Below are 72089 nucleotides of genomic sequence, written 5' to 3' on the forward strand. Positions count from 1 at the left end.
GAACAAAATATATACATTCCGTTGTAGAGAACGTATAAATGTCAAATAAGCATCTGAAAAGTGTCAATAAAAATTAAATCTGCAATGAGACATGCACAATTTTTTTAAACTAGTGAGGAAACTATTCAGTTCTTTTTATAAAGAAGATAGATGGGACAGGAATACAACAGGGAGGACATTTGCCTTGCACACTGTCATCCTGGGTTGTATAATTGACATCCTGTATGATCCCTTTTTCTTGGAAGAAAGATCCCTTCTTTCTCTTGGTGGGGCAGGAGGGCACACCCGGTGATGCTTAGGAGTTACTCCTGGCTATGCTTTCAAAACTGTTGCCGGCTTGGGGGACTATATGGGACGCTGGGGAAATTGAACCGTAGACTGTCCTAGCTCAGCCGTGTGCAAGGCAAATGCCCTACCACTTGTACCACCACTCTAGCCCCATACCAGAGTAATTTCTGAGCACAATACCAAGAGTAACTCCTGAGCAATTAGGGCTCGAAAACAAAACAAAACAGGGGGCCAGATGGCACAGCAACAGGGCATTTGCCTTGCATGCTGCCAACCCCAGACGGACTCTGGTTCAATCCCTGGCAACACATTTAGTCCCTGAGCCTGCCAGGAATGACTTCTGAGCACAAATCCATGAGTAATCTCTGAGAGCCCCTAGGTGTGACTCAAGAAAACAAAAACCAAAGCAAAACTAAACAAAAAGAATATTTATGGATTGCACTAATTCATTAGTGAGAAATTTACATTTTAGAGTTACTATGAAAAATAATGTAGCAGTATCTAATATTAAATATGAAACAGTTATGCTATACATTTATATTTATAGAGACTTGATCAGAAAGAAATTATGGTCATGCAAAAGTCTGCTTACAATAGTTAAAAATCGTAATTCAAGCCAGAGAGATAGCGCTGCAGGTAAGGAGTTTGTCTTGCATACTGCAGACTTGGTCCGATCCCCGACACCACATTTGATCCTCAGAGCACCACACATTTTCCCCATCATTGAGTCAAGAATAATAATAAGATTATTATTAAGATATTATAAGATTATTATTAAGATAATAATAATAAGGCCACTGGTGTGACCTTGTCAAAAAATGAAAGAAAACACATTCCCTGCATCCCATATGGTCCCAGAGCCTGCCAGGAGCAATTTCTGAGCTCAGAGCCAGGAGGAACCCCTGAGCACAGCCGCTGGGTGTGATTCCCCTCCCAAATAAAGTAAAGTCATTCTCAAAATATTTCCTTATATTTAATTTAATTAGATTTAACTAATTTGATTGATTTAATTAACAATGAATTTCAAAAATGCTGAAAGTATAGTTATAATAAGCAGGTAGGACACAGTCATGGATTAAGAAGATAAAACTGGTGAAACTAGTAAAGGACCACATGGAAAATAACTATGATTCTGGAAAATATTCTGTATCTTAAATGTATCAATGTTAATATTCTGATTGTGTTATTATAGTATAGTATTTCAAGATATTACCAATGGATGATAATCTACTGTTATTTACAAATTATTGAATTCAAACAGTTGACAGAGAATAGAAATTATTTTTAGGATAGGTCTTAAACAGTACCTTACATTAAATAGGTGGTATTCTTAATATATTATATAAACAAACTAAATCATTTAGTCCCCAAAACCGTTTTATAGGGCAGGTATGCCTCATTTTTTTCTAGTATTAATGGTGCAATAAATTTTAAGTGGCTGTTCAAGATCACAGCACACTTATATGATAAATGAATTTTGTTTTACATCATTTTTCTTTAATTTAGAAATAAACTTTTCAAAGTGGAAGAATAACACATGAAACTTGGCATACATTTCCAAAGATCATAAAATTATAGCAGTAATTTTTCTACGATTTCATCATCCTCTGATAACTATGATGCAAATTTCAATTATGTATATATTAACTCTATATTTTTTTAAATGAATGTCATTTAAAAATAGCACTTAAAATATCCTAAATAACTTTATTTATAAAAAATAAACTGTATTGGGGCCAGAGCAGTGGTGCAGCAGTAGGGTGTTTGCCTTGCATATGGCTGACCTAGATGGACTGCGGTTCAATCTCCCGGGTGTCCCATATGATCCCCCAAGCCAGGAACAATTTCTGAGCTCATATCCAGGAGTAACCCCTAAGTGTCTCCAGAATTTTAGTCAGGAGCTCATCTTTAATAGAATTACACATCTAACACATTGTCACCTGTCTATTACAAGAAAAATGAATGCTGATTCTTATAATGTTATGCAAAGTTTTGTCTTTTATCAAATTAAGCTAATTTTATTGATAGATTAGTTTTAATGATGAATTTGAATCCATTTCTGCTTTGATCTATTTTTCCCACTGTGTTTCATCTATAAATATATTTTTTGGTAGAATAACTAATTTAATAATTCTTTAAAACTCATTTCTTTTTCCAAGTCATCTCTCCTAGATCTCTGTTATTGACTTTTGGAGGTTTTATGTTGTTCCTTAGTTATTGATCTCAAAACACATTATAGAAGTATTTCATTTTTCCAGCTGATTTATAGCACTGATAGGCTTCCTTATCTTTAGATGTTTAATATAATACAAAAATGGTGTACTTGTACATGATAAACAAACCTGCAATTTGAAAATCCATGTCTTCGAATTTTGAGTTATACCAAAGTTGTACACTTAGAACCAGGAATAGGTTATAAAAGAAAAGTAAAAAATAAACTTTACATCTATATAATGATTTAAGACATAGTATGTTATTAGGAAAACAAATTTAAATTATTTTTAGCCACATTTCACTGCTGAAGAATCTGAGACTGAGAGCATGAAATTTACTTCCTTGGAAACCTAGTCAAAGAATCCGAGATGAAAGCCAATATTTAAAAATCATATTCTAAAAATAATCAAAACTTCAGGTATCAACAAATCCTTATCTAACAGTATGTTTAAAATAACATGAATATGCTTGAAAACTAATCCATATCCTTTGTAATATATAGACGCATATCTAAGTGGATTAGAAGTAAACTGTATCATGTTATTTATGTGCTGAGCAAGGAAGTTAGTTATTGAATTATGATGAGCTAGACAAAAGAATGTCATCTTGGATTCATCAATTTCAAATCAGCTTTCTTTTTCTAGGGGGCTTCTAAGACAACTTTTTAAAAATTGCTCTGATAATGACTTATCTAATCTCTAATTTCCCAGGACCTTTATCAAATCAATTTACAATCTAATGAGTTGAACTAGTAAAGTTCACACTGTACTTTGGATCTGAATACCTAAGGTGCATTACTGCATTGATATTTTTGTTGCAATTATACTTTCTTATTGTAAATAGGGTTGAATATTTGACATCTTTATTTTAAACTTTGCAAACTATTTGCATAATTTTGTCTTGAAATAGGTTTGTGCCTCTGGACATTTAAGCCTTTCAATAAAATATTTTTTTTATTTTAATCAAAGTGGATTACAAATCTTTCACAGTAATATTTTAGGTACATAATGATAGTGAATTAGGGGTGTTCCCACCACCAATATTGTCCTCTCTCCACCCCTGTTCCCAGCATGCGTCCAATATCCCCCTCTATTAACCCACAGGCTGCTAGTATAGGTGGTCCTCTGTATGTCTAGTATGTTGTGAATTGGGTATTGATTCTGTTGTCATTGGCTTTGGATTTGATGTTTAAGTTTGAACCTCTTGTTATTTCTACTTAATGTTCATGTGACTGTTTAGTCTTGGTACCCTCTATTATTATTTCACTCTCAAGTTGTGTGGTTCTGCTTGAAGGAAAGAGAAAATAATTGTAATAAAAAAACTAATAATAAAATAAAATGGGGCAAAAATTGAACAAATGAAAGAGAGGAGTCCTTCTAGAGGTTATATCTATCAGTTTAAGAGCAGAGAGGGGAGAAGAAAGAAAAACATAACAACAGTAGAAAAAATTAAAAATAAAATAAAAGATAAAAAAAATTTAAAAAAACCTTGAAAAGTACCAGAGCAATATAGACAGCATCCATACAATTACCCTGATCCTGAAATAAAAACAAAACAAAGCCCAAGAGAAAGGAAAAAAAAACAGCAACAGACAACAACAATAACAAAACTTAAAAAGAAAAAAAAATTGTGCTTCTCTTTTTTTTTCTTGCATAGGCACAGTAAACATTGGAGAGATTAGAAAGGGAATTCCCTTGGCCTGAGATACAGGTTTCTCCACCCTTGACATATACTGTCATGGGAATAACTACAGGCTTCCTACATGCTCTTTTACTCTCCCCTAGGTCTTTCTGTGGTATCTGGAAACTTCTGCTCTGTCGTGGGTGATAAAATCATGCCTCTGTAACTAGAGATCTTGATATTTGCACAGGTTAAAGGATGGAGCCTAGGATGAAGTCTTTCTTTACAGATCTCAGATCTGTGATCCATCACTGTTGTTTTGATCAGTCTTCTGTAATTGGTGGTCTTGCTTTTTGCACCAATCCTAAGACAAAGCCTAGGACAGTGTCTTTCATTATGTTCCCTAGTGATCTGCTCGGTTGCAGTTGTGTCAGTCAGACCTCTGGAATTAGAGATCTTGGTTGTTGTACATGTCATAGGCCAGGGCCTAGAATAGGGTCCTTTTAATTGGTCCCATGGATAAGTTCTGCCCAGTCATGATTATCAGAGTCAGTCTTCTGTAGATAGCGAACTTGGCTTTTGTACAAAGCAAAGGGTGACATGTCTTCTGATTTCACCTTATCATTAGGTGAGGTAAGACTACCTGTCTTAGATCAAGTTGTTGCCAATTCCTTGTTGTTGGGATGTCATATCAAAACCGGCATATGTTGGTGTCTGAGCAGTATTGGAATGTCCCAAAGGGAGATTTGTTTCTGGGGCTCAATACAGATATTTTTTTTAATTCTCTCTTTACTAGTTTACTATTGCATTTTATTACTAATTTTACAAAGATTCAGTGCTCAGTACATGCAAATTCAAATAATGACCAGCAATAATAGAAATAAATTTATTTCCATACATGTAAAAACTTAAAAAAGGTATTCAATATTAATAAAATATTAAACATCAAGTCATTCACAAGTCATCAGGAACATGAATAAATAAAATAGTAATTATCAAAATATCAAGTCATCAGGAACATGAATAAAGAACTGTAATTTCAGAAATCTTGAAATAAACAAGTTGAGTTGTGTTGGGTTATGTAATCCCTGGGTGAAAAGGTCAGAATGGGTTAAGAAAGAGAAAAAGAATGAGAGAGACAAGAGAGAGAGTAGAAAGAGAGAGAGGAGGAGAAAAGAGAGAAAAAGAGTGAGTGAGTGTGAGAGGAGAGAGAGAGAAGTCTGTTAACTGATGAGTTCATAAAAGCTTATAAAGGAAAATATGGCTTATAGCCAAGGGTCATGGGGCTAAATTCCTACAGGTTGTATGATTATTCCAACTTGGTGTCTGTTGCACTGTAGAGGAAAGCAAAAATTTCCCTGAACTTCTGGATGATTCAGTTAAAAACTGATCTGAGGAACCAGAGAGACAGGGTTAAGATTCTTGCCTTGCATGCTGCCAACCCTAGTACTATCCCTGGAGCTGTATATGGTCCCTGAGTACTGCCAAGATTGATCCCTATCCTGAATAAAAGCCAGGGATAGTCGCGGAAATAGCAAATATAATTCCTCCAATTCTGTGAAAAATCTATCCTAGGATGAGGGGAGATGTGGGAAAGGAGAATATTAAAAAGTAGAACTTATAAAAATACTGGAATTCACATGGGGCCAGAAATGTTTGCTTGCAACAATCTATGCAGAACAGTTTATAATTCAGGACAAGTTAATAAAATATAAATAAATAATTTTATTTTTACTATGGAAGATGAATATTTATCTCAACTTAAACTTTATTCTGATCCCACTTAAAAGGTAAATAAAAATGAATCAAACTTGCTTCAAGTAACTTAACCATCTCCCAAATAATGTCTAACCATAATTACATGAAGAAAATTAGGTAAAATTAGGTAAAATTTTTTGTTATACAATCAAAGATTATTTATACTAAGGAGACTAATCTAAAAAATGAACCAAAATATCTAATTATTTTGTTAATAACATATAAAAATAACAGATAATTTCAGATTAGCAAAATAGAACATGAAATGTTGATATATTAATTAAACATAGAGATAAAAACTGAGATGAAAAAATTCTGTATGAATTAATTGCAGATTATAGTAAAAATAACTGCAGATTACATAATAGTGATTTTATTTTAAGTTTTAGTAATAGAAATTATCTTAAATAGAATACAGAGAAAGACTAAAAACATCAATTTGGAGTCTGGGTTTCAGTTCCTAGTCCTGGAAATAATAACAACAACATACAATGCAGAGAACCAGTCAAATGTGGTCGAATTGCAAGTAGTTAACTCTATGTGTTGGAGGCCCTATAAGACTGAAAGTGAACATATATTTTTTTTAAGAAATGGCTTAGGGGGCGGGAAGGTGGAACTAGAGGTAAGGTGTCTGCCTTGCAAGCGCTAGCCAAAGAAGGACCGAGGTTCGATCCCCTGGCGTCCCATAGAGTCCCCCAAGCTAGGGCCAATTTCTGAGCACTTAGCCAGGAGTAACCCCTGAGCATCAAATGGATGTGGCCTGAAAAACCAAAAAAAAAAAAAAAAAGAAATGGCTTAAAGTTTTCATGGATGAAAACTATAATGCAAAAAAATTATAAGATGATAAATTACAAAAGCTCAAAAATCAAGACAAAGCAAGCAAAATTTTATAATAAATGAATGCTTAAAACATGTTAAAAAAAGAACAATACATGTGGATAAAGAAAGAGAAGAATGACAGTTGATTTCTTTACAGAAAGAATTAAAACAAAAGATGGAGCAACAGCTTTACATTATTGAAATGTTTTTAAACTTGTCAAATTTGGGGAATGGAACAATAGCACAGTGGATAGGGCATTTGCCTTGCATGTGACTAACTAAGCAAACTGGTGTGGCCCAAAACTAAGAAAATAAATAAAATTAAAAAATCTTGGTCAAATCTGATTTTTGAAAATTAAAATAATTTCAAACTAGAAGACTGAATTAGTAGTTTCCATAAAGAAATAAGAGGGCAAAGTAAATATAAAGTGATGGGTATATTTGTACTTTTAGTGTTGAGTCTAAGGTATTATACATAGCTGTATCAATGATAAACATTTGATTCTTATAAAGTTCAATAATTCAACGTTAATTTAATGATATTTAAAAATAGTGGTTTAGAAAAATGGTTTGTTTTAAATACTAATAATAAAGATAAAACCAGAGAGATAGCACAGTGATAGGGCATTTGCCTTGCATGCTGCCTACATGGGATGGATCCAGGTTCGATACCTGGCATTCCATATGGTCTTCCAAGCCTGCCAGGAGAAATTTATGAGCACAGAGCCAAGAGTAACCTCTGAGCACTGCTGGGAGTGGCTGAAAAAACAAACAAAAATTATAATAAAAATAATAATAAAGCTATTTTAGATTCAACAAATTTTAAAAATAATATCAGATCTAATTGAATATATTTTATTAAACTTGATGTAAAAGTTAAAGTGTAAATGTCAGAATTAGCAGTTGAAAATTGTCAGGAGAAATATTAGTTTCTTAAGACAGTATATTTCAATGTTTAAGTCAAGAGTATTATCTATCACATAAGAAAGAGGAAATAAGGCGCTGGAGTAGTGGTGCAAGCAGTAAAGCATCTGCCTTGTCTGTGCTAGCCTAGGACGGACTGCAGTTTGATCTTCTAGCTTCCCATATGATCTCCCAAGCCAGGAGTGATTTTTGAGCACATAGCCAGGAGTAATTTCTGAGCGCATAGACAGGAGTAACCCCTGAACGTCACCCAGTGTGGCCTAACCCCCCAAAAAAGAGAAAATAAAAGTAGTATCCTATTCATTATAAATACAAAGATAATTTTATCCAAAATCAAATTGGTTGTGCAATTTTGGAACCAGAAACAAAACTGAGATAGAAAAATATCTCATTTATTATAGCATAAAAATTAAAAGAAAAATTATAATTTAGGAAAACAGCTAAAGACTCATTGTTTTAGCTATAATTTCCTCAGTGGAGGAAGTGAGGGAAGAAATTGGTTGGGAAGTAGAAATCACTGACTTTTTTCTTTATTCAGATCATTTTTGCTTTATTTTAGGAGTCTTCTTAAAATTAGTATCAAAGCATATATAATATAATATAATACACTTTAATAATAAGCATGAACAAATTTTTCTATGAATTTTGATATATTTTTCTCAAATATTAATTCTTGGACCAGAAAAAAAAATACGAGGTAATTTGCTTGCCTTGCATCAGCAGTCTCAGCACTATTTCTGACAACTCATATGCTCCTCGAACATGAAAAAGAGTGGTCTCTGAGTACAGAACCTGGACAGATCCTAAGAATTTACTTGTGAAGTCCATAAACAAACAAATGAACATATAAATAAAAACCTTATTACTGTTGTTAATCAATTTTTAGGGGTTCTTTTTGGGGGGGTGTCACACCTGGCAGTGCTCAGGGGATACTCCTGGCTCTATGCTCAGAAATAGCTCCTGGCAGGCTCAGGGGACCATATGGGATGCTGGGATTCAAACCACTGACCTTCTGCATGCAAGGCAAATGCCTTACCTTCATGTTATCTCTCTGGCCCCTCAATTTGCAGTTAACTGACAAATTTACTACAATAATTAGTATTCTGTAAATTGGATATAATTTCAATAAAAGTTTTTTATTTCATTGTAAAAGGGATATAAAACATCATTGAATGATGCATATTATCCCATAACATACTTTATAAGCCGAGTCTTTCTCATATCTCTGCAAATTGTAGTGCTACTTTCTGAGTTTGGATGAAGTCAAAACGTTTAATCCTATATATTTTTAATGTCATAAAAGTATCTTAGAGTTCTCAAAATGAAGATTATTTTTTCCTGAGTATTTTACTCGGAGACAACTTTTCATTTATGACAAACTCATTTTTCTCATTTATGTTAGTCATCTTCGTTAAGCTCCCTTGACTTCATACCTAGAGTCTCTAAAATGGAATCACTTTTTTTTGACACGATGATCTATTTCCTTTTTAATTCCATTTATATTTAATTTTAATTTCACTGTCAGAATCAGTTTTTGTTTCTTGTTGCATGTCTATCTCTGTTGCTTAATTACCTCTTTCATTTATCTATACTTGCATGCAGGTTTATCACTGTGAGGTAAAGAAGTAACACAATACAGGCTTTATTGTATATGCATTAACTTTAGATAAGCAGTAATTAATATCACACTTTGAAAAGTGTAACGGGGATTGTCACTGGTTATAATGTACACTCACTAGCTGTGTAGCATCTGTGGACTCAAGAGGCCATAGCCCATTTTGTACTTCGTGCAATTAAAATATACTGCTGTAACTGAAACCTGAATTTAAAGGACTAAATTTAACTAAATTTGTGTATTTTATGACAAAGTACTGTTTATGATTATTTTTAATATCAGAGCCTCTTAATTTATTGGCATATCTATTCATTTATTTGTATCACTTTTGTCTTTTTCATTGTTTTCTTATGTTATAATGACTATGTAGCACTGAGTACATTTAATTTGTACAAATAATGACTTTATATATGCATATATGCAATGAAATAGTGACAACCTATTTTGATTAATGCTTTTAAATTCCATGAAGACAACGACTACACCTGTTTTAATCAGTGATGTTTACTGAGCATCTACCATATCAGATACACTGTTCAATCTTTGTAATAAATATGAATTAATTATCAGAAACATAGCTAATGTCAGATTAAAAATATATATTGAATAATATGGATCATTATTGAGCATCACAATACAGTTGTAAAGAATATAACTCCTAGCAAGGTGGGTCCCTTGGTGGAGCTTGAAGGTACCCTAGGTTTTCCCCCATTCCCCACTGGGCTTCTTAGGGAGGGTCTGGGTGGGGCTCTGAACTTTCGGCCTCCCAGCTTCTTGAAGGATCTCTTTCCTTCCTGGGAGCCAGGAGGCTCTAGCAGCGTGGGGTTCGGCAGGCCTCCGCCATGCCAGAGGCCTTCTTAACCAAGCCTGGGGGGTGCAGGACTTGGGTGACCCCAGCACCCCTCTACCGCCTTGCTTCAGATCTCTAGGGCTTCCCCGGGCCACATGCCTGGGCAAGCCAGCAAGGTCGGTCCCTTGGCGGAGCTTGAAGGTACCCTAGGCTTTCCCCCATTCCCCACTGGGCTCCTTAGGGAGGGTCTGGGTGGGGCTCTGAACTTCTGGCCTCCCAGCTTTTTGAAGCAGTCACTGGTAATCTCTTACCAGTCTATATTTTCAAAACTGCACAATACATTAATAGTACTCACTATCATTGAATTATGTTTTTATGTATACAGAATGTCCATTTTGTACTCTGCTCTTTCTCACACCCCTACAAAAGTTTATTTTTCTCTTTAACTCTCTCACCCCCTATCATCATTACTTTACAATAACCCTTTTTAACTTAAGTACTGTAGAATCCTAAGTCACAGACCAAAGTGGTGCCCTGGAGTTAACACCCCCCACACTATTCCAAAAGGCATAAAAAATGACACATGTCTTTTCAACATTTTATGTGTCTTTTCTTTGACGGCTATAACTCTTACTGAATATTTTCTTATATAGTGACGATCCCCCCCCCCTTTTTTAATCTTTTTCTTCTTTTTGTGAACTGTTCAATAGGGAATTTGGTGAAAGTGCCCTCAGTTTAATGCTTATGTTTGAACCAAGTCATGGGTATTGTTGGACGTGTTCTTATGCCTCCATATACTCTGATAATGCCACATGGCTTTATTTCTTGTTTGCATAGGCACATTAAAATGGGAAAATACTATACATACAAATAAGTTCTTATCTAATAGAGATGGGAACATACAAATCTTGTAGTGCAATGGGACCTTACACCCTGAACATTGACATAAAGACCTGGCACAGGCCTCAGAAGAATGGGCACTCTCCATTCACCCCTGATCTAGGGAAGACATCTACAAAACATCCAAGGTTGTCTATAACATCACCTGGAGGCAATCCTCTACCAGGGAAGACCCTACCGCTGCTCTGACATCGACCTACTCAAAAGAGACTTCCCTTAACACTGAGAAGACTTAATAATAGCAATGACCTGCTTACTGGACAGGGCTTTCTGTATTGCCCCTTAATTGTGAGGTGAAACTAGAGGATACTCCACACCAGCCTGACTTCAATGTAGGACGTGCAGAATTCAGGATCTTTAATACAGAAACCTGATGCCAACAATAGAGACTGCGTGAAAAATAAAACTGTATTGGCACTACAGACAATGACTTGGATTGAACAAACTAGTTTGCCTAGAGCCTAGAGTTGGTCTTGTGCCAGGAAACTTCAGGGGTAGGGTCTCCTTCTATTTAGACCAAGGCTTTTCCTTTCCATGTCCCCCATATTTTGGTGGGCCTATGCAAACAATATTTGCCACTCTAACACTGTTTATACTGTGCTCTTTTGACTCTAACCCTTAAAAAAAAAACCTCTTAAACTTTTGATGTTAACTTTAATATGCATTGCATGAAAATATAAAAAAAATACTATGCCGGGGCCGGGCGGTGGCGCTGGAGGTAAGGTGCCTGCCTTGCCTGCGCTAACCTAGGACGGACCGCGGTTCGATCCCCCGGCGTCCCATATGGTCCCCCAAGAAGCCAGGAGCAACTTCTGAGCGCATAGCCAGGAGTAACCCCTGAGCCTCACAGGGTGTGGCCCAAAAACCAAAAAAAAAAAAATACTATGCCTTCAATGTTTAAGGAGTCACATATATCTCATGGCTTTAGATTGCTTTGTGTACAGCTAAGAAATGTTAAATGTACTACAATCTGGGGACTTGTGGACAAAGTAATTGTACATGGGTTCTACCTTATTTTTCTTAATGTTCTTTGACTGTAAGTTCAATATTTAGGCATCAGCAAGGAGAATTCTTCTGAGAACTCTGTTTATGGGCGATTGTCCTTCCACTGTAACTTTACCTTGTCCTCTTTACATCATTGTTCTCATAATTAAAAATACAAAATTAAAAAAAAGAATGTAACTCCTAAACAAAAATTAAAACAATGAAAATTAAATTTTAGATGAATAATAGTCTCATAATAGCCATACTATGACTAACATATAGGCTAACAACCCTATGGCTCAGTTTTTATTTTTTTTATAACAAGGTAAAATGTTAGTGTCTAAGAGTATTTTGTGAATCTTGAATAAGCCAACATTATCAAAACAAGGTGGAAATGAAAAACAATTAAGCTATACAATGGTAGATTTTATAATGAAAGAGATTTTTGGACTATACTGATATGCAGTGCTGTCGATTAATTTGCATGTATAAAATGGTCATGAATGACGATGGTGATCCAAAGTAAAAGCAAGTTCTTCTTCTGGAAAAATGTTAAAGCATTAAAAGTTAGGTATTTTTTAAATATGATTGCTTTTTAACTGTGATTCTAGAAAACTAGAATCTGACATGAGCTTAATAACTAACCTGCTTGTATCATTCTGTAAATATTTTCATGGAGAAGATGTAATCTTGTTCTTTATTTGATAATAGAAATTTATTTCCAGAGCTTCCTGTTAAATAATGAATTAGAAAGTGGCAATGAGCTTGTTTTCTTTTACTTTATTCCAATTTCTTTATTTCCTAAAGAGAAAGAAACAAATGTCAGACATCAGTTTTAATTAAGCAATTAACTAAAATGTTCTATAGAAAAGACAAGAAAAAAGTTCAATTGTGTAATTTAATTTTAATTGAATAAAATAAGTTCATGAAGACTAGCTGCTGTTTCCTGAGTATTTTCTAGGGCAGAGAATAGATTTTGACAGCAGAGATGGGGGCAACATTGAGTCTAATTCTATTTAATTAGCAATGCTCAACCTTTCTCAACAGAAAAGCAATACTCTTATTAAATAATACCAAAAGTGCAATGGATCTTGGCCCAAAGTAATGAAGATATGACCTCTACAATAAACATTTCCCAAGAGTGGATTCTGCAAGCATCCAAAAGGGTATGCTCAAAATAAAAATGCAATTACATCATTTCCAGTTATTCCAAGACATGGTAGCTAAAAGTGGAATCTGAATAGAGTAGGAAAGAAAATCCATTCTACTACATTAACACAGAAAATAGCTTTTACTAAATTATTAGTCTAATGACTTTAACTCTTCCTTGAATAACTAGTTACATATCTTCTTTTCATGCATATTTTTGTGTGTTTTGTTTTGTGTTGTAGTGGCCACACCATTTGACGCTCAGGGGTTACTCCTGGCTATGCGCTCAGAAATCGCCCCTGGCTTACAGGACCATATGGGACACTGGAGGATCGAATCCGGGACTCTCCTGGGCTAGGGCATGCAAGGCAGACACCTTACCTCTAGCGCCACCTCTCTAGCCCTTTTTTGTGCATTTTCAGCAATTGTTTTGTTGAAATATATTTACAGTTATAAATGTACAGATCACTGCCTTAAGTTAAAACAAACAATTCTAAGACCAAAGACTAGAACATCATTGCTCTGCTTAGTCACTGTTGCTCCTGTAACAACTTATTCTATTCTAACTTCAATCATTATAGATTAATGTTATTATCTTTAAATTCATGTAAATAGGCTCATAGAGTAATATGTTTTCTTTTGGATAACATTTAAAAAAGTTTCTTCACATTATAATATCTATTAAAATGATTAATTGCTCTATTCAACTGTATTTATACACTATGATATACTTTATTCATGTTAATTTAATCATTGGTGTATAGTGTTGTGGTTTCTATTTTGCAGGCTATTAGATATAGAGTTGCTATGATTTATTAAATATTTTTATGAGCAAATGAATGGTTTTTGTTGATTATATATGTATATTTATAAATTAATCACTGGTTAAGCTTATTACCAGCTTTCTTGCTACTTCCACAATTTTAATACAGTTTTAAAATGCATTAATTTCAATGCATTTATTAAATTTCTACTAGCAAGATGTGATAATTATTTGCCCCCATGTTTTAGTCAACACTATCAATGGAGATTCTAAAAGCTTCTTTGTTAGGTATGTGATATGTGCTGTTAATTTATATTTATATAATTCCTAATGACAGTGAAGTTTAAATATTTTTATACTTTTGATCATTTGAATATTATTTTCTGAAAAACTTGTTTAAAGTATGTTAACTACATATAATATAATATTTTAGTTATTAACTTGCAATAGTTTTTGATACTATAATTTATAAGAGTTGATATGTCATGTGTTAAGAGTGGAGAGAAAATAGACTATTTCTCTGTCTTTGTATCCCTTTCTCTTCTTTCTCTTTCATTATATTTGTAAAAGTAAGGTAGTAAAACTACAACCTTACTTTTTGTAAGAGGCACTACTATTCTGTAGTAAGGCACCTACGAGTGCTCAGATGGTACCTCTGGTTCAGAGCATTATTGGTGTTTGGGGTAGTATGTAAGATCAAGGAATAAAACCAAGGCTTGTGAATGTAAAGCAAAATACTCTAGCTTATTGAATGATCTCTCAAATTCCAAAATACCTACAGAAGTGGTCCCTGTGCAGAGAAAGTAAGTAATAATCACTGCTGGGTGTAAGAAAAACAAAGAACAATCATAGCAATAAAAATAGGCTATTCTATGCACCTTTTGAAATAAAGGTATTTTCTCTTTATACAGTTTTTATGAATGTCTCTTGCATGTGATTATATGTTTTCTAAAATTATGCCACTTGGTAATTATTATGAAACTCATTAAAAAAGTTTAAAATACATGGTAGAGGACGAGGGAGATAGAGGGCATTGGTGGTGGGAAGGTTGCACTGGTGAAGGGGCTGGTTTTTTTTTAATAACTGAAACCCAACAACAAATATGTTTGTAATAGTGGTGCTTACATAAAGGTATTATTTATAAAAAAATTCTAAATAAAATAAAATGCACATAAGAATAAATAATCTTATCACAAAGAAGAGAGCCTCACTACAGAGAAAACTGATAAAAGTAGAATCTTAATAGAATAGGAAAGAAATCTTAAAAATAATGTTTTAGGCAAATGAGAGCTAGTATTCAGTTAGTGGTTCTCAGGAGAATGATCATATATAAAATGCCTTAAATGAGAAACACAAGTATAAAGTGAAAATTACAATTTTGTAGTGCAAAACACATAAATTTCATAACTAAAGCACTAAATTTTAAAGATAGGACTTTACACTAAATATAAGACTGGAGTTTGTTTTTGTTAGAAGAGCAATTAAGTTCACTCTGTTTAGGTGTGCCACTTTCTTTTTTTATTATTATTATTTTAATTATGACATCAAAGATGCAAAGAAAGAGGACAGGGTAAAGTTACAGTGGAAGCCCAATCACCCATAAACAGAATTCTCGGTAGTCCCATCGATGATATCCCAGCCTTGAACTTTCAGCCAAAGAACATTAAGAAAAACAAAACTGAACCCATGTACAATACAATTACTTTGTCCCTCAAATCCCAGTTGTAGTACATACTATTTCTTAGCAGCACACAATATAATCTAAAGACATTAGACTTATGTAACTCCTTAAACATTGAGGGCAAAGTACATTTAAGTGTGCCACTTTCTATTACTAGTAACAGAAACAATGTTTTTTTGATTGTTGTTGATCTAGAAGTTAATCATATAATATAGCTAAAATTTCATATCCTTTATACTTCAACTCTCCAATTCACCTTTCCTCTAGCCCTAGGAAATGAATAATATAAATATTTTCTTTAAATAAACTATTTAAGTTGTCTGAATATTTTTAACACCATCAAATAAAAATTACCTTGATCCAATCCCTAGAATCATCTAGAAATATTTATCTACTCATCAAAAAATGGCTAATTTAATATATAAAAATCACAAAATTTTTAAAAGGTATTTCAAAAATGATATGATAAAAATACTTATTTATTTGTTAGTTTTGATTTTGTGGCCACACCTGATGGTACTCAGGGCTTCTGGTTCTGTGCTAAAGGATTACTCATGACAGGCTAGGAGAACATATAGGATGCTGGGAATCAAATCCAGTTTGGCCACACGTAAGGCAAATGCTCTACCCGTTATACTATCTCTCTTGCTCTAAGATATGAAAGCATTTAAAATAGGCCAACTAGCATTGTATCAATTTATAATACACAAAGCAGCAAGCTTATGCAAACAAACAGTTTCCAAATAAGCAAAAGCGGGGAATGAGAAAGCATTTAAAGATAAGCATATTCGGAACTGGAGTGGTGGTGCAAGCTGTAAGGCATCTGCCTTGCCCGAGCTAGCCTAGAAGAGACCGTGATTAGATTCCCCTGGTGTCTCATATGGTCCCCCAAGCCAGGAGCTATTTCTGAGCGCATAGCTGGGAGTGGCCCCAGAGCATCACCATGCGTGCCCCCCCCCAAAAAAAAGAGATAAGCATACTCATTTCTTCTCCCTAGTTTTTGATAGGGTTAGATTTTATTTTCTTGTTAAGTTCTGTCAGTACCTTGTATATCTTAGATATTAGCCCCTTATCTGATGGATATTGGGTGAATAGTTCCTCTCATTTCGTGGGTGGCCTTTGAGGTGCAGAAACATCTCAGCTTAATATAGTCCCATCTCTTTATCTTCGCTTCCACTTGTTTGAACAGTGCGATTTTCTCCTTGAAGATGTCTTTAATTTCAATGTCATGGAGTGTTTCACCTATGTGATCTTCTATATACCTTATAGTTTTGGGTCTCATATCAAGGCCTTTAATCCATTTGGATTTGACCTTTGTGCATGGTATTAGATGGAGGTCCGAGTTTGCTTTTTTGCATGTGGCTGACCAGTTGTTCAGGACCACTTGTTGAAGAGGCTTTCCTTGCTGCATTCTGCCTTTCTTGCCCCTTTATCAAAGATTAGTTGATTGTACATCTGGGGAACATTTTCTGAATACTGAAGTCTATTCCACTGATCATTATTTATTCTATGTCTTTATTCAAATACCATGCTGCTTTAAAGACTTAGTAGTACAATTTAAAGTTGGGGGAAAGTTATGCCACCCATCTTCTTACAAATGGCCAAAAGACACCTGAAAAAATATTCCACATCACTAATCAGGGAGATGCAAATCAAAACAACAACGAGGTACCATTTTATGAAACAGAGACGCACACATTACAAAGAACAAGAACAATCAGTGCTGGCAGGGATGTGGGAAGAAAGGAATTTTCATTCATTGCTGGTTGGAATGCCATCTAGTTCAGCCTGTATGGAAAACAATATGGATATTCCTCAAAATAACTGGAAATTGTGCTCCCATATAATCCAGCTATACCACATTGAGGAATAAGTCAAAAAAATAATAAGCACAAATTATCTCATGTATTTCACTTAAACAATTAAAATAACAATTAGAGTTTATGTGATACTTATGAATATGATACAATTGCAATGATAAATGTCTTATTTCTTCTTAGCTGCATAATTTCCATCACCACAAAAGCATGTTATATTTCTCCTGTATTAATAATGATCTTATCATAGTTTAAGTAGCATGGTTATAATTATGTTGATATTTATGTTTTTTTGTGTAAAAAATTATTGCAACCTCCAACATCAATGTGCAAGACCCTCCCCAACTGTCTCTATGTCTCTATGTAACCTTTGCCCAACTCTTCATTATCACCTTTTAATCCTACTTTGGTAATCTGAGTTTTGTAATCCTTAGCAAAGGTTTGTCATATTAGCAAGGAATAGTAGCACTGCAACTAAAATGTTAGTACTTCAATGAGCTTTTTGACCAAATGTGTGTGTGACTGTAAGTCATAGGAATAACAGCAGCAACAAAACATGAAGAGCAGAATTAATAAAAAAGTGAACAAAACACGATTACAAATACCATTTTAATAGACTACTGTATTGTTTGTTTTTGCTTGCCATGGAGTTTCTCAAAGTGAGTCATAACTTGGGAGCAATAGTTGCCTTGGATGTATCTTGAGGAGGAAAATTTTCTAGTTAATCAGATAAAAATGAAAATTTTGAGGCGTGCTACAGATTTTTATCTTAAAAAGTGGCATATATCTAAATAAACTTGTAAACTTCTTAATATTATTTCTAATTACTATCCTCATCTTATTTACTCACACTGTGTTTTATTTTTTATAACTATGAAATTTGAATTGTCTTGGTAAACAATGTTCATTACTTGAGCTATTCTGAAATTTATCTTGATCTATCATAATGTTTGGTGAAGTTAATACATCCTCCAATTTGGCTTCCCAACACCACACTTTACTGAAATAATTTCTCCATGATTTTTACTCAAGAATCCTTTCATTTAGTCTCTCCTCTTTGCTCTATACTTTTAGTATTAGAACACTTTTGGATTAAACTTTTCGAGTTTTCTCTTATTTTTGTCTCATCTTTGGCCAAAGCCAGCACTACTCAGGGCTTACCCTGGCACTGTGCTGAGAGAAGCGCTCCTGTGGAAGTTCAGGGAACCATATTGGGCACAAGGTATCAAACTCAGGTCCCCTAATGTGAAAGTCAAGGACTCTCCTTTCTCTAGCATTCAGAAATTGGAATAAGACTTTTTCTCTCCTGGCAGACGCGGGGGACCATATGGGATGCCGGGATTTGAAAAAAACAAAAATGACTTTTTCTACGTCTACATCATTTTTCCTCATGAATCTTTTATTCATCTTCTTTGCTACATTTATTGATTTCTTTTGATTAGTTTATAACATTTTTTCTTCATAATATCATATTTTTACAAATTGAAAAACCATCAGCTTATCAGTTATTCCTATATTAATATCTATAGTTAACATCTACAAAATTGATCAACAAATTAAAACTCATATATTCAACTGCCTTCTTAAACATTTATTAGAGTATCCAATATACAGTTCAATTCATAGAGGAATGATAATAATTTTGGTAAATATTATGTCACTTTATGTCAATATATTGACACTCTAGTAAGCTCGTTTATCTTTAGACAGATGAATAAACTATATTACACATTGAAAGCATAGACCATTTATGGTTAATTCAGAGATCAATTTAATCAGTACAGAATATGTTTCAGTGATGTCACATTTCTTAGTGAATAAAATTAACTGAAATGTCTTCCTTCCCTATGATGTAGACATTATTACTTTTGGTAATTCAAAATTTTAGAAATCATTTCATCACCATTGTGGCTAGAGAATATTTGCATTACCCTTTGTCATTTGGTCTTTTCTTTAATTCCCAGTGAATTAACACATCATTGTCTGTATATTTGATTCCATGCTTTTAAGGTTCCCACTGGTTGAGAATAACTAGATACATTAGCAAGAAAATTATATTCTGAATTTCAGTCATCTTTCTCATCTTCCCAGAAATAATGTCTCCACATCATAGATAAAATTTTGGAGTTTAAAAAAGTATTTTATATAACCAATCAATATATATCAATAAATTATATATACACCTACAAACATATTATATGCAAGATAGTTATTAATGTAATGTTAATCCTACAAAATGTATATTTTTATACATTTGAAAATATTTTTTATAGGTTGACTATGGATAATTTTACAAACTTTTCTGTTTTGGTTTTTTGGCCACACCCAGCAGTGCTCAGGGTTTACTCCTGGCTCTACACTTAGAAATCATTCCTGGCAGGTTCAGGGACCATCTGGATGCCAGTGATTGAACCTGGGTCCATTTCAGATCTACAGCATGCAAGGCAAATGCCCTACCGCTGTGCTTTCACTCTGGCCCTCAGATAACTGCTACACTTTTCTAACAAAAGTAATGCCACTAGTTTTCCATAGTGTTATCATACAAGACAGTTTTATTCACACTTGAATAAAAGTTTTTGTTGAATTTTATCTTAGAGTTAAAATCATGCATTTGTCATCATTGCAAATTTCATTTCCTTAAATTAAATTTCGCATTAAAATAATTTATATTATGACTATGTCATGAATAAAAGGACAATAGGATATGATGAAAGATTCCCTCTCGTTTTGTCTCTCCCTTTTAGTACATTACAATGGCAATTATACAAAAGAAAATTAATGATAAATTTTTGAAAGCCTATTCATTAATTTCTTTGAAAGATAATTAGCAGAAATTCTGTCATCTTTATAAAAGTTTTGCTTGGCCATTGTGAACCAAAGACGTTAATGACACTAAGAAAAATACTTATTTTTGTAGAATAAAGATTAAAGATAGTCTAACCATGTTTAATTGCTGAGTCTTCTCATAAAATATTAAATAAAGTACAGTGGTGTTTTGGAAATAGTATTTTATATTGAGAGCATTGAGATAGCTAATTGTGTACAATAAAATAGAACTATAGGCACTTCAAGAATTAGATTTTATCTCTGCTTCTAATACAGAGTTATCATTGGTTGATTAAAATATAGTGCTTCAGTTAGAAAGTTCTATATTGTCTAATTCTGTGACTAAGAATAAAAAGTTCATAGAAGCTACAAATTTGTCCTTTAAATCTTAATTATAAATTATATACAAATTTATTAATTTCTTAAAATTGTAAACAAAAAGTGTTTTTAGTTTTGCCCACTAAAATTTTTTGTCTTTTTTTAAATAAAATTTTATTTAAACACCTTGATTACGAACATGATTGTGGTTGGGTTTTAGTTATGAAAGAACACCCCCCATCACCAGTGCCACATTTCCATCACCAATGTCCCAAATATCCCTCCTCCCCACACCACCCCCTCCTGTAATCTAGACAGGCTTTCTATTTCCCTCATATATTCACATTGTTAGTTTAGTTCTCTATGTAGTTATTTCTCTAACTAAACTCTTCACTCTGTGGTGAGGTTCATGAAGTAGGCTATAACTTCCAGCCCTCCTCTCTTTTGTCTCTGAAAATTATTGCAAGAATGTCTTTTACTTTTCTTAAAACCCATAGATGACTGAGACCATTCTGCGTTTTTCTCTCTCTCTCTCTCTTTGACTTATTTCACTCAGCATAATAGATTCCATGTACATCCATGTATAGAAAAATTTCATGACTTCATCTCTCCTGATGGCTGCATAATATTCCATTGTGTATATGTACCACAGTTTCTTTAGCCATTCATCTGTTGAAAGACTTCTTGGTTGTTTTCAGAGTCTTGCTATGGTAAATAGTACTGCAATGAATATAGGTGTAAGGAAGGGGTTTTTGTATTGTATTTTTGTGTTCCTAGGGTATATTCCTAGGAGTGGTATAGCTGGATCATATGGGAGCTCGATTTCCAGTTTTTGGAGGAATCTCCATATCGTTTTCTATAAAGGTTGAACTAGATGGCATTCCCACCAGCAGTGGATAAGAGTTCCTTTCTCTCCACATCCCCACCAACACTGTTTATTCTCATTCTTTGTGATGTGTGCCATTCTCTGTGGTGTTAGGTGGTACCTCATAGTTGTTTTGATTTGCATCTCCCTGATGATTAGTGATGTGGAGGATTTTTTTATTAATAATTTTTATTTTGATCAAAGTGGATTACAAATTATTCACAGTAGTATTTCAGGTACATAGTGACATTGAATCAAGGGCACTCCCACCACCAATGTTGTCCTCCCTCCACCCCTGTTCCCAGCTTACATCCCATATTGCCCCTCCTTTGACTCCCTGGCAGCTAGTACAAGTGGTCCCTTTTGTGTCTAGCCTGTTGTAGATTGGGTATCATTTCTGTTGTAGTTGGCTTTGGATTTGGTGTTCAAGTATACTTCAAGGGTGGAGGAACCCTGTATATCTTAGGCTTTCTAATCTCCCCAATTTTTACTGTGTCTATAAAAATTAGCACAAATTTAATTTTTTTAAAATTTTTTGTAAAGGTTGTTGCCTGTGTTTTTTTCGTGTTTTTTTTTTTTTTCCTTTTCATTCTATTTTCTTTGCCCTTTTTCTATTATTTTTTTTTTACCCATGCTTTGATTCATCTCTATTTTGGGACCTTGGTTAGTGTTCTGTTGTTGTCAGTATTGCTGTGGTGCTTCTCAGGTTTTTGTTTGTTTGTTTTTGTTTTGTTTTATTTTGGGTTTGCTTTTTCTTGTATTATTTTTAGGTTTTCTTTCCTTTTTACCTTTCCTTTCTTAAAATGAGATTTATAGTCTCTAGAAGGACCCCTCCCGTTTTTTTGCTTGTTTGAATTTTTGCCCCCACTTTTATTTCTTGTCTCTTCTTCTTCTTTTTTTTTCCCTCTTACCTTCAAACAGAAATACTAACTTGAACCATCTTGTTTTACCTCTCAAATTGAGGGGGAAATAATGGAGGGCACCAAGACCAAACAGTCGTATGAACATTGAGTAGAATGTAGTTTTAATACTACTTTGAACAAACAAAATAAAAATTCCTGGAGAAAGTAGTTGTCCCAGATTAAGATTAAAAAAAAAGTTTTGTATCACAGCCAGAGCCAGAGCGATAGCACAGAAGTAGGGCATTTCCTTGCACGGGGCTAACCCAGTACGGTCCTGGGTTCGATCCCTGGTGTCCCATATGGTCCCCCAAGCCAAGAGTGATTTATGAGCGCATAGCCAGGAGTAACCCCTGAGCGTCACTGGGTGTGGCCCCCAACCTCCCCCCCAAATTATAGCAATATGAGTATAAAGAGACTATTTTACTAGAAATAAAGGAAAATTTATCTAAGTTTTAAAAAAATTTTCTTGTATATTAGACATATAATATTTCAACACCAATCCCACCATCAGTATTAAATTCCATCACCAGTGCTCCCATACTTCATCATTCCTTACTCTCCAACTCCCCACCTGCCACTGAATAGGCACATTAAAATTTTGTGATTTCAGCTTAGAGCTCATATTCTCAGTGTTGCTCAGTCTGTGCTTTAGAAGTACAGCTGTATCACTCTTCTTGTTTCCCATATAACTTATACCCAGACCTCTGTTCCCCCATTACTTCACTTTCTTAATTTCTTCCTTCTTGTCTATGTTACTAATTTTTATTAAATAATTTCTTTATTTAGGCATCAATGTAACAAAAATGTTTGTAGTTGGATTTCAGATAGCGAATTTACAAATCCTTACACCAGTCTAACTTTTTCAGCCACCGATGTTCCATCTCACTCCTCTTCCACCACCTGCCTGTCTACGGGACAGGCCTTCTATTTCTTGCTCTCTCACTCTCATTGTCACAGTAGTTGTTAGTGTAGTTATTTCTCTAACTGCACTCACTACTCTTTGTTGTAAGCTTCATCATGGGCTGTTCCTTCCAGCTCTCATCTCTATTGCCTCTATCTTTTGCTTTTCTTAAATCCCCAGATGAGTGAGACTTCTGTGTTTATATCTCTCCCTCTAACTCATTCAGCATGATAGTATTCATGTTCATCCATTTCTAGGCAAATTTCGTTACTTTATTTTTCCTAACAGCTGCATAGTATTCCATTGTGTAGATGTACCACAGTTTAGAACCTTTATACCATCTTCTTTTTCTACTGGTCAAAAACTTACCTCCACTATAGCTATCGTATCTTCCCTGTTCTATCCCCTAATTTTCTCAAGTGGCATGTTTCTTACTAAATACCAACTCTCATATTCTTTGCCTCTGTTGTCTTTACGTATTTATTATTCCACCATTAAGTTTCTTTATATGTTGCATATGAAATATATCACTCTTTGTCAGTCTATCTCTGACTAACTTCATCTTTATACTATTCAGGTCCCTCCATGTAATAGCAAATTGCATGACTTTACCTTTTCTTATGGCTGAATAATTTCATTGTGCATTTGTATCATAGTGTTTTTATCTAGTCATCTTCTTAGGCACCTGGTTGCTTCCAGATTTTGGCTACTCTGGACATGCTGGGAAGAACATAGAGGTGCATATGTCTCTTCTCAATTTTGGTAGGACCTTGGGGTATATTCTAAGGAGTGAAATTTAAGGATCAAATAAAAATTCAATTACTAGATTTTTTAGAAATGTCTATTATTATTTTCCAGAGAGGCTACTAGAGTTGACATTTCCCACTAGCGGTGATTGAGGGTCCCTTTCTCTCTGCATTCATGACAGCACTGCTGATTTCTTGTTATTTTTTAAGTGTGTCACTCTCTATGGTGTGAGATGATATTTTATTGTTTTGCTTTACACAACCCTGATTAATGATGCAAAACATTTATTCATTTTTGATTCTTTTTAAGGATGATTCTGTTTATATCTTATTTTCACTCTTTGGTTTGGAAATTTTTTTCATGCAAAGTTCTACCAGAAACTTTATGTATTTCTTTTTATATTGGCCCCTTATTAGATTATTGGTGGGTATGCAATTCCTTCCAGATTGTGGGCTGTCTTTGTATCCTAGTCATCATTTCCTCTGAGGTGCAGAAGCTTCTAACTTAATGTAGTCATATTTTTATTCTTTGAATATTTTGCTATTAAGGGTAGACATTTATATTATTAAAATGTTTTTATAATTTATATATTCTTATATTCAAATATTTTTATTTTTATTTTCTGGTCACAACCTGTGGCACTTAGGGGTAACTCCTGGCTCTGTGATCAGAAATCAATCTTGGCAGACTCAGAGAAACATCTGGGATGCTGGGGACAAAACCCTGTTCAGTGCAAGACAAACACCCTATCTGCTGTGTTATCACTTTGGTCACTATTTTGATATTTTAAGTACTTTGATAGTAAGGGCATTGAGAAAAGAAAGAAAAAAGTCAAGGTCTTATTTGTGAAATCAATGTTACTGTGCTTGGAAAATTCTAAAAAATAAAAAAAAAGCTCCTCAAAAAATAATTTATATAGTAGTGTGGCAAACTATGAAATTAATACATGAAAGTCCATAGCTTTTCAATATGCAAAAAATGAAAGAGAAAAGAGAGAGATAAAAGAAATCCCATTCACAATTGTACCGCAGAAAATAAGTACCTGAGAATGAGCTTAACTAAATAGCTTTACAAAGAAAATTACAAAATACTCTTCAAGAAATAAGAAGAAATTAAGAAATGTAAACACATATTTCTTGCTCATGGATTAAGAGAATTAATAATATCAATGGCAATGCTCCCTAAAAGGCACTGTATAGATTTAATGCGGTACCTACCAGAATTCCCATGACATTTTTCAAAAAATAGATTAAACACTTCTAAAATTCATATGGGATAATAACACCACTACCATCACTCACACCCTATTTTCCCATCCCATTCCTTTAGGAAAATGAAAATGGGAGGCATCAATGAACCCAAATTCAAATTGTACTGTAATATAGAAGTCATACTTGAAACAGCAATGTATTGGAATAAAGATAAAAAGCCAAATCAATGGAATAAAGTTGTATGTCCTGAGATATTTATAAATTCATCTTATCAAAAAGACAAATATACAAAGTGAAGCAAGGAAATCTTCAAGTGGTGCAAACATAATTCAAAGTATGAAACAAACATCAAAGATACATTTTCTAAGCCAAATTTTTAAATTGTAAATTAATAAAATAATAAAAATGATAAGTTTTAATTTTTAATTATAAAACATATTATCTTTTAAAATATTTTTATTTTTAAGATAAAAACTTTTTAATTAAATTATCCTAAATCATAAATTTTTAACATGATCTTATTGCATGTTATTAATGAATTCATTCTAATAAATAAACATAAATGCCTCAAAGAACAATGAAAGACATGAAAACTTTGTAATAAATGCATCACCCTGAAAATACCTAAATATACAAATTAAATTTGTCTTTCTAAAGACAATGTATTTAACACCATGCAACAGTAAGTTTATAATCTATAAATTTTTTGCAAACAAATAAAAGAAGGAGGGGCCAGTGCGGTGGTGCTAGAGGTAAGGTGTCTGCCTTGCCAGCACTAGCCTAGGACGGACCGCGGTTCGATCCCCCGGTGTCCCATATGGTCCCCCAAGCCAGGAGCGACTTTTGAGCCCATAGCCAGCAGTAACCCCTGAGTGTTAATGGGGGTGGCCCAAAAACCAAAAAAAAATTATAAATCAAGGAAGGCAAGGCACAGAAACTTTATTTATTTTTTGTTCACCACATATATGCCACAGCTAGGAAAGTACCTGCTACATAAAAGACAATAACTAAATATTTATAACATATATTAATAAATGAATGGTTCATTATAGATGAGGTCATTATTAAAATTCTAAAGTCAAAATAATTTACTTTTTGTCAAGTCATAAAGTCACAGATCATTGAAAAATTTTAAATTTTTAATAATTTTAAATAAAATAAATTTTAAATAAAACTTTATAATTTAGCAGCCACACATCGTTATTTTCTCTTCAGAAACAGTCTTAGTTCTATTAGGAAAAATGTATTACACATTTTACTTACAATTTTTAATACTGTTTAATACATTGCAGTACTACAAATATATATTATTTACATATTCCTTCTATCCAAAGGGATATAAGACTGATATCCTTAGAGAAACCTAATTGCCCTTAAAGCATTCTCTTTTTCAGTGTTTTGTTGAATTTGAATTAAGATTCCCTGTAGTAAATTGCAAAAGTTGCTCAAAATTGACTCCAGGCATCATAAGAACCCTAAAGCTTCCAAGAGACTTAGTAAAAATCTAAAACCTCAGTATCTCCTAAAGGAAAACCATGTCAGACATATTATTCTATTATTGTGGTTTTTGTTCTAATTTAATTTGATATCAAAACAAATATATCATTTCATAAATAATTGCTAATATTTTCTCTAATATCAGTTCTATACAACTCATAAAATTAGATGGACTCATATTTATATAGAGTATAGTATTTGACTTTTATTTATAGTATATATTATATTGTTTAGGTTCATATCACACTTGCATATAGCCTTTTATTCACATTTTATATACTGGGATATTTAATATTTTAATTATGCTTTTTTCCCCATTTTTTTCTTTATTTAAACATCTTGATTACATAAATTATTGTGATTAGATTTCAGTCATGTAAAGAACACCCTCTTCACCAGTGCAACATTCCCACCGCCAATGTCCCAAATCTCCATTCATTCCACCCCACCCCCACCTGTACTCCAGACAGGCTTTCCAGTTCCCTCATTTATTCACATGATTATGGTAGTTCTCTGTGTAGTTATTTCTATAGCTGCACTTACCACTCTTTGTGGTGAGCTTCATGAAGTGAGCTGGTGTTCCAGTTCTCCTCTTATTGTCTCTGAGGATTGTTACAAAAATGACTTTTATTTTTCTTAAAACCCATAGATGAGTGAGACTATTCTGCATCTCTCTCTCCCTCTGACTTATTTCACTCAGCATGATAGATTCCATATACATCCATGTATAGGAAAATGTCATGACTTCATCTCTCCTGACAGCTGCATAATATTCCATTGTGTATATGTACCACAGTTTCTTTAGCCATTCGTCTGTTGAAGGGCATCTTGGTTGTTTCCAGAGCCTGGCTATTGTGAATAGTGCTGCAATAAATATAGGTGTGAGGAAGGGGTTTTTGTATTGTATTCTTGTGTTCTTAGGGTATATCCCTAAGAGTGGAATAGCTGGGTCGAATGGGTACTCAATTTCCAGATTTTGGAGGAATCTTCATATCGCTTTCATAGGGGTTGAACTAGACGGCATTAACACCAGCAATGGATAAGAGTTCCTTTCTCGCTGGAGCAGGATTTTTAGCCGGCACGGGTGGGCAGTTGGCAGGCCTCCGCATGTGCCAGCGGCCTGTTGGCCCGGCCCAGGGTAGGGGGGCCCGGACCTGGGTCACCTGACCCCCCTCTCCCCCATTCCTCAGGATCTCCAGGTGGGTTCCTGGAAGGAGTTGACGAGGCACCCTGGGTTTTCCCCACTCCCAGGCCGGGTCTGTCCGGAGACTGGCCTAGGGTGGGGCTGAGGGGGTGGAGTTTGATCTGGTGGGTGGCAGATAGCTGCTCAGCTATACTCAGGCTGTCACTGGCAATTTCATACCAGTCTACATTTTGCAAACCGAACATATGCTCCTCCCAACCATCAGTACCTCAGATTTACCCTTCTTAACTTCAGTAACACACAGTTCTAATCTCTGACCTAAGACATACAGTAGATCTAACAAATCCTAGAACTATTTAGAAGGACACAAATTGAACACATATTGAACTCATATATCTTTTGTATATTTTATGGGTATTTTCTTTAACTGATATAACTCTCTATATATTCTTCTACCATGATGTTTCTATCCACTTTCATCTTGTCTTTTCTTTGTAAGCTGTTCAGTAAGGATTGTTGTTGGAACTGTCCCTCAGTTTGATGCCTATGATTGAACTATGTCATGGAAATTGCTGGTCTTGTTCCTAATGCTTCCAGATGCACCATTAATGCTTCATGGCATTGATCCTTGTTTGCATAGACACATTAAAATGGAAAAACACCATACATACAGATAAGTTCTTATCTAATAAATCTCAGTACAATGTACCTTACACCCTGAACATTGATATAATGACCTGGCACAGGCCTCAGAAGAATGGGCATCCTCCATTCACGCCAGAACCAGGCAAGCTATCTACGAAACATCCAAGGTCTTATATAGCAACAGCTGGAAGCAGTCCTCTACCAGGAAAGTCACTACCAAGAGTCTGAGATCGACCTCCTAAAAAGAGACTTCTGTTTACACTGAGAACACTTGACAACAACAATGACCTGCTCTACAGGACATGGTTCTCTCTAGTGCCCCTTAAGTGTGAGGGGAAACAAGAGGATGCTCCGCACCATCCTGACTGCAATATGGGATATGCAGACTCCAGGATCTTTAATACAGAAGCATGATACCAACAACAGAGACTATGTGAGGAATGGAGGTGTATTGCCACTACAGACGATGACTTGAATTGGACAAACTAGTTTGCCTGGAGCCTAGAGTCAGTCCTGTGTCAGGAAACTTCAGGGGTAGGGTCTCCTTGTATTTAGACCATAATTTGTCTTTCCATGTCTCTTATGTTTTGGTGGGCCTATGCAAACAAATGCCACTTTAATACCGTTTTTTTACTATGTTCCCTTGACTCCAATCCTTAAGAAAAACAACCCACTAAAACTTTTGAGGTTAACTTAAACTAGTAAGCATGTGCATGGAACTAGAGAAATGTACCTTGCCCTCAATGTTTAAGGAGTTACATAAGTCTAATGTCTTTAGATTATATTGTGTGCTGCTAAGAATTAGTATGTACTACAACTGGGGATTTGAGGGACAAAGTAATTGTATTGTACATGGGTTCAGTTTTGTTTTTCTTAATGTTCTTTGGCTGAAAGTTCAAGGCTGGGATATCATCGATGGGACTACCGAGAATTCTGTTTATGGGTGATTGGGCTTCCACTGTAACTTTACCCTGTCCTCTTTCTTTGCATCTTTGTTGTCATAATTAAAATAAAATTAAAAAAATGTAAAAAAAAAAGAAAGAAGTGCTTGCTTCTGCAGCACATATACTAAAATTGGAACGATACAGAGAAGATTAGCATGGCCCCTGCGCAAGGATGACACGCAAATTCGTGAAGCGTTCCATATTTAAAAAAAAAAAAAAGAAAGAAAATTACATGTAATATCTGATGCAACAAAAATAGGAATTTACAACTAAGAATTTAAAGAAAAAAAAAAAGAGTTCCTTTCTCTCAATATCCCCACCAGCACTGATAGTTCTCATTTTTTGTGATGTGTGCCATTCTCTGTGGTGTGAGGTGGTATCTCATCGTTGTTTTGATTTGCATCTCCCTGATGATTAGTGACGAGGGGCATTTTTTCATGTGCCTTTTGGCCATTTGTATTTCTTTTTATCTAAGTGTCTGTTCATTTCTTTTCCCTATTTTTTTTATGGGATTAGATGTTTTTTCTTGTAAAGTTCTGTCAGTGCCGTGTATATTTTGGATATTAGCCTGTTATCTGAAGGGTGTTGGGTGAATAGTTTCTCCCACTCAGTGGGTGACTCTTGTATCCTGGGCACTATTTCTTTTGAGGTGCAGAAGCTTCTCAGTTTAATGTATTCCCATCTGTTGATCTCTGCTTCCACTTGTTTGGAAAGTGCAATTTCTTCCTTGAAGATGCCTTTAGTCTCAATGTCATGGAGTGTTTTACCGACGTATTGTTCTATATGCCTTATGGTATCAGGTCTGATATCAAGGTCTTTAATCCATTTGGATTTTACCTTCGTACATGATGTTAACTGGGGGTCTATGTTTGTTTTTTTTGCAAGTGGCTAACCAGTTCTGCCAGCACTACTTGTTGAAAAGGTTTTCCCTGCTCCACTTAGTATTTCTTGCTCCTTTGTCAAAAATTATGTAATTGTATGTCTGGGGGACAATGTCTGAGAACTCAAGCCTATTCCACTGATCTGAGGGTCTGTCTTTATTCCAATACCATGCATTTTTTGATAACTATAGCTTTGTAGTACAGTTTAAAGTTGGGGAAAGTAATACCTCCTATTTTCCTTTTCCCTAGGAGTGCTTTAGCTATTCGAGGGTGTTTATTGTTCCAGATGAACTTCATAAGTTTTTGATCCACTTCTTTGAAGAATGTCATGGGTATTTTTAAGGGGATCTCATTAAATCTGTATAATACTTTGGGGAGTATTGCCATTTTAATGATGTTAATGCTGCCAATCCATGAGCGTGGTATGTGTTTCCATTTCCGTGTGTCCTCTCTTATTTCTTGGAGCAGGGCTTTATAGGTTTTTTTATATACGTCCTTCATGCCTTTGGTCAAGTTGACTCCAAGATATTTGAGTTTGTGTGGCATTATTGTGAATGGGATTGCCTTCCTGACTTTCATCTCTTCCCTATCATTATTGGTGTATAAAAATGCCATTGATTTCTGTAGGTTGATTTGGTAGCCTGCCACCTTGCTATATGAATCTATTGTTTCTAGAAGCTTTTTGGTAGAGTCTTTAGGGTTTTCTAAGTAGAGTATCATGTCGTCTGCAAACAATGAGAGCTTGACTTCTTCCTTTCCTATCTGGATTCCCTTGATATCTTTTTCTTGCCTGATCGCTATAGCAAGAACTTCAAGTACTATGTTGAAGAGGAGTGGTGAGAGCGGACAGCCTTGTCTTTACCAGAATTTAGAGGAAAGGCTTTTAGTTTTTCTCCATTGAGGATAATATTTGCCATTGGCTTGTGGTAGATGGCTTCAACTAGGTTGAGAAAGGTTCCTTCCATTCCCAGCTTGCTGAGAGTTTTGATCAAGAATGGGTGTTGGACCTTATCAAATGCTTTTTCTGCATCTATTGATATGATCATGTGATTTTTATTTTTCTTGTTGTTGATGTTGTGTATGATGTTGATAGATTTACAGATGTTAAACCATCCTTGCATTCCTGGGATAAAATCTATTTGGTCGTAGTGTATGATCTTCTTGATGATGCATTGGGTCCTATTTGCCAGAATTTTGTTGAAGATCTTTGCATCAGCATTCATCAGGGATATTGCTCTGTAATTTTCTTTTTTGGCAGCATCTCTGTCTGGTTTAGGTATCAAGGTGATGTTGGCTTCATAAAAGCTGTTTGGGAGTGTTCCTGTTTTTTCAATTTCATGGAAGAGCTTGGCTAGGATTGGTAGTAGCTCCTCTTGAAAGATTTGAAAAAATTTATTAGGAAATCCATCTGAGCCTGGGCTTTTCTTTTTGGGCAGATGTTTGATTATAGTTTGAATTTCCTCAGTAGTGATGGGGGTGTTTAGATATGCTACATCTTCCTTATTTAAATATGGAAGGTTATAAGTGTTCAAGAATTTTTTCATTTCTTTTAGGTTCTCATGTTTAGTAGCATAAAGTTTCTCAAAGTAGTCTCTGATTACCCTTTGGATCTCTGCAATATCTGTCGTGATCTCCCCCTTTCATTTCTAATACGGGTTATCAGATTTCTCTCTCTCTCTCTCTCTTTCTTTTTGAGTTTTGCCAATGGTCTATCAATCTTGTTTATTTTTTCAAATAACCAACCTCTGCTTTCGTTGATCTTTCAGATGGTTTTTTGGTTTTCCACTTCATAGTGTTCTGCTTTCAACTTTGTTATTTCCTTCTGTGTCCCTATTTTTGGTTCCTTTTGTTGGTCATTTTCTAATTTTTTGAGCTGCGTTACTAAGTTATTTAGGTATGCCCCTTCTTCCTTCCTGATGTGTGCTTGTAGAGCTATAAATTTTCCTCTCAGGATCGCTTTTGTGTGTCCCATATATTCTGGCAGTTTGTGTCGCATTGGACTTCTAATTATGCTTTTTTTATGCATACATCATTCCAATAACACTCCTGTCATCAAAGAGCCTGCTTCATTCTACCAGTGTCTCAAGGATTACTCCCAACCACTGTTTTCCCATCACAAAAGATCATTTCTAGAACTAAATGTTCAATGCAGATGACTCTTAGCATTTGTTGTTCCCTTAGTGTTTTGTTTTGTTTTGCTTTGATCTCTTTGTTTTATCCCACATATGGGAGAGAGATTTTGTTTGTGTTTTTGTTTTTAGGTTACACCTGGCAGCGCTCAAGGATTACTCCTAGCACTACACTCAGAAATCGCTCCTCGCAGGCTCAGAGGACCTTATAAGATGCCGGGATTTGAACCGCTGTCCTTCTGCATGCAAGGCAAACACACTACCTCCATGCTATCTCTCCGGCCCCGGACAGATTTATAATTTATAATTGTGGAGGAAGTGAGGAGTCAATATCTCTATTACTTATAGAATTCAGTTTGGATTCAATGCATTTTTCTTTACATGTTTACCTAAAATAGTAATTATATCAAAGTGAATAAAGAGAAAAACATAAAGCTATATTTTATTATAGTTTTCATTGCAACAGGTGTTATACATCAAAACATTATTATACATAAAGATAATATAAAGATAAAAATAAATATAGTACCTTTCATTTAAAAATCAATAAATACAAGAATTGAACTGAGTTATATCTGCCTCTGGAGTCCTTCCACTCTCAACATTGTGCCTTTGATTGACAATTGATATTCCAAACTGACACTTTAATTCTTCAAACACACCAGCACAGTCCAAATTTGATCACAATGACCCTGGCTGTTCTCAGCAGAAAGTTTGTTCTGGCTCCTCATGGTGTATAATAAAATTTCTCATGCTAAAGAGACACAAAATAAAATTTGTCCTCATACTTCAATATTAGCATTTACAGACTTCAGTTAGTCCCTTTCATGTTATTTTATCTTATTATCTCTAGTTTTATCATTTTGTATTCATATAATGTTGCCTTCACTTTACAAAATCTGCACAAGCATGGTTTATAGAGGTTTCTTCTTTTCTGCTCTCAGAATGTTGCACATATTTATTCAAAGAATTCTTGGAATAATTTATAAAAGGCCACATGACATCTCTCCTTTAGTTTGTGTATTTGAATAAACTTAATGACCATAAAAATTATGGAGCAGATTTCACCTCCTACTAAGTGTCGATATTAGAAAACCGAGAGTCTGTTCTTGGGAGACAAGATTCATGGAATGTAGACTATCATAAATCTTTATGAATGGATAAATTAATGGAAAAATAGCTAAAGAATTTGATTAAGCATGATAATATTACATAATACAAAAATTTAGTCTGTTATACCTGTGATATATTTATTCAAATATGCTTTAGAAGACATGTGCCAGCCCTCTGTAGAGTTCTCATAGTCTCCCTTTCTACTTCCTAGCACTTATTCAGAAAATATGCCTTCTGTATGTTTCACTGTGGGTCCATTTAGATACATAATACAAACTTACATTCAAAAACCAAACCAAAATGAAATCATGGCATCTCTCATTAGGCCCATTGCCTGATTTTCATTAGGCCTGTTGCCTCTCTCTCATTAGGCCCTCTGCCTGGTTTTCATGAGTATCACAGTTTAAGATTCATTAGGCCTATTGCCTGATTTCTATTAGGTACATTACCTGATTTTTTAATAGGCTTATTGCCTGATTTCCTTTGGACCCTTGGCACTAAGAGCTAAAGCTTGTTGTTATGGCTTCTCTACTAGTTGTACTTCTTTCCCAAATCAGTGATAATTAAAACTTGTAAGATCTTATATTTGATGAGACACCAGTGAGAGCTTTATAACAAAAGTATTTGTGAAGTTTAGGACAGACCCCCACTGAATTTCATTTGCAAGAATTCATTAGTTTTCGAGGTTTGAAGTTGATTTAACATTACCTTTTTAAATCAGTATATGCCCCATAAAACCAATGCAGCAGAATGAATAAATAAAAAGAATGCTATTAATTTGAATTCAGTTGAATTGGAACAAAATAATTTGAATGATGTTATTAGGTTAATTAAATATTTTGTTTTCTATTACATTTGTACATTTTGAAATCAGTGATCTTTGCCACAATGTCTCTTTTGTAACTACAAAAGAGAATATGGTTTAGTTTCATTAATTTATTCATATGCAAACTAGATTGATACAATTATTATTTTCACTAGAATTGTACATTTAAATAGGAATAGTATATTTTTACATAACTTCCATACTTATTTTAAGAAGTCATTCTATGTAACTTATAAATAGCATTCAGTAAAATAGTTTATTTCCACATAAGGTACATATTCAGAGATGAATTTTTCAATTAGAATTTGTAAATTTAAACATTAAACATATTTTAAAACAAAACTATAATTTATGAAAATAAAATTTCTTATGTTGAAAAATAAAATTGAATAGCTCATTTAAATGTATTTGAATGATCAACTTTTAATACTCACAAAAGTAACATAAATTGACATAAACTATTTAAAATTTTTGAATACTTTTTACTACTTCATAGTTAAATAAGATACAAAATTTAAGTTGTTCATTTGAAAAATGTGTAAATCATGTTATTTATTCTCAACAAGGGAGTATCTATATTTGTTCATGACCTCTTAATTTCTACTTTAGAACATTCAAAGCATAGCATTTTAAATGTTCTTTATGAGTTGAGTATATTAAAATATTTTGCATGCATTTTATTTGTGTAACTTAAAAATCATCCTAATTTCTAATTCAGAATCAGTAATTAGTGATGAATTCCTGATTATTACACTTTAGAATCATCTTTTATGTAAGGCAACATGGTGAAAAACCGTCTTCTAATTTCTAAATGTTATCCTTAGATATTTTAGGTAATGTGCTGACAGGAAGAGGAATACATATTCAATATTGGATAGGTTGTTCACCTGACTGGATCTGGAGATTCTATTTCTGTTCAAAAACCTATATTTTATGCATTCACTGCTCAATCTGTCCTAGGCCTTGAGAGCCTTGATCTTAAATTTGTCGCTTTATTAATCACTTGCATGTGGGAAGCTGACAGCCAATAACATTCTCTCTTGACAGTAGTGTTTAGATGAACTGTTCATTAAACATTTGGCCCAGGAATTATGACAGACACAGTGGTTTGAAAGACTTATTTTGACTAAATGTTTTATTGGGGAGATTCCTCATCACCCATGTCCACATGCACTGATTTATTTCTTGTCAAAACATGAGCTTGCCAACACATAGGCTGCTCTGGATTAAGTCATATTTAAAGGCTAGAATAATAAGCACTCTCCTTAAAATTCTTCAGAAAAGGAAATGCTAAAAAACGGTATAATTGCCTATTCATGTTGACATTCACACTAATGTTGAATTGTATACTGTACACATCGTGATTATGTTAGTTAAAAGAAGAGACTGTGCAATAATTAGACTCCTTTATTCATTGAGAATTTAAAGAGAGAAGACCACATTCCTTCAACATAAAAAGGAAAGTATGATTGTTTTGTTTGCTGGAAAAAAAATCGGTTTTATCAAGAAAAGCAATATATTCATTTGCTTTTCTGCTATTTGTTTAATATCGCAGTGATAAAATATTATTTTGTAATATTTATTTGTTAAGAATAAATAATTTCAGACACAAAAACTTCTAAAAACCAAAATTAAAAGGTAAAATGCCTTATTCTATCATTTAATTTTAAAGATAAAGTAATTATTAATGTTATATCTCCAATATTTCTTTTGTGTTTTGTTTTTTTTTGTTTGTTTGTTTTTCTTTTTTGTTTTTCGGGCCACACCCATTTGGTGCTCAGGGCTTACTCCTGGCTAAGCGCTCAGAAATTGCCCCTGGCTTGGGGGGACCATATGGGACGCCTGGGGATCCAACCGCGGTTGCAGTCCTTCCTTGGCTAGTGCTTGCAAGGCAGACACCTTACCTCTAGAGCAGGGGTCTCAAACTCAATTTACCTGGGGGCCGCAGGAGGCAAAGTCGGGATGATCCTTGAGTGCAAAGTCAGTAGTAAGCCTTGAACATTGGGTGGTGTGACCCCAAAAACTAAAACAAAACAAAACAAAAAGATAGGCAGGGGCACAAAATGTTGTATGGAGGGCCGGAAACGGCCTGCAGGCCGCAAGTTTGAGACCCCTGCTCTAGAGCCACCTACCCAGCCCCATTTCTTTTGTTTAATTTATTGTTTAATTAAATTAATTATGCCCTTTTATTTAATTTATTGTTTTAAAAACATTGGTCAACGCAACATTTTGTTTAGAAAAGTCTCTGCCTCTGCTCAGCCAAAAAAATTCTTTATGCTATATAGTCATTAAAATAAAAGGTCAACTCAATTGATTGAAATAGTTAAAATGGCAATAAGAGAGATTAGATAATGTGGTTTCAAGGTGGTCCCATTGTTTCCTCATGTGCCTTGATATATCTAATAGTACTGAAAGAAACATTATTCATAGTTAATTCAAAACAGTTTAGTGTATAGGCTTTTGTACAAAATATTTTTTAACTGAATTCTCACTCTTGAAGAATTACTTCAGGATGTAGACATAAAGATATATAGCATTTAAAACAAATAAGTAGAGGAGAAAAGAAACCTCAAGACGCAAATATTTGCTTAGATTTCTTGAGGTTGGAGATTAAGTGCCCTAACAAAAGCATTTTTTTTTCACCTTTTTTTAATTTACAAAAACTTTAACTTTAATTTAAGGCCAGGACTAGATGACTTTGAAAATAGAAGAATTTCATAGCCCTGGATGCTTGGAAATGTTGGAAAATTGATGAAGCAAATAATTTACTATAATTGTATATGTATTGACTAAAATACATTAAATAAACTATTTTTCTTATTAACTCCTTATTCAAAGCCTAAATTTCTACATCTGAAATACATACAAAATCTTTACAATATTTTGGTTTTATTTACAAGTCAGTTTATCTAATCCCTTATTACTGTGTTTAATGACATCTTAGGATATTATATATGAAGGCTTTTATTTTCTCTTTTGTGCATCCTGATTATTGTTATTTTAAGCATTCCCTCTACTGAAATGTAAAATAAATTACACTGTACTCCTCTGGGTTTATAGAAGGAGAGGCTGGACAAATAATCAAAAAGTATCTGACAGATTAATGAAAAAGATTTAAAGTTTATAATAATATTGATACACCTATATGTATAGATGGGGAAGATCTATGCAATGCAGAGTAGCTTAGTCATTCTTGAGAAACTTGATTAGGGGCAAGAGAAGTAGTAAAGGAACTAAAGTGCTTGCCTTGCCCAATTCTCACACAAGTTGAATCCCTGGCGTTGCATATGGACCTCATAGCACAGTCTGGAGATATTACTGAACACAGAATAAGGAATAAATACTGAACACTGCAAAATATAACTCAAAATTTATATCGAATAAGCTTAACAAATAAGCACTGTAAAGTGTGACTCAAAAATTATATCAAAGGGGCTGGAGCAGTGGCACAAGTGTTAGGGTGTCTACCTTGCACGTGCTAAAGTAGGAGGGATGGTGGTTCAATCCCTTGGCTTCTCAGATGGTCTCCCAAGTAAGGAGTGATTTCTGAGTGCTCAGGAGTGAACCTTGAGCATCAATGGGTGTGGCCCCAAAACAAAAAAAAAATTTAAAAAAATGGTTAGGGGATGCATGGGTGGTGCAAGTAGTATGCCTTGCACACAGCTAACCTAAGACAGACCTCAGTTCCATCTCCCGACATCCTGTATGCCTCCTTCAGGCCAGGAGCAATTTTTGAGCACATAACTAGGAGTAACCCCTGACCATCACTGGATGTGGCCCCAAGACAAACAAATATATTTAAAAATATTTTAAATATTATATCAAATAAGATAGAGCAGAAGACACTGATAAAAAGAGAAAGTTGGGAAGATGGAACTCTTTCTTGGTTTAGTCCAACAATAAGTAACTATTGAACTTTCAGTAACTCCTACTCAAATATTTTGTTGTTTATATTTATGCCCTTTATTCATGTAGTCTCAACCTTTTCATAATGTTACATCATTTTATGGTGGCAGTTCTTTCCAACTTTCTGAATATTTCTCAAATTCCCACTGAATTTCAACCATGAATGTATGGAAATGTGGATTGTGTTATGGTAGATGAAGTAATCATTCAACAAGAAACCAATTCAGTAAATATTGTTGTCTTCTGTGTCCACTTTTCCATTTTGGCATTTTGATAGATGCCAAATTAATTAGTCATTTAGAAGATATTATCTTTGCAATGAAGAATTCATAATTTTAAAATAAAGTCAAAACTAGCATGAAGGCCACTTTTCATTCTAGAGAATGCTATTCTGAAGAAATTTGTGCTGCTTCCAGAGGTTATTGTTGTATATTATTTTCCTATAGAAACTTCCAGAGACTACTCAAATACGTCATTCCAAGATATTCCTTTGATGCAATAATAGATTATCTGGGAGCTGAAGAGATAGTACTAAAAGTATGTGCTTGCCTTGCATGGTGACAATCTTGGTTTGATCCTCAGCATCAAACTGGTTCCCCAGGACAATCAGGAGTGAATATAAATGCAGTTTCAGAAATAATTCTGAGCATCACTGGTTGTATACTAAATAACAAACTATCTTGAGATATATTCAGAGATTCATAACAAGACAATTTTCCTGTGAAAATTTAGCTTCCTTTATATATAGAACAAAATCAGAATTGTGATTTTGAAAAATTTGAGGACAGAGAATATACTATGTTTTAGTGTAGATAAATATTAGCATCAATATAGTATAGTATAGTATATTTTGATATATAATGTGTTGTTAATTGCCCAATTCTCTTTGTCTCATTCTCTAAAAAGTAATGTATTTTGGTGGCATTTTAACTGACTCAAGTTCAGCCCCTTTGGAACTAATACACTAGTATCCATAACTATATTAAATTTAAATATGCTTCTATAAGGACTTGATAAATGGAGTTCAAGGCATTCAGTAAAAGCTCCTCACTGTAGTTGGCTTAAGTTACAACTTTAATATCTTCTTTTGAGTGTGCTTTTTTGTTTTTTTTTTATTAAAAGAAAAAATGCAAGAAAAATATGTCATTGAGATTGATTGTAATGGCCAGCTGTTATGATCTCAATGGAAGTATTAGAGTCCCTGCCTAAGGTGCATTGAAGAGTGCCAAGCCTCATCGCAACTCAGCTCATCCTAAAAAGCACCATGGCCTGGAGTGAAAGCTGTAATTTAAAAATCTCCTTGAGACCCATTATTTGCAAATCATTGACACAACAAACTGTAACAACCCTGGTCCTCCTTGTCAATGCATGCTTAGGGAGCTTTTCATCCGCAGAACCTTGCATGCTCAATAACTTTCAGTACTAAAAATCCTTATGAAATTTCTGAAGAAAATGAGCAACTGCGCATGAGCCAAAAATCCCCTTTAAATGTTAAACGAGAAAATTAAAATCGACTAAACTAGTCAGTGGCATTGTATATGGGAGAGAATCCTCACAAGTTAAAAGTTTTCATGTTACTCTGTTGCTTAAAATAGATCCAACTAGATATTCAATTTTTTTCTAGCAATTAAAAAAAAGCATCTGAAATATCTCCATTGGCACTACTCTCCCCTTGTCTTCATGTGAAGATTTTAAAAACAAATGAAAGGTTTTCTCACTAAAGTTGAAAAGAGGAAAATATCACTCTGGAGAATCAGCCTTTGCCAACATTAACCATGAAGAGAAATTTCATAGCTTAGACAATTTTTTTTAGGGAAAGATTTTTAAGACAAAATATTTATAGTACAAACACAGATACCGGCTCATCTGTGAGTTAAATGATGTATCCTTCAAAAATGAATAGATGGGTAATATTTTGGTGAAGGGGGTATTTAAGTCACACAGTCTTCAAGGTTTACTCCTGCTTTATGCTAGAGATCATTGCTGAGATTCCTGTGTGCTCCAACCCATTATTGCCAGTCTTATAGATTATTTCTTTTAGGGATCGGAGTGATAGCACAGAGATAGGGCTTTTGCCTTGCTTGCAACCGACCCCAGACTGAACCTGGTTCAATACATATGGTCCCCGAGACTGTCAGGAGCGATTTCTGAGCACATAGCCAGCAGTAACGTCTGAGCACTGTTGGTTGTGGCCCCCTAACAAACAAGAAAAAAATAAAACAAGATTATTTCTTTTCCTGATTAAAGTAACCAATACATGAAATGATGCTCAATATTGTTAGTCTTAATGTAAACCAAAACATTTGAGATGTCATTCTTTCTTATCTGTTAGAATGACTAGTTTTAAAAAATAAATAAATAGCAAATACTGATGAAGATGTTGAAAAATAAAATCATTTAACTGTATTTGTGGGAATTTATTAATGAAATTAGTATAGGACACATGAGAATATAAAAAATTAAAAACAGAGCTGCTTTATGATCTAAAAAATTAATTCTAGATATTTGTCCAAAAAAATGAAATCACTACCTTAAACATATGTACACATTCCCATTTTCACTGTGGAATTATTCAAAATAATTAAGGCATGAAAATGTGTGAATGGCAACAAATGAATGTATAATTAATAAGTGACATTTTAATAAAAACAATTATTATTCACCCTTAAAATAAGTATATTTTGCAGTTTTGTAGCAACATGAATATACCTTGATGACATTGTCATATGGAAAAGAAAAATTCTCTCTGCCATTTATATAGATAATCTAAGAAAATCAAAGTCACAGAAACAGAAAAGACAAATAAGTTCCAGGACTGGTAGCTTGGGGACATTTAGGGGAATTGGGTGAAGACAATCAAGATACATATCTAGTTACAAGATAAAAATGTTCTGAGAATCTAGTGTGCAATGTTCACATATCTAAGACTGTGTTATTTACTTGCAGTTCACTAACTAGATTATATATTCTCATCACAAAGATAATGAAGAAGTGGTATAAAATTTGGATTTTTCAACTAATCTTATTCAGGCAACAATTTTGTAACTTAAAGGTACATCAAATCATGTTATGTACCTAAACATTACTCAATTTTATATGCCAATTATATCTCAGTGGAACTGGGGAAAATAAAGTTAAAAGAATGAGAAAAGGTTTTGTTTCCTAAAAGACCAGTGAAATAAGTACATTTATAGTAAGTTGACTCCACTTGTTCTGAGAAAATAAAAGCACTATCAAAAAATAGATTTACTTAAGATCTGCTTAACAACTATGTTTAAATTCAAGTCTGTATCTTCAGCAACTATAGCAGGTTAGCTAGTCAATACTGCTTTCTCTTTTTACATATATATAATATACATATATTCATGAATAATATTCATATGCATATATATGTTTCTATAGATACATATATCTATCTTCTTGTTTTACCTAATATAAATAGATGTCTTCTTGTTTTATTTTTAAATAACCAAAAATGTCTCAGTTACACTAATAGCTGCATTAAACACTAAGACAAGTTCTTTCATTTACTTTTTCTTGTTTCACACCTTTTGGGATGACATTTTTTAGGTATGGATATTTATTATTCCAGACCTATTGTATATACACAATAGTTTTAAGTTTACAACTTAATTGTCAGGAACTTCTTTCTCCTTTAAAATTATCCTAAATAATAATTTTATAAAGGACATTTGTTTTCTGCATGGCATAATGTATAATTACTTCTTTAAACTCATTTGTTATGTGCGTGCTTCTTAAAGTTTTCAAGTCTGTCAGTTAAAAAAGCAAATCTTAGGACTGTGGAGAGAGTACAAAAGGTACGCTGATTGCTTTTCACATGGCTCACATTTGTTCATTCCTCTCCACCACATAAGTTAACTAACCCAAGTACCACAAGAAGTGATTTTTGGTCACAGAATCAGAAGTAAGCCCTGAGCAAATTTAGATCTGATTCAGGGCCACCAATATTAATCAAAAATACCAAAAAGAGTGATGAGTACAGTTAGAGAAATATCTACACTGAGAACTAACATAACAATGTGAATGAATGAGGGAAGTAGAAAGCCTGTCTCGAGTGCAGGTGAGGGTGGGGTGGGGAGGAGGGAGATTTGGGACATTGGTGGTGGTAATGTTGCTTTACATGACTGAAACCCAACTACAATTGTATCTGTAGTCAAGGCTTTTAAATAAATATATTAAAAATAAATAAATAAACGTTAATTTCTTTTTAAATGTAGTTTTACTATATTCGAAGTATGATAATGAGGTAATAATGGTTCTCTTGGAAGTTATTTTGTTAATTATTTCATGCTAAATTATTTTTCTCAAATATTATCTAATACAATAATCTGAATCTATGATTAATGAACTTAATGTGCTTTGAATGCACAAGAACCAGGTTAAAATTACTATATTGTACCGAAGTACTCACCAGACCAATCCTTGAGCACTGAACCAGGAGTAGTTTATAGTACCACAGATGTAACCTAAAAACCACAAGAAATACAATAGTCATTTTATTGAATGTTAATTTCTTTTTTATAAATATATACATATATGTATATATAAAATAAAGGTACATACACACATGTGTATATAAATTAGTCTTTTTTATATTTTAATGACATATTAAATGCTAAAATTATATACAAGTTTAACTTCCTTTTTTCATTTTGTTTAATAGGTATCAACTCTACTATCAAGATATGTAATGTATTTCTGTTATACCCAATATTTCTTACTAATTTAAATGGTGCTTTTCCTAAGAAAGTAATTTTCTATGTTTTTAGTGTTTGGAAGGTATTTTTGTTTTCATTATTCCATTTCCGCTCTTAAAATAGGAATGGATTTTCTTTTCAAACAATGAAATATTTTGCATTTTAAATAATAGTTTATTCATCTACATTATTTAAATAGATTACTGTGTTTTCATATTCCATCTAAAAGTGTATGTCCATCTAAAATTTAGATCTTATTCAAAACTACAATAAAAAAGTAATTTCACTAGTAAATTCTTGCTATTGTCTTATTTTCATCTCTTTACGATTCTTTTCTTGCAATACTACTGCTCCACCTATCTAGATGACACACCGCCCCTAAAAAGAAAGTGTTTTTCTTTTGAGTAAAATTCCATTATCCTAAAATTAGGCACTTGTTCTAGGAATTAGTTTTAATTAAATTATTTAAACACCATGGTTACACAGTTGTTCATAAAAATTATAGTTATGTTTATCAGTCATGAAATGTACAACACCCATCACCAATGCACAGAATCAGAACTTGAAACTACTAAATTATTGCAATAAGTTGCTGGACCAGCAGATGGCTTGGTTGTTGGTTTTCAAGCTTTCTTAGTCCTCAAGCATGCTTTGTAATTTCTCTCAGATCCTGTAAAACTGCAGGGTTTGATCATGACCTCTGATCCATAGCTTTGTTTTAAAGTACAGTCCTCATTCATGAATGGTGATCCACCAGTTTTTGGCATAGGAAATACCTAATCCTGCTACTTACTTATCAGTTAAAAACAAAATGATATGGAGTTTCAGACTTAGCTGAATCTAGTCCTACGAATGAGAATCTATGTGACATTATAATTCTAGGTACCATCTCCCCTAAAGTTCCCATCTTAATTTTTTAGTGGTTTATGTAAATAAAGTCTTTGATGTTTGAACAAAATGAACTATGATAATTTAATACAGACCACGATGGAAGATCAATGTTGAGGTGGAAGCAGATAACAATGTTTAAGAATCATCTGGGTTCTAGCAAACTGAATAGAAAGGGAGGTAGGACACTCATCGAGCTATTTCATAGTTGTTGAGTGATAAGCAATTGTCTCTGGGAATTGGAGAGAAGAAATAATGGAGCATGTGCTAACTTTCTGCTGAACAGAGCAATATATCAATAGATTATTTGAGTCAAGGAGAGAATGTAGTAGTGGACAACAACAAATAATTTTCTTTCCTTTTAAAGTAATTTTACATGTCACACTATTACTATGGTATAGCCACTTTGAGAAAATAACTGTTGTTTTTGATCTAGAAGGGGTTCTGAATCATTTTGATATGTTTCATTTTATTTGCTACATTCTACTTTTTAAGTTATTTGTCAAACAATGTGTGAATTGCTTTTGACTTTCCAAAAATGGAATAAAGAAGGAAATGGGGCACATATGCAAATGTGAGATCCCATATTTAAGAGTTATTTTCTATAGTTACAAAAGTAAAGTAGTTTGTTTTTTTTTTAAAAAGGAAGAAAAATATTTGAGAAAAATTTTCAGATAAAGAGTCTGGATCTTATAAATTTCATAACCCAAGAAAGTCCAAGTTTTGGAGTTACAATTTTTATTGATTTAAAGCAAACTGAGGAAGTAGATCACATTACAGAATATAATATACTTTCAAACTTTTCCATGCTTGAGGCCACACTTTCATCCTTAAAATTATGAAATAAATTGTAGGCTCAAAAAGCTGGTAAACTGATTGTCCGAGAGAAATAGTTTCTATTTCCAACATGTCTAACACAATTTTACTTCTACACCCTTGCTTAGAAACATTTTCTAATGCCGGATTTGATTGCATTCAAAAGATATGGTAAGCTGAATCAAAATACATGACTTTAGGGGGGCGGAGCAATACAACAGTGAGTAGAGCATTTGCCTTGCACAAGGTAGGTTTCAATCCTCAGCATTCCTTATAGTCCTCTAGGCCTGTCAGGAGTGATTCCCGACCATAGAACCCTGACTACTGCCAAGTGAGGTCACAAACAAAACAAATAAATAAAATGTTTTTTAATCATATTTACTATGTAAATATGTTCAACATGACAATGATACAATTGCATTATGGAGGATGTGCATATAGCGAACCATATTGGAAAAAAGTTTGGTTTTGGCACAAATGGTATCTTTTGCTAGTAATCAACTCAACCATTATAGCATGTAAACAAAGAGACAAGACAAAAAAATAAGAATCAGAGAGTTCCTTAGTTTTTACGAGCTTGACTTGCATTTTATTAGCTCAAGTTCAAACTCCCATTAGTAAATATGGTCCCCTGAGAATTTTCAGGAGTGGTCCTGGAGCACAGATCTAGGAGTAAAACTTGAATATCTCCCAGTGTGGCCCCAAAACAAAAGACAGTAAAAAAAAAAGAAGTCCTGTTTCAATAGAACTTTATTTTTTAAATCACAGGGCAGATTAGGTTTGTATCACAATTCCATGCCTTGCTGACCCTTGTCTTAAAGTTCCAGTGAACCATAAAATAAAAACATTACATGCTTTCAGACAGATACGTTTATCATTATACAATTCCACTTGTTATATAACTGGTAAAAAATCAGTTGTGATAACCCAATTTTCCCACCTTCCAGTACAAATACTAGTCATGATATCCAGTTGCTACCAATTTGGGAAAGATCTAGAAGGTAATAATTTTAAGTCATTCATCCTGTGTCCCTTATGACCTTTAAAATATTATCTTTACCTTTTTCTGTTTCAAGTTTTGCTTTTATCCAGATTTATAGAGCTTGAAATAATGTGGAAAACTGGCAATTTTATGGTACATTTATCTGATGAAGGAAACCATAACAAATAATTTAGGTCCAAAAGTGACTATGTTGTCCTTATATTTCATGGTTTGCCTATCTACATAACCCAAATGCACAACATAATCTGTGCATACTACGTCATGTATTTTATACTTAGTAAAGCGAACTGGAGAATAAATGTAACTTTTCAAAGAACTAAAATCTACATAAGCACAGATTCTTCTCTCAGCAATAAAGACATTGTCATGAATAGTGTTTAAATATCTGTCCTGAGAACATAAAAATATTAATCCCAGCTTACCTATGTAAACATCAAAGTAATTGCAAAGTGAAATAGAGATCAAAACAAGAGCTTATGGCCATATAATATTCCCAATAATGTTCATATACTTTAGTTCCATATTCAAAAATTATATTTCATTTTTAATATTTTGAATAGTAAAATATTGTTGTTTTATACTTTTAGAACAGCTCCACTCTATTCATCACTAAAGTGTCAGTTACTGTATGCAGGTATCTTAGTTCCATATTTCAACCAGTACAAAGAGAATGTGATGTGCTGGTTCTAGAATTTTTATTAAGCTTAGTTCATTGGTTATACAATCAGGTATATAAATAAGATGCAGCAGAATTGTCCTAATAAAGAATTTTGTGCTTGATGTGGTAAAAGAATTAACTAAAATAACTTTCTACATCTTTTTTCTTATCTTTCAATACATTTAAAACAGCATATTTGTAAACATTATTTTTCAAGTGCATCTATCACTATCATTATATAAATATAATATTAAAACTGATCTATTAGAATTTGTATTTTCCTTTTAAAATACTAACAATGTCTGTCAGGTTTCATTGTCACCTTTAACAAAAAACTCAAATTCTTATCCTCGAACATCAGCTGAATGTTGCCATTTATCAGCATTTGGACAACTAAGAAACACTCTACTATCTCATTGTCTTATAAGAAAATATATGACTGAATCTCTTTCAAGTGTTAGACCCACTAGCTACCCTACCCTTACATAATGCAAGAATGAAAGTCACATCTTCTTACTCTCTAAATAATGTAGTTACCAATAGCTACTTATTTCATGTTAATAATAAAAGTTCATTCATAGCTCCTGAGATACAATTACCATCAAAGTATCGGAAAGTGAGGGTTAGTAGGTAATGTATACATTAATTTGTTTTAGTTTCCTTGAGTTTGGTCTCTCTCATGTCTAAGTCTAACAATTCTTTGTTCCCTACAACTTCTTCCTTTCCATATTTTTCCATATTTCATTTTTTTCTGTCTTTCTTCTGTTCATTGAAAGTGCTTCTTCAATAAAACCACCCTAATTTCACATAAGAAGTACATGCTAATTTGGTCTAGTAGTAGTTTGAATTTCTTCTAAAATAGAATTTGCTGTAATGCAGTGAATTTACAATTCATATTCATAAAAGAAAACATAATATGGCAGAATTCTGCTATAAAATAATGGACATTTATAATTTCAATTTTATTGAAAATATAAATGTTGAATAAGTGAATGACTACATTAAAGCTATTTTTATGGATTTTACCTCTTCGCACATTAACAGAAAATAAGAGGATTTAAACTCTATATTTAACTATTACAATTTGTTTGACCACATGTTTACATTACTATTCATATTTACCATTTTAATATACAGTTACTCTGTTTTATCACCACAAAAGTGTCCAAGGTACTTTATTACTGTCTTTACGTTATTTCTTATCCACCTTGTCATCCCTTCCACTATATTCACCTTCAAACTGGTAATCCTAGTTTTGTAAATCAAAGCCAAATGTCTGTCATTACATGCATTTAGTTTCTCACTTTTCCAACTAATAAAACATTATAAATTTATTATAAATAAAACATTTTAAATAAAATATATTAAGGTCAATTGTACTAACTTATATATTATTATTTTGCAAATTATTGGAATGTGAAAATTTAAGGATAAATAATTTCTAATATTTAATCACAGGTCAGTGTGCTAAATTGTGGTTCCAAATAACCAACATCCTGGAAAATCAAGTGTCAATCACAGGACATGCAATGTGACAGGGCATAAAGAAGAAAATATAGAAAATGCATCATCCTCAATGCTGGAAAGAATTAAGGATGTATATCGTGAAGTTTTACTTTTAGGATTATGAGAGTGATATTTCACATAGAATAATTTGGACAGGACATTGAACAATAAAATGGGCTACATACAAATTTTGAAGAAATGATAGAAATTATAGTTATACAGCTAGTTCTTGTAGTTGTGCTTGAGAACATGAATATTAAAAAATATAGTAGAATTTAGTAAAGGTGACTATGTGTGTGTCTAATTTGTTTCAAGAACATTTTATTAAATTATAGGTGTTAAAAATCTAGTAAACATTTCCCTTAACTTTGCCTTTGAGGGAAATTTTTTAATAGTCATATTTTTGAATATATTTATTTTAAGCCATCAAGTATAAAAATTTTGTATTTTTATACTATTTAAAGAAAATGCATCACATAGTTGATGTTGTTGAATATATTTGTTTCCAAATAAGTGAAAGCAAAGGTATTTTTTAAAAAGAGAAAGTAAAAGGAAGAGAAGAAAGAAAATTAGAAATAAAAGAAAAAAGAAAAAAGTAGTGGCAAACAAATTTGTGAAAATTGTCATTAAGACAATGGCAGAAGTTTTAGTAAGCTCTTGTTTGCTGTACATTCTGCTATTTCATTTCTTTTCAAATACTATGTGACCTTAGCAACACATTGGGATCTAAGTCTGTGTATTCTTTTACTTTTCTTTTCTTTTTTCTTTTTCTTTTTCTTTTTCTTTCTTTTTTTTTTTTTTTTTTTTTTTTTGATGATACTCAGGGATTACTCTTGGCTCTGCACTCAGAAATCACTCCTGGCTTGGGGGACCATATGGGACGCTAGGGAATCGAACGTAGGTCCGTCCTAGGTCAGCGCATGCAAGGTAAACGCCCTACTGCCGTGGTATTGCTTAGGTCCTGCAAATCGGTGTATTCTTTACGCGGTGATAGCTTCAAATACAAATAGCTGTCCAGGAATTCTAAGCACTTTTACAGATATTGAAGCTTTTGTGGGGCATGTTCTCAGCTTCCAGGTCTCCCAGAGGTAGAATATGGAGAAATTCTGGCATATCTAGTTTGGTCAAATTGGTTCCTCAATAGAAAATCTAAGAGGAATTGTGATGTGGCAATTATGGGTGATGGATGCAGCAGGTATGGCTTCTGCACAGTGGCTCTAGGCCTGCTTTATCGTTCCAATATTGCCAACTTTCAGCTGCATGGCCACTGTACCCATGATTTTTCATGGATTGTTTACATCTCTTTCAAGAAAACCATGGATCTGAAGCTGGTCTGGTGCAAACATGACAACTGCACTTGTAGGTGTGTTTACAGCTGCCTGGCCTCTGAGGAGGATTTGGAGGGAGGGGGTCGACATTCATGGTGATATCAGCCGAAATATCAGCATGCCTGAAGTTTGGTCAGATTGGTTTTCCAGAAAATCATAGAGGAGTGGTGAGGCAGGGTCATAGGCAAAGTGGTTATGGATGATGGATGAAACAGCTGAGGGAAAAAATTTAAGAATAAAAAGCAGTTCAAACAATATTTTCCTGCATGAGAAAAATCTATATTTTATACATAAAAGTCTTTCCATTTAATGTTTGCGAAGCAAAGACATTTTATCAAAATGAGAGAAAAATAAAGCCTATCCACAAGAAAAAAGCAGATTTTTTTCCAGAGAATAAAAAGGAGCCCACTAAAAGTAATGAAGAAATAGAAAAGAATTCCACACTTAAATTGGAATGCAGATGATTCCAAAATGGAATGTGCATTATATTTAAATTTTCTCTTAAATAAATTTTTAAGCCTTGAAAGAGTATGATGTTATCAATTTTATTAAGGAATCTAAGGATAGTTTTTAATATATATATATTTAAATATATAAGGAGGGCTGACAGAGATTGAGAAGCAGAGACACAGTTTGAGAAAGAGACAAGATAGATCAACTATGATATTGAGTTTGAAAAGCAGTCTAACATGCTAGTGTGAAATATTCATATATAATGTGAAAAAGAAATATAATTTTTTCTATGAATATAGAAAAAGATTCAGATATGATCCTAGGTTAAATGTGTGAGAAGGAATTAATAAACATATTCTAATTACTTTGATGAATTAAACATTTCTATTTCTTATTTTCCATTAGTCACATAAATATGCAGTGAGTCTGGCAGAAATAATAACCTTAGTTTGGTCATGATGCTTTTTTTCAAACTAGAATACAGGCTTCTAGATCAATATTAAAACTACATCCACCTAGTTAACAATGAAGATTAAATGTTATAAGAATATAGTAAAATATACCATCTTCTTAGTAACATGGCATGTAAACTGTTATTAATGGCCCTGTCAATATGGTAAACCTGAAAAAAGAAAGCCCCCAAAAGTCTCTCAAAGCTTCAACTCTCATAATAGAAGAGACTTAGTTAACATTGGAAAGAGAAGTGACTACAAGCTACAATGCTACAATTGCATACAAATGCTCAAATAAAATCATTTGCCCTTTTAAAATATACAAAGATTGTATGCCATTTTGTGATCATGTGAGTTAAATTTTAGAAATAAATCAACATATCACAATTTGCAAAGTATGTTTTAGTTCTTAATGGATTTTATACAATATAGTTAACTTTTCAACAACGATAGAGAAGAGTAAATATTAACCTCCCTTGTCAATTAATTTAAACAGAATTATCACTGAAAGTAAATGAATTTTTATACAACTGTATTACCCTGTGTCAAAAGGAATGGCATAAACAAAATCTCTAATTATGGATTTGGCACTGTGTCAAGCATTTTAGACATTGGACCTTTCTAAACCTTTAAAATATTTTTTGTAAAATCCAAATGAATTTACATTTGATACAAATAGAAATATGAAGCTTGGCACAGAACAATGTTTTTAACTCCAAAAAGGCAGTGTGTGCCATACTTAAGAACTCAGTAATTGCCCTTCTTTTTGATTGGTTTGTATATACATATATATATATGTGTGTGTGTGTGTGTGTGTGTATTTTAAAAAGCATGTCATTTTTTTAAATGTTGAAACCAATTACACAGAGTACATATTCTAGACATATTTTATCCATTCATTTGTTGATGGGCATCTAGGTTGATAATGTATTTTGATTATTGTCAAAACTTTTAATATATTTTTAATTTGTGTTTTCATATCTTGGTATTAAACTTTGTATAAAAGTTTGTTATGGAATCTGTGGACAATATTAAATAATCTGATTTTCCCCAGTCTTTTATTTTTTTTCACATCCTTGCCAACTCTTGTTTCCATTCATTTAAATGTTATTTCTCTGGATAAATGTACTTTTCTATGTCTCTACTGGAGTAGTATGTACTCAAAAGTATTAGCACCTTTTCTAAGGGGTGCAAGGGTTCTAAACCAGGGCTTATACATGCAAAGTATGAGCTCTTTTACTAGCTGCACCTTTTACCTTTGACATCCAATTTAATGGAGTTGTTTGCTTTTCATTGTGTGCTCTTTATGTATTTTAATATGAATTCTTTGTAGAATTTGTCAATAAAAATATTTTTTCCCAAATACTTGGTTGCCTTTTTTGTTTTTCTATTATATTGTGGTTTTTTGTATTAGTTTTTTTAAGTCAAGTACTTTTAGTTTAATATAGTATCATTTGTTTTTTTCTTGCTTTCGTCTCTTACCAGTAATACATTCAAATATATTTTTCAAATACATTTTTGATGTCAGAATCATAGAATCTATATTTTCTTCTAAGTACTTTATGAGTTATGGTTTAACATTCAATTATATCATCAATTTTGTTTAATTTTGGTATAGGGTAGTAAACTGTAGTAAAATTTCTTTCATTATCTTTTTTTTGCACGTAGCTTTTTAGTTTACAAAATTATTTGTTGAAAGGTCTTCCTTTATATAAATATAAATTTGACTACTTTTCCTTAGGTCAAATGTTCACATATTTATAGATTTATGTCATTGAATTCCATTCTATTCACTGGTATGTGTTCTTGTTTATGCTCCAATACCATGCTATTTTAGGTACTATTTTTTTGTAATATAGTTTGAAGTCAATGAATATGATGCCTCCAGTTTTTCTTCTATTATTTTAGAACTTCTTTGATTATAGGATTCTTCTGTGGTCCCATAAACATTCTAGAAGTGTTTGTTCTTGGAAAATATTATTATATACATATATGATATATATTATTCTTCTGTATATTAGGTAATTAGTTATTTTGATTTAGGCAATGTGGTCATTTTATTTATTTGGAGAGTGGGAATATCCTAGGAGTGCTTAGGAAGTTCTGGGAATCCGTTATTCTTTATCAACCAGCTATTGGTTCAGCATAAGGACCAGAAGATTCAGTGCTGCTCTGGTCCTACAGTGCTATTTTTCTGCTTAAGCCTCTAGGCTAGTTTCTTTCATTTTCCTATAGGTGGTGCTGTGGCTTTAATGTTCAGATTCAGTTTTGTTATCTATATCTGTGATGGGGAGGGAGAGGGTGACAGTTTTGGAGGAAAAATGTGCTTGGGCCCAAAGAAATGGTATAGGGTCTATTAAAGTTCCCAATTCAGTTTCCAGCACAAGTATATTTCTCTGAACATGCCAGGAGTAAGCCCAAAGCACAAGGATCATGTACTGTCCCCAAATAAGTCCCTAAAACTCAAAAGTAATAAATAATTGCACTTAAATCTCATATCATGTCACTTAAAATAACCTATTCTCTTTTGTAAAAGGATAATAAAATTAGTATCTGAATCATTCATAATATTGAGGACTAAATGAAGTAATAATTATGAGATAACAAATATTAAACATTTCTGGCTTAGAATAAAAATTATTTAAATGTCAGAAACTTTTTAACCTTTGGTTTATGAGAAAATGCCAGGTTTTAAGTGACATGCTCATCGGCTCAAATTTAGGATATTAACAGAGAATGGATGTCTCATTAATTTAAATTCTTTTGGAATTGTGACCTCTGATGAGCACTTATGTGAATGCCACAACTAAGGTGCTTGATACTAGTGAGCACCTCAACCAGAATATGGGTGTGCCACACTAAAGGGTATGGCCCACGGAAAGCATATCTGCAAGCACTACAAGTAGAAGTGTGTAATACATGGAAAGTCTTGAGCCCAAGAATGTGAACTTTGTATATGAAATATATGAACAACATTACCAAGCATATATGTGATATATGGTCACTGCAACATTATTGGAGAGAAGAAAGAAGCCAAAAGTTCACATGTAATCAGTGTATATAAAATTCAGTTATGAATAAAATGAGCTATGTGAGTCATTACATAAGAGGTCTACAGTGTTTATGGACAGGAAGCCACAAAAGAGTCTGAATTGACTGATTAGTAAATTCATCTTCGAGAAATGACATATGAGCTGGGCCTTTATGAGGTGTGAATAGTCTTGTTAGTAAATACCAGGATGTGAGTATATTCCTGAGGGAACAGACTGAACAAAAACAGAGCTAGGAAATATGATCTCTCAAAGTTAGGATCTTTGTACTTTATTTCGTCTTCTTGAACACAAGATTTAAAATAACTCATAGGTTGCATGAATTATAAAAAGATTACTATATAAATAATTGTATTAAACCACCAATAAAGGCAATTCATTAAATTCAGGTTGCTGCTAGTAAGAAACTAAGTAAGAAAAGTAATTTGGTATCAGTTTGTTCTGTTTGAATCACCAAACTTGAAAAAATATATATTTTAGTCAATTAATTTGGAACCATAGAAATTGCTGAAGCAAAAGTTGTGAGGATATTAACCTGGCATTTGAAGGAGCACATAGGCAGCTGGCTTAAAAATGAGTTGGAATAAAGAGTATAAACCTAAACAGAGATGGATTAATGGCACAAGAAATTCTATATGATGTAAAAATATGCTTTGGGTAAGAATATAAAGAAAGAGAATGGAGTGAGAAGAATAGAACCATGCAGAAAAGAAGTTTTTTAGTTAATCAAGTATTAGAAAAAACATTTCTGTACAGAGCAAGTGGAGTTTATTTTGGTTTTGTCTTTTTGTTTTTATTTAAGGTAGATTTAGAATTTCAGCATTCCAGCTTTTAGTCATAGCCTTGTTTCTAACTTGTCGCTACCCTGAGGTGAGTTTAAGGAAAGAAAAAGCAGGCAAGTATTAGATTTACTCTTTAGTTAGGCAGGAATGGAACACTATAGAGGAAATACAGATGTGTGCCTAAAATAAATCTCATAACGCTGTACCAGAGAAATTCACAACCTAGGATTTGAACTAGAGAAATGAAAATAATTCAATTTGGCATGCCGTGACTACAAAGAATCTTTGAACTGAGAATTTCTCAATATATTCAACTATCAATTATTTCTACTAATCAACTATCCTCAATGTTTAAGAGCAAATAACATGAAATAGAATGAAAGCCACCTTAAGTTAATATGTGATTTGAAAGGATTACGTGTGCTACCACATAGATTTAAAAGGAAGGCAAATCTGAATTTATAGTAGTGTCTCATTTTCCCAATAGAAAGACAAAAAAAAAAAAAGATAATGGAGTTTACAAGCTGAATAATACACTTAGTGATATGTAAAGTACATAGTAAAAAGATTGTAATATTTATTAATTTGTTGTTCATGTTTACAGTTAAATATTTTTCAAAATATTTTGAATATATGCTTAGTAAATATTCAATTATATTCAATATGTCATTCTAATTATTTTGAGGAAAATAAGTGAGTGGAAGCAATGAATAGAGGGATCATTTGTTCATTTAGTTGCTGTTTTTTTGCTTTGTTTTGAGACCACACCCAGCTATGCCCAGGACGTACTCCTAGGGACCATATAGGGTAAATAATAATGGGGTATTATTAGAAAAGTCAGCATCATGCTAGGCAAGGACCCTACCCACTTTACTATCTATCCAGCCCTTCAGTGAGTTGTTTTTTTTTTTTTTTTTCCTGAGGCCACACCTGGCAGTGTTAGGGCTTACTCCAGACTCTATGCTAAAAGTTTACTATTGGTGATTGCTTGTGGGACAGTATGTGGTACCTGAGATCAAACCAGGGTCAGTGGAGTGTAAGGCAAGGTCCCTGTCCATTACTCAATCTTTACACCCTAACGAGCTAATTTTAATTATGAGATTAAATCATAATGAGAGTAAATAATTTAGTATTCTACACAAGGAGAAGTGTGAAGTTCATTCTCTGTGATTTTATACTGTAACAATGATAAATTGATAAATCAATAGCACACTCTGAACATAAAGCTGCATAAAATGAAATAACTTTATCACCATACTTTTTATCCTTTTAATATACTCCTTAGCCATTGCAATAATTTGGCACCTAAAACTACATACTTTTATGTTTTTTACTAAGATATATTAAAATAAAATTAATACATTGAATTATAAGACAATTTCTCTAGAATTAGCCAAATTGATATAACCCTCTTTTTTAGAAATAAATTTTATCATGATATATACACATACACATATTTTATATAAATATTCTATATAAATATGTTATGTACATTATATATAAATATATGCTACATTCTACAAATCTTATATGTATTATAAATCACAAACTAGATTTTTGAAGTATTCTGAGTCTCTACTTTAAAAATCAAGATTAACCCATACTTCAAATAAAGGGGAGAGCAGAGCGTTGGCGCAAGCGGTAATGCATCTGCCTTTGTTACACTAGTCTAGTATGGACCGCGGTTCGATCCCCTGGTGTTCCATATGGTCCCTCAAACCAGGAGCGATTTATGAGTGCAAAGCCAGGAGTACCCCCTGAGAGTCACCAGGTGTGGCCCAAAAAAACAAAACAAAAAAAAAGAAAAGAAAAGAAAAGATTAACTCAGACTTGACAATTTACAAGAATTAAGATATGCATTCTGCAGAAAAAAGAAAATTAAATACTTTTATTTGATAGTAGAGTAGGTAAGTGTGTCTAAATTTTACAAATTTATATTATAATTTGGAGAAGAAAACACAATAACCCTGCTTATTCTAATTAACGTCTTTGTTTTTTTCATTCTCGGTTCTTTTTTAGTTTTCCTTGCGGTAAAAGCTGGGGGAAAATATTACCATTTCTTAAATGGAGATAGTACCAGTTTGGAATACAATTTGGAATAACTGTACAGAGAGAAATACAGAATCCTCTCTGAAATTATTTGTAATTTAAAATATTGGCAGAGAATAAAAACAAGTTCTGGGCTCGTTCAAATTAAAGTTGCTAGGTCAAGTGTTGTATGTACCAGTGAAGACAGTACTGACAACTAACAAATATTTTTTGTGCCTTTGGGTTTTCCTGGGTGGGGGGTGTTTGAGTGAAGAATAATTGCATTTATTTGGGCATACTAATGGCTTTCTGCTAAAGGATTATACTTGTCTCTGTTCTCAGGAGTGCTGGAAATCAAACCAGGTTGGCCTTGTCCCTGGCTAGCTTCTTGCTCCATGTACTATCTCTGTCTCCTGACTGGCTATGAAAAGAGTGTAAAAATAGAAAGACACAAATGTATTAAAAACTTTCAAGAGTTGCTATTTATATGAAGCTTTATATCTGTAAAGTACTAAATATTTTACTGCAATATGCAATAAATAATGACTATATTTTGAAAACTACATTTTCCTACATTTATGCTATACGGCTGGTGAAAGTCGAGAAATAAGGTATGCATGGTATTAGTAAATATGAGATGAGAGAAAGAGAAATTGGGAAAAAAGAATCAGCATAGACTGATGTTGTTACCATACTTTAAACGTAATAGTTTATATATAATTGAAGTTTCCAAAAAAGAAAAAAAGGATTGTTATTTTGTATTTGCAGAAAGTACAAATTCGGAAAAAATTTGGAAATATTTTTCGAATGATAAAATTATGCTAAATCATATATCACACATGAAACATCTAATTTGACATGAAAAATCCCATTAGAAATCTATAAATCTAGCCATTCAAAAAGGCTTTTCACTAATGTAACAAAATTAATTGCTTTGATCAGAAAAAGTCCTATCCAGCAGAGGAATCAGATAAATATTTTCTGTTACATGTCAAAGTAACAAGGAGATATGAATTCAAAGATGAAATATCAAAATGGGAATTGTGAGTGGGCAGAACAGAGTTCATTTTTATGATGTATTATCCTTGGGAAGTTATAAATTTACACAGCTTTAAATTTAAATGTAAAAATGGCAATGAAATATATGAAGCTATTGTAAAAATAAAATTATTTGAAAAGGATATGTCACCAATGCCCCACTTTTAGCAGTCAGTTCATTATGGAAAACGGTAATATCTGGAAAAATAAGAGTTGGACCTTGTCATTTGTAACTAAAGAAAGGGTTTATTTGAGATAAACACAAGTAAAATTATTTTGTGAAACTATAAACTAATTTTAGTGCCTCAGTACAATACAAATTAAAAAGTAGCTAAGACACAATCATTTGAATTAGCAATGTGATAAACTTTCATTACAGTAACTGCTCTCTAAAAAAAACCTTGTATGGGGCCAGAGCAATGGTGCAGCAGTAGGGCTTTTGCCTTGCATGAGGTTGACCCAGGACTGACCCTGGTTCAATCCTGGCATCCCATATGTTCCCCTAGCCAGGAGTGATTTCTGAGCACATAGCCAGGAGTAACTTGAACGTCACCAGGTGTGGCCCCAAAATAAAAATAAATATATAGATAAATACATACATAAATAAACAAAATCATTAGAAAACCCTATATCTACTTAATTTGCAAGATTGGTGCTATATATACAAATTGACAGTGCAGAAAACAATAACAGATGTAAAAGGTCTCAAGAAGCAGCAGGCCCCACAGTCACCCAGTTCAAGTCTTCTCACCCACAGATATGACACCTTTTCCTTTAAAACCTTAATTTCCTCAGATGAAAACGAAGATAATAATCATACAGTGCCATAACTAGGTCATTCACACATATTATTCAGTATTTTACTGATTCCAAATTAAGGATTGCTCTTCCATTGTTATAAATGAAAATGTGGAATTTGTTTTGTCATTGACAATAGCTTTGATTCTATGAAATGCAATATATAAACTGTTGGGTCCTTAGAGGCACTCACTAGCTCTGAGTGACTTTAATTAGCTTTGTGTATTCTTTTCCATTTTCTTTCAGTTCTCAAGAATTTCAAATATGTCACCTACATATTGAAGATTTTTATATTAATGAACTTGAGGTTCAACTTTTCACCTCAATTTGAGCACAGAATATAAGCTTCCCCAACTAAATGACCATAGCAATGTGCTTAGTACCTGCATAATGATTATCTACTATATACAATGTGAAGAGCCTTTCACAGGGTAATTGTGATCATTCTATTGCAATACTATTTGTTGTAAATGTACCTTGCAAAGTACTGAAAAAAGTGGGGAAAAAAAGCATAAAAAATGTTCTTGTAAAACAGCAGATTTGCCTTCTAAGTCAAGCAATCTGTTTATCTTGTACATTTGGATGTTAGTACTATTCTCTTTCTAAACTTGTTTTATTTTCTAATTTACAGATCATCACCATTTTAAAAACCAGATATATTTATCAAAAAGATGTATTAATATATTAAGGCATAGATTAAAGTGCTGTCAAATTATATATACATGTTTAAATATCTAAAAATCATATAAAACATTTTATATAATATATATTATATACTTCACATTATAAAACATTTATGTACAAAATAAAATATGTAATATATATTTGTGTGTGATTGAGTGTTTCCAGCATACTATTTTTCTAGGAATGGAGATTCAAACATAATCTATAACAAGTTTCTGCATTTATAAAAACCCAACATCCCTCTCTACTGTGATTTCAAAACCTGAACAGAAAAATATCAACCGCATAAAAGAACAATTATACTGAGATAATATTGGTTAAAAGTGTCTGTCAAAATAATTTAATTTATGTTTTATTATTAGTGATTTTATGCAGGGTTTGTAGTGATTGGGACACAGGTTCTAAAAGCAAGTTAATCATGTTAAGTCTAATACACATTCTACTTGCTCTACAGCCTTGGCCTTCTAATATCTTTGCACACTTGCTTTATGCACTATTTATAAATTGAAATTAATACAGCCAACCTAAAGTGGTTATGATGAATAAATGTTGTGACATTTGTATAGTACTTAGTTTAGGCCTAACATATACCCTACACAGGCAAGGATAAATTGGGTTAATATATTGTATTTCAATTTTATGAAGTTCTAATAAACATAAATGAATCTAGATAGAAAGAAATTGTATCAGTGATTTTCTATAGGTGAGTGAGATGTTGAATTTATTACAAAGGAAAAGAAAGCAAAACTTTTCAAGAAGCCATGACCAGCTGGTGTTGTTACTCAGGGGCATATCTGGCATTATTGGAGTGAGAGCAAGTGGTATACCAAGGATGTAACTAAAGACCTACACATTCTAAAATGTGCCCTACTATTGGATATATCTCCAATAAATCAAGAATAGAGAGTTTTGGGCCCGGAGAGATAGCACAGCAGCGTTTGCCTTGCAAGCAGCCGATCCAGGACCAAAGGTGGTTGGTTCGAATCCCGGTGTCCCATATGGTCCCCCGTGCCTGCCAGGAGCTATTTCTAAGCAGACAGCCAGGAGTAACCCCTGAGCAACGCTGGGTGTGGCCTAAAAAAAAACAAACAAAAAAATAGAATAGAGAATTTTGTTAAGTCAAGTAAAAAATCAGCATCATTATTAAGATGGTAGTTACACAGGTGTATGTCAAATTCCATCAAACTATATTTTATTAATAGGTAAATTACATGTCTAATATTCTTATAAAGTGTACTGTATTTTTAAGAAAATTAAAATAAAATATTTGGAAGCCAGATTCAGCAATACTCTGGAGTTACAATATATTATATTGGCTCTGTGTTCAAGAATCATTCATGGCTGTGCTTGGGAGACCATCTGGGATGTCGGGGTTTGAACCCAGATTGGCTGCATGTAAGTTAAAAATCTTATCCTCTATAATCTGCCTCCAGCTCATAAGATATTATAAAAATAAGCTATTTTTACTAAACATAGTTAGTTACATCCAGCTTACAAGGACTAAAATGGAAATGATTGGTAAAGAAGAATATTGTCTTGTATAAAATTTATTATGTGACCATAGTTAGATATGTTTATCCAACTTGTACATGACTAGAAGTACAGCTACTATAACAGTTCTTAGGTATGCAATAAAAGAATGAACATTCCTCTGATATGAAAAATGAGACATGTGAAAAATATACCCTTGAGGTTATCACATCACTCTTCTGAACATTAGTTTCCTCTTTGTGAGTAATGAGGATGAGGGGATTCCTGAGGCCTTTTACTTCTAAAATTCCTTGCACCTATGACATAAAAATACCATAATTATTAGTCAGGGATAAAACTGAAAATACAATGATTTAATTTTTTTCCTTTTGTTTCAGTTTTTGGCTCAGGACTAAAGAGAGGCAATTTAGAAGATGATTTCTTCGAATTATCACATGTCAAACCTTTGCACATAAATGTTTTGCACATAAAATGTTATTTTTTAGTTATTTCTTAAAACTGCTATTGTTTGTGAATATCATGTCTGATTCACTGAGGTTTAATTTGCTTTGGGGGTCTTAAAAAATAAACTGCACAGCGGTACCATTAGATTCTCAAATTCCATTTGATGTAGCACTCATTATCAAAAGGTTAATGCCAGAAATAAAGCTAGTCTTACATGGCATTACATTTTGAGTGATGGCAGGTGAGTTGGTGCTTATAGAGAAGACAACTTATTTTTATGTTAAAAATATTAGAACAGCACACGACCTAAATTGTTAGAATTACATTAGAAAAAAGCAGCATTTTTTACCTCACACATACAATTTATATTTACAAAAAAGTTCAATGTAAAAATATCACTATATGGTATGTAGATGTACATGCATATACATAATGAGGTTATTATATATATAGTTCAAAACTGGTCTTTTGCACAAAAGCTTTTGTTTACCTTTATTTGCAGATGATCTTTTTTTGAATTATGTAATACAGATTTTTGCAGTTATTTAAGACAATTATGAAAAATGTTTCCCTTGGCATATCATTATAACTATATATTACTATTGTGCAATATAAAGGAGAATTGCTAGAGAGCATGGTGTCGTTCATAACACCATAAATACATACTAAGCACCCTCTTTCCATAATAGTTCCAATTACCTCATTAATATTTGTTTAGATGCAGCAAGCAGAGAATATATCTTGTAACATCTGTTTGTTGAAAGGGGTTTTCACTGAATCACAATTGGCCACTAATAGCTGCAACAAAGAAAATTATGAGAAGATTGTTTCTACGGCACAAATGCTTTTTGGCTGTTGTTTTACAGCAGTGAATACGCTTTAGAAAAAAAGAGAGGAGAAAAAAAAAAGAAAAATAAACATTAAAGAGAGATGCACTGTAGTTTCCCCGGCTGTGTTTGTCACATATTCTGTGAATGGGGGCATCATTTTGTTACTGGATAGCTAAACAACTGCTTACGTGATCGATAAAGAACATTATCTTAAATCATAGCATGAATTCCCAATATCATACATAAAATCAATAAAACACACAAAGAACAGGACTGAAATTTTCCACTAAAACATTGCCTGCTGTTTTGAAAAATAATATTTAGTAGGTTGGATTTTTGTTGTTGTTGTTTTACTAATTATGAGCTCAGTGGCAGTTTATTCTGCAGTAAATCTGCTGGTGTGAGATTAAACCTGTTATTGAACAGAGTTTTGAATCTACTGCAAGGCACTCATCACTGCTGGAGAGTGAACATTGCTGTTATCTCATTTAAAAGTTGGCCAGCAAAGCAGCCCATTTGTTTAAAATGCAATTAAGCTGGTGTCTTGAAGAGAAATTAGCAAGGAGTACTTCATTTTGGAGGCATAAGAGGTCTGTTCGTAGACGCATTAATCCTGCGATTTGGGACATCATTGCAATTTGGGACTCTATTCCGAAAGGCTGTTCAGAATACGCGAGCACAAAGGGGAAAACTGGGTGGGAAGAAGGGTCAGCCCTGCTTTTGATAAAAAGGAATCACGAACGCGTGTTCACGTCTAAAACCTTCAGCACAGCCTAGCATATTACACGCACCAGTCGGAAAAATTAAAAAGCAAGTCAAATGAACATGGTTGCTGAACTGAATAAAAAAGGTCAGCCATTTTTCGCATTATTCTATTGGTAGAAAGCAACCTGCTTTTAGAAAGAAAATATATAGTAATTTCACTACTGGGTAATTGTTTTAAAAATGCTTTGTATTGACTCTTTTAATTTCACGATGCAATGATTACTACAAAACCAATAGAGATATCTGTCATGAAATTTCCCAGAGAGTCAGTTTTATGAAGCAGAAAACTTTTCTTAAACCAGTACAGTCTATTTTCAGCTCTTCGACTTTTCATGTCTACCAACTAATGGTTTAAAGACACGATCAAAATATTCTTCTCTAAAAACAGAATTTATTTTTGGGGAAGAACATCAAGGGAACTTTAACGTTTCACTAATTTCTTCGGCATTAATAATAATGCACGAGGTTATAAAATAAAGCAGGGCTTTTAGGTAATTACTTAAATGAAGCAAGGAATAAAAAAAAAAAAACCTACCTAAATGATTGGTCGTTCATAAAAAAGAAAAAACTACCAATTTTGCGGTGTCTTTAAGATCACTTGGAAAGTATATTTGTGTGCTGCAAAAATTAAATGGGTGTCTATTCCAAATCAACCCGCTTAATTTTGGTCTATACTCCCCAAGGTAGTGGGATAAGCAGCTCATTATAATGTTTCAATCACTCCTATACGCTGAAGGAGCATATGCTGTAAAAAGATCAGCTCCAAGAGAGCTCTCAATTGACTGCGATAGAGTTGCCAGATTAACTCCCTAAGAACCAGAATTGTTTTTAAATCAGTTTTGCTACAGATCTTCCTAAAATATATCCTATAGCTCCCTGTTATCAGGACATTCTAACTCAATTTCACTACTTCTTATGAATCAGGTTTGTTATTTTACAAATCGGTTGTTAGGAAGAACTGAAACACAGTCATGCACATGAAAGAAACAGCTTGTTTTCAAGGGCGCTAGGTTGAAGTGCCCCAGGCAAATTTAATAAAATCCTTTTCAAGATGCCAACATTGTAACAGCTTCAACAATATTTTATTCAAATTATTGCCTAACCCTTCTAAGCTCCTTGAAGGCAGGGGTGAGCTACATCCATCTCTGTCAACCTAGAACTAACAGCAGTGCCTGGATCATTGGTACACAATAAATAAGTTGACACAAACACACTCGCAAACTCGAAATGTGGGTTATTCTTTATTCTTCATTTTCTATTCTAATTAATGATTCTCCACACCTTTTTTATTTTTAACCCAGATTCTATGCTATTGCATTCCTGCATGCTTTCATTAGTATTGCTTTCTTACTACATTGTTTTTAAAGACACTCTCGGTTCTATGCACACCTTGTGAAAAATTCTTTTCTACTCTCTAGGAAAAGGGGAATCCCAGATCCTAACTCACCTACAGTTATACTTTGAAGCTGAGGAGATTGTATTTTCTACTAAAGCTAGATATTTTTCTTCTTAATTCAAATTACATTTTGGCCTTAACTTTATATTCTACTTGATATTGATATTTAAGATGCATTAAAATTTTTAATCTGAATTTCTTTGATAAATGTGCTTGAATCTTTTATATCCATTATTTTTAGTTAAAGATACTGCAGCATAATATTTTGTTCTTTTTTCTGTACAATTTCTGCAGGATTTTTAATGTTTTTCTGATCACGATATTTACATATCAAGACTGTGAGGTTTAAAAGTGAACTCTGTCACATTTCCTAAATATATTTTTTATTTGATTTTTTTCTGTATAATTTGGTTTTGGAAGTTTAAATTTAAAAAATAGATAAAGTTATAGCAATTTATCTTTCACTTGCAATTTCTTTAGACATCAAGAAATAAGAAAAATATTCACTTATTTTGTGTTCTAATTCCATATAGATATTAAAAAATCTGTTTAAAAAGAACTTTTTTATGTTTGTACCATATTTTTATAGAAGCATAAGATCAGAATCTACATAAATTTTATCCAAGTAACAATGGCCCCAGCTATTTACTGAGTAATATTTTCCCTCTGCCCATAAACTTATTGTGCATCTTTTATCCTTAATGACATTTTACTGGACTACCTGTAAAACACATAGGATCATTTCTTAAAAAAGATGAGAATATTCTTAGATAAAGAAAAAGATGGGGTTGTACATCCGAAGACTTGTAGAGTTTCCTAGAAAATTGACTTGCCCCAAATATTCCATGTAACATTTTTTGTGTGTGTTTTGACCTCTGATTAATTTCATACACAATGCAACAAAGTTCTGCTATTCCATACAGTAACGTTTCATTAAAGACAGAAAGTTTGTGGACTATTAGGAAATGGGAAATTTGTTGAAAAAAATCTATAAGTTACAAGGCAGGCTTTTAGCTCATATTTACACTTTGGGAATGTTTGTTATCAGAAATATAATTGCTTTACATCTCACAAAGCAGTGAAAAAGATGTTTGTAATACATTATTCGACAAGTACTTGTATCTAAAAATCAATGGGATAAAAATAGGCAACTTAATAGAAAAAAAAAAGAAAAAAGATGTGAAATGTGCACTTCAATAAAGATGATATACAAATGGCTAATGAGTATATGACAAGGTACTCAATCTCACTACTCATTAGAGAAATGCATATTAAAATATTGAGAGACACTATCACCCCTCAGAATGGCTAAAAATAAAATGAATACTAAGTATAATTTTAGTGAGAGTATCCAGCTGGGGGATGTAAATTAGGATAACTACTTATATAACTCCACGGTAATACATCTACTAAAATTGAATGAAAGCACATTCTTTGACCCAGAATTGTTTCCTAAGTATATACACACAACAAACATTTCACAACTGGTAAGAGGTATTATAACAAAATGTTCACACATTTTTATAATTGCCGTAAAGTGGAAAAAGTCCATAGGTCCAACAGCAGCAAAACAACAAATATATCATCACAAAATAGGATACTATATAATAATTTGTCTGATATTTAATGTTTATCAGAAACAACTGGAGGGTTTGTAAAAATATGGAGCTGGTACCCTATTTCAGAGTCAGGTTGGGGTTGCAACAAAGCTGGAGAAATAGCACAGGGATTTATATGATTCCTTGAGCAAAACCAGCAATAATTTTAGTGTTCTAAGCCAGAAGTAGACCCTGAATAACACTGGATGTTACCCACCTCCCAAAAATAATTTGCTCAGAAACCAGGTTTATAACTGTTTTCCCACCTTTCTTCCCTCCTTCCTTCCCACCCTCCTTCCCTTCCTCTCCTCTTCCCACCTTCCTTCCCTCCTTCCTCCCCTCCGTCCTTCCCTCTTCCTTCGCACCTTCTTGCATCATTCCTCCCCTCCTTCCTTCCCACCTTCCCTCCCATCTCCCACCTTCCTTCCCAATTTCCCCTTCCACTTTCCTTCCCTCCCACTTTCCTTCCCTCTCTCCTTTCCCCATCTTCCCTCCCTCCTCCCCATCCTCCTTCCCATCCCCTTTCTTCTCTCCTTCCTCCTATCCTTCCTTCCCTCCTTCCTCCCTTCCTTTCTCCCCTTTCTTTCCTCCTTCCTTCTCACATTTCTACCCTCCTTCCTTTCATCCTTCCTTCCCACCTCCTCCTCCTATCCATCTTCCTTCCCCCTTCCTTTCCTCCTTCCCTCCCTCCTTCCCTCCCTCCCTCCCTCCCTCCTTCCTTCCTTCCTCCCTTCCTCCTTCCTTCCTTCCTTCCTTCCTTCCTTCCTTCCTTCCTTCATTCCTTCCTTCCTTCCTTCCAACCTTCCTTCGTTCTTTCCTTCCTCTTTTTTATTTTGATAAAAACTTATCTGTGCTCAGTGACAATTCCTGGTTCTAATCTCAAGAGTGATCTCTGGCAGTGCTCAGGGGAACATATGCAATCTCAGGAATCCAAACCGTTATAGCAGCCTCAGCAGCTACATGCATAGCAGTGCCTTATCTGTCATATCTCTGGGCCCTCTAATCTCTTTCTTAATTTATGTGTTTGATACTTAATATCAACAGATGAATGATAAATAAAGTAGTTACATCTCCATTCACAGACGTATGGATGGATCTGTATGCCAATGAAAACTAAAATTCACAAAGTAAATAAACTAGAAACTCCAAAAACTAGATTCATTTCCAAGTTTAAATCAAATGACCATGAGGCTAACAAATTTTAGTCTAGAGTCTATGTTCCTCTAGTTAAATATCAGATATTTACGCCACAATCAAAGATTTATAACGCTTAATGAAAATGTAGTAAGTGCTGCACATAGTCTTTCCAGCTTCTTCACCAGGTCTAATTTGATGAAAACCTTCCAGTGTGCTCTGTGCAGCCCTGAGAACAAGGTGTATTCTACATGCAGCTCCCCTCCCCTCTCTCTTCAGCTGTCTGTGCTACTGCCAGGTGGCAGTCTCCTACAGCAGCTATGAACGAAGCAGCAGTATGGAGGGATGGAAGAAAGAAGGCAGCAAGACCAGGAAGAAAATGTTCCGAGAATAATGAAAAGGAAATTGCCTTCCAGCTGAGCAGGATGACAGAAAGACCCTTCACATGAAAAGTGAACCCAGAGCCCGATGTTGCCAAGACCTGAAAGGCCTGTTTTTCCTTCTCTTAATGCATTTTCCGGAGTAGATATGCCTTAAATTGCCCCAACTAAATTGTGAAGATGGTACAAAGTCTCTTAGGACGTTGTTTTGATTTTGTTTTTGTTTTTAGCCTTTATACTTTCAGCTGCTATTGTTTTCTTCTTGAGGTCATTCCTCTTCAAAGCCAGGTTAACGCGACAAAAGAAATCCTTTTTACAAGGTTAAAGTTGTTTTCACAGTGGAATAGAGAAAACCTTCCATAAAGGTACTACCTTGTTTTCACCTACTTTCCTTGGTGCTTAGTACTTTTCTTTGGCCTGGAGGTTAATCTACTCAGCTTCTGAAACACAGTCACAATTACCCCACCTACAGCATCTGTTCTGTGACTTCCATTATCAAACCATTTTTTTGGTTTTTGGTAAAATTATGAAATGAGCTTATGAAATGACAACTTCATCTGTTCATAAACTTAAAGTCAATAGGATAAGATTTAAGAACATAGCACAAAAGGAAAGGGGGCTTTGTTATATGGGTGGGTGTCTTATCTATTAATTTTTTGGTCATTTATGTATAATGTGGTGGTAATGTTCATCATTATGTTATGGAGAAACACAGAATCTTTCTCTGCCAAAAGGTGTCTCTTAACTATTGCAGAGGGTGCGGAATAGAGGAAAAATACAGAAAAAATGATCATTGCAATTCATTGCAATTGTCAGCATGATACATAATACTTAGAAATCTATAAATCTACAGCTCTGTCAGTGGATGTAAACTATGAGAAAACATGTTTTTGAATATAGACCTGCAAATTACCTGGCCAACAGATCCTGATATTATACTAGGAGTGTTAGGTTATACCTTATTTTACCTAAAACAAAGATCATCCCTGGTTCCTTTTTATGTTTGTTTACAGCTTGGATTTATCCCAAAACAGAGATTGTCTAACTTGTAAACCTGGATGGGACTGGCTCAGAAGAGTCTGGGCTCTATCTGTCCTTACTGTCCCACCCAGAAGTGGTCTCTGCAGTCAATAAAAAACAGCAATTCTGGCAGACAACTTGCCCTCCATACAAGGCAGAAGACTGCCAGACTCCATGTGTTTCAACCTCAGCCTGGTTTGTATTATTTTATGCATGACCCTGATTGACTCATTCACTTGGGGTTAGAGATAAGGTACCTGGGGTGATTTTATATGGGAGAATGTAGGGCTTGAGGTAAAGTAGGAGACAGGAGTTAAAGAAAACTAAGTGAATGAATGATATAATACTTGCCCTGCTAAGTTTAACTCCTAATAGCAATTGTTCAGGAAGTGAAAGAATTAGAGTCCTAAGATTAAAATAAAATGAGAATGATATAAAAGATAAAGATGGGGGCTGGAGCAGTGGTGCAAGTGGTAGGTGCTTGACCTTACACGCACTAACCTAGGATGGACCATGGTTTGATCCCTGGTGTCCCATATGGTCCCCTAAGCCAGGAACGATTTCTGAGCATATAACCAGGAGTAACCATTGAGCATCACTGGGTGTGGCCCAAACACCAAAATAAAAAATGAATAAATAAGTAAATAAATAAAAGATAAAGATGTATTTTTATTAAAAAAAAAACACTACAAGATTTGCTTGAGTTCCTAAATTTGCGGACTACTTCAAAAATTCTTTATTTAAAATGGCATTCTCTCTATTCTGTGAATTAACAAGTTAAGACTTACTGTTATATCTGACAGTTGTGGTTTTCAAGCCATTGTTTCCATCCGTTTTTTCTAATTCATCAGTTAAGTAAATATTTTCTAAATATTTTCAGAAATATCATCTGTCTTCCTTAATTTGTTTATAACTAGTACTAAGGAACCAACTACAATTATATGATATATAAATATATGAAGAAAAGCAAAATAAAATTACTAAGTGAAAAGAGGCAAAGAAACCACAAGGGAAAGAAGAGATAATAAAATAGATTCAATAACAAATGTAGTGATATTATCTAAATAACCAGGTGTTGAGACTTGGGGAAACGATAACATATATCTTGTTCAATGTAGAATTATTTTGGCACAATTTAAAGGGAAAAATGCAGTATGTACTTCACATGGCATTTAGGTATTCTTTTTCAGAATAATTATTTTATCATCTCATATCTTTTTGAAATCTTCAGTTAATTTTGCTTCATTTCTGAGCTGCACAGAAGGGTCAAGTTTCTCATTCTGTTTCCAAATGAACAGGAGAATTCTTAATATCATAATTACAAATTCATTCCAACTATATTTTGTAGATAAATTTATCCCATGGACATATTACAAATTCAAAGTTCCATGAGGCAGAATAATGCCTGACATAAAGTTGGTACACAGTTAAAAAAAAATGTTAGAGTGGCCAGAGCGGTGGCTCAGGCAGTAGGGCATTTGCCTTGCACATGCTACCCAGAGACAAATAGTGATTCCCTTGGCGTCCCATATGGTCTCTCAAGCTAGGGGTGATTTCTGAGCACATAGCTAGGAGTAACCCCTCAGTGTCACCAAAAACTAAAACAAAACAAAACAAAAAACTCAGAATCTATTAAAATAAATAAGCAAGGGAGAGAGGAGAATTATGCTTTTTACTTCTTAAAATTTAATTTTAAAAATGCCCTAATATATCCTCAACAAAAGGAGAATAGGTTATATGAGAGACACTCTTATCAACAAATCTATTACATGAATTGATTAAATGCAAGTTGAGGATATTTACTCATAAACATTCTTTGATGTCAAAATGTCATAATATAAAACCATCATAATTTCCACTCAGAAATAATCCAAGAATATCCAAGTATGAACACAATAAGTACACGGCATAAAAAGACTTTGTATTATTCAGCTCTCAAAAATACCTTATATAATTAAATATAATTTGGATAATCAAAAAGATGAAGTGCTTGAATATTGAATAGATCTTCTTTATTTGAAAGCAGAATTATACCAATAAGAATCACTTGAAGAAGATAAAATTGATATATTTGTAGAAAATGAAGGATCTCAACAAAGTTATATTTTAAGTAACAGTTTTAGTAATAGTTATAGAATACTAGTTATTATAGTTGAAATATAATATCACTTCAATAAAAGCCTTTTCTCTCACCCAAATTATGTTTCCATTATCTATTTTTCCTTGAGGTAGACTATAGTTTATTTTCGTCAGTGGAATAGTTACTATATTGGCTCAAAGAAAATTATTTTTCAATGAATAATAAGCAAAAATGTTATCTGAAATGCATAAAAACGTATCTTCTGAAAATTAAAAGGCAATAACTACTATAAGCCTTTATTGTGACCCAGAAGCAAAATAGTTGGCAGTCAGCAAAACAAAGTATAAGAATTAATTTATTGGATTAGTCATTAATCAGAAGAGTTCATGTTGGAATGAATATACAGCATTGCCAAGAAAAGCTTTTCTCAACAAGAAATGAAAAGCTAGGAAGTATTTCACAAATGCATAATGACAGAAAACCTAGAATCTTTAGGAGCGTATGGTAGATAAAAATAGACTCTATTCTTTCAACTTAGCTGGAAATGCAAAAGGAAAGGAATTGTTTTATCATTGCACTAATGTCATACGGTAAATTACTGAGCTCTTAATTTGTGTGTGTGTGTGTGTGTGTGTGTGTGTTTGATTGAGCGTTCTTCTAATAATGTTAGCAAAGAGAAGAGGAAGAAGTTATGCAGTGGTGGGAGACAAGGCTAGGTCCTGATCAGTTATAAATTTTATCACCATCAAAGAAAGAGAACATACAAGGCCAGAGAGATAGCACAGCGGTAAGGCATTTGCCTTGCATGTAGAAGGGTGGTGGTTCGAATCCTGGCATCCCATATGGTCCCCCAAGCCTGCCGGGGGCGATTTCTGAGTGTAGAGACTGGAGTAGCTTCTGAGTGTGCTGAGTGTGAACCAAAAAAAAAAAAAAAAAGAGATCATACAAGTGTGTGTGTGCATGTGTGTGTGTGTATACATATATATAAATAAATCACATATATATGATTTCCTTTCTATGGTGGAGGGTTGTTTTGTTCTGCCAACGGATCTTTGTCAGTCTATGGTAAGAGGGCAGTAAGTGTCTTCAGAGTCTTTTAACACAGTTGATATCTCACTCAGTGTGGATTGCTCAGAGTACCAGGTTTCAAGCAAAGCTCTGTAAACAGTGTAGTGTACAGATGAAAATATAGTGATAGGGTTGTGTCCACTCTGTAATTTATATTCTTTACTAGCTTATTAACTAATATAGTAAAAACTTAGAATATATGATATTTTATGCAAATGTAGTCCTAAAATGTTCTCTTGAAGACAAACCCAATGTAGTCTAACTAATTCACTGGCATATAATCATATGGTAGCTGTATTTCCAGATTATTAGCTTTTAATAGGGCATATGACTATTGATTCTGATGAACATAGATGTTGAGCTAGCAGTAACTCAGATAAAGAGTAGCCTCAATAAATACAAGACTCAAGAATGCACTTGCTCAGAGACTGGCACACATAAAAAAGAACAAAACAACCAGTGTAGGGGCCGGAGAGATAGCATGGAGGCAAGGGGTTTGCCTTGCATGCAGAAGGACGGTGGTTCGAATCCCGGCATCTCATATGGTTCCCTGTGCTGGCCAGGAGCGATTGCTGAGTGTAGAGCCAGGAGTAACCCCTGAGCACTGCCGGGTGTGACCCAAAAACAAAACTAAACAAACAAACAAAAAAACAACCAGTGTAGGCACAGATGCAGGTAGAAAGGGACTTTCATTCACTGCTGTGGGAATGTCAACTGGTTCAGCCTTTCTGTAAAATGATATGGATATTCTTCAAAAATCTAAATTTTGAGCTTCCATATGGCCCAACAATACTCATCATATGAACCCAAGAACAATATAGAAAAGCCCTCTATAAGACTATGTTCATTGAAGCACTATTCATAATAGCCAGTATTTAGAAGAGCCATATAGAATGCAATCAGGGTGGTATGGAAATGTCTTTAATTTCTTGCAAAATCATTCTATAATTGATACAATTCAGAAGAGGGGATAGATAATCCCAGGTTGGTTAATATTAAAATTCTTGACACTACTGATGCAACAGATTATTCTTGCACTCTAGTGTTGTAGATATCTGTTACAAAGGAAGCCTCAATGATCTAAGGCATTTTGAGATAGGAAAAAAAATCTAAATGTTTTCTTAGTAGAATCATTAGAGTTAGAATTAAGTCAGTTTATTCCAGCATTTGAAGAAAGTTAGAAAACACATCCAATACAAATGAGCTCAAGTGAGAAGAAACAAAGAAGAAAAAGCAAAAAGCAGTTTAGCAGTAATTAAGTTGAAAATAGTAAAGTCCTACGTTTTACTGAGATATTTGTGTTTTTATTTAAATGTTAAACTGGAGTCTATAATTGAAATATATTATAGTATTTTAATAAAGTATAACTTTTTGACTAATAATCCCCTAATTATTTTCTACTCCAATCAAGATAAAATTAATAGTTTCCAAGTGGTCTCCTTGGCTATGCCTGTTCTCCATCTCACCACCAGTTTCCAAAAGACAGAAGAACTATTCAAAAGAG

At 33.5% G+C, this 72089-nt stretch overlaps 1 non-coding gene across 1 annotated transcript; it reads left to right on the plus strand.

Moving 5' to 3' along the window:
- The first annotated feature begins 29422 nt into the window (after window positions 1–29422).
- Window positions 29423–29529, plus strand: LOC126008302 (U6 spliceosomal RNA). The gene has a single exon (XR_007495639.1). It is a non-coding gene; the product is annotated as a U6 spliceosomal RNA (small nuclear RNA).
- The last annotated feature ends 42560 nt before the right edge of the window (window positions 29530–72089 follow it).

Source organism: Suncus etruscus, chromosome 4 (assembly GCF_024139225.1).
Source record: "Suncus etruscus isolate mSunEtr1 chromosome 4, mSunEtr1.pri.cur, whole genome shotgun sequence".
Lineage (NCBI taxonomy): Eukaryota > Metazoa > Chordata > Mammalia > Eulipotyphla > Soricidae > Suncus > Suncus etruscus.